This window comes from Tachyglossus aculeatus, chromosome 20 (genome assembly GCF_015852505.1).
Source record: "Tachyglossus aculeatus isolate mTacAcu1 chromosome 20, mTacAcu1.pri, whole genome shotgun sequence".
Taxonomy (NCBI): domain Eukaryota; kingdom Metazoa; phylum Chordata; class Mammalia; order Monotremata; family Tachyglossidae; genus Tachyglossus; species Tachyglossus aculeatus.
Genome location: NC_052085.1, coordinates 6757431 through 6818378, shown reverse-complemented (window position 1 = coordinate 6818378; position 60948 = coordinate 6757431). Strand labels below are relative to the sequence as shown.

The window sequence follows — 60948 nt, the reverse complement described above, 5'->3', positions numbered from 1 at the left end:
ACCGGATAGCTGTCTCCTCCACTTGTCCCAGAGGTAGCAGCTCCTATCTGGGAGACAGAGTTTTTTATACGGGTTAGTACAAAGAACCTCTAGACTGTCGGTAGCTTGTGGGCAGGGAACGTGTCCACCAGCTGTACTGTCACACCATAAGTGCTCAATAAATACCACTGATTGATTAAAAATCTCATCATTATACCATCAGATTCAGAAACTGTTCTATCTGCAGCGGTGACTCCACCAAATATTAAAGCAAAGCCACTTCTCATGTGGGTCGAGTTGTCTGTTCTTCTTAAGGGCTCATTCTTAGTGATTGAAGGTGAAGATCATAAATCAGGTAGGGATCGGGACAGTATTTGTTAAGCACTTACTATGTGCCAGGCACTGTACTAAGAGCTGGGGTGGATATAAGCAAATTGGGTTGAATACAATCAATCAATCAATCATATTTATTGAGCGCTTATTGTGTGCAGGGCACTGTACTAAGCGCTTGGGAAGTACAAGTTGGCAACATATAGAGACAGTCCCTACCCAACAGTGGGCTCAGTCCCTGTCCCACATGGGGCTCACAATCTTAACCCCCCTTTTACAGATGAGGTAACTGAGGCACAGAGAAGTGATTTGCCCGAGGTCACACAGCAGACAAGTGACGGAACCGGGATTAGAACCATGACCTTCTGAGTTCCAGGCCTGTGCTCTATCCACGACTCCATGCAGCTTCCCTAAAAAGTAACCTAGCAAATCGAGCTTCGCTCAATTTGTATCTTACTATTCCAAACTGGAGAGGGTCTTGCTGAAAGATTGTATCCGGGCGTGGGCTGAAGAGACATAGTCAACACCCACATATATAACTCTTGTATATACGGCTCTAGCTACGTACACCTTCTTTCAGGGGGCGAATCCAGGGAATTCAGGCCTATCTGAACAGAAGAAAGAACTGAGCTCATTGTGTCCTTTAAAGGGCAAAACTAGCGAACGCTACATTCAATGATTACTCCCTGCTTTCACACTAAACTACATCTCAGAGGAGACCCCAGGCAGAATTAGTTGCAGGTGGGTGTTTATGGGAGCAGAGGGTATTTTGCTACTGTTGATTGAGTCTCCACTGAAACAACACAGTTACTTTTTATTTCCAAGGCTAGCCTGTGGAAAATAACTGATTAAACATGAAGCGTTTGCTTAATGTTTTTGAATCAAACAGCCGCGGCAGTAATTAAACAAATGTGCTTTCATTCCACCCACCTTTAATCAAAAAGTGGAATACTTAAGGAGGGCTACGCAGAACTTTTGGAGAACATTTTTACTATATTACCACTAGATGTCTCCAAAGAAATACAAGTAATGGGATTGTCCATATGCATAAAATTCTTCAAATTAGGTTCAAATAGCTATTTTAATTGGAAAAAGAATGAGCTGTTGGATCTGTCGGGAGCTTTGATTTTCTGGGATACCTGCATTAAAGTTAACCTGCAGCAAGCATCCAAAATCCAAAAAGTGATTCCTTTTCAACTCTTAGCTAGAAGGCAACCAGTCCACAACATCCTCTGTGTACTGTCTCTTTGTCGACTGCATGATCGATCCATTACTTTATTTTAGAATATACAAAACTAGCAGAATGCATGGGTGAGGCTCTAGTGGAATCCGGGGGATTACTTTGTTCAGTTCATACAATTTTCCCAATAATTTTCACACCAAAGCATCCCGGAATGGGAAAGCAAAGAGTAAAAACTAAATGGAGGTCACTGACCCAGAATGCCCAGGATAGCTAAAGAGGCTCAAAGTCTCTGAAAGGGCTTTGTCCAAAGAGGCTGGACAGCGTGCCAAAGAATCGGACACAGTGGATTATCCCCACTATCAAAATGCAGGGAAATGAAGGAAAAACAATCCACAACAGATACGATAAGGAACAGAACCCGAGCCACGGCAGCCGGCTCTAACCCAAAGTGCCCTGCCGGCATCAGTGACAACACCGAAAAGGGTCAACAGGTTGGCTGACTGGTGCATTTGGGCTGTGGCGTCATCCAGTCGAAATCATTTGGGTTAAAATACAAACAAAAAAACCCTTCATTTTGGGATTTGTGGCACCCAGACTAGCAAACTCAACCGCCTGACCCTAGCAGCATTCTCACGCTCTTCTTCAGTCTGCATTGCGCAAAGCAGGGCTTGCGCTGCTCTTGAATTGCATTTGGACTGATTCATCATCATCATCAATCGTATTTATTGAGCGCTTACTGTGTGCAGAGCACTGTACTAAGCGCTTGGGAAGTACAAGTTGGCAACATATAGAGACAGTCCCCACCCAACAGTGGGCTCACAGTCTAAAAGATTCAGTGAGAGAGCTCAGTGCTTGCTCCTCTCCTAGGGTTCAGAGGTGATCGTCCCTGGCTAACAGGAATGTTGAGCTTGAGGTCTTTCTTCCGATTTTGAAGGGGCCACTGACGTCCTCCCCATAAATCATCCTCTTCCCCCTGACCCTCTCTGAGAGTGAGACCGGCCACCTTGACATCTTCAGAGCAATCCCTCAGGCCTCACAGTAACTGTTCTGCCAGAATACGGTAAACCAGCGTCGTCGGCAGATGGCTCGTGGCCAGAGTGAGGTGCTTTCCACCTCTGACCCTTCAATCGATCCACCGGTGATCTGGATTGAGCATCTACTGTGTGCACAGCACTGTACGAAGGGCTTGGGAGGGTACAGTTCGGTAGCAGCCCGGGTGCCCGCCCTCAGGGAGCTTGCAGTCTAACGGGGGTGACTGAAGAAAGTCACACGATGGCTGCTGATAGGAAGAGTATAAGAGGATAAATAGTTGAATATCTGTAAATTAACCTAAGTGAAGAATATCCGTAAGTGTGGGATGTGTAAATGTAAGTGGGAGTGGGAGCTATTGGAATGATGGAAGATGGGAAAGTGGAGCTTAAGATTGTGAGCTCTCCTGTGAGGAACAAGGATTCTGCCTACTTCCCAACTGTGTATTCTTTCCCAGTGTTTAATTCAGGGCTCTGCACACAGTAAAAGCACTTAATAAATGCTATTACTACTACTTAATCAGGTATGTTTCCTCGAAGAGGGGGCGGTTTCAAGAGGGCTTTGAAGGTGGAAATCAATCAATTAATGGTATTCATTGAACACTTACTATGTGAAGATGATTTGATTAACAGAGAAAACATTTATCTCCTTATCCATCGGGTAGTTACTATCCTTGGGATAAATATTTCATTTAAATAAGTATTCTCTCAGTGTGTGCTCTGTCTATTATCTGGGAACTTTTTATTTCCGTCTGTACTAGACTGTAAGCTCCTGTGGGCAGGAATATTTTCTCCCACATCTATTGTACTGTCCTCTTCCAAGCACTTAGTAAGGTGCTCTGCACTCAGTAAATACCATTCATTCATTCAATCGTATTTATTGAGCGCTTACTGTGTGCAGAGCACTGTACTAAGCGCTTATCACTGATTGACTGACAGATTCTTGAGAGTCCATGAAAACTGTAAGCTCATCCCTCTAAAATCTAAGCTCATTGTGGGCAGGGAATATGTCTGTTTATTGTCGTATTGTACTTTACCAGGAGTTTAGTAAAGTGCTCTGCACACAGTAAGCACTCAATACAACTGAATGAACAAATGAGTGACTTTGGTCATATCACGTTGTCTAATCTTTGCACGCAGTAAGTGCTCAATAAATACGATTGATTGATTGATTGATTGATCTGAGCTTCGCTAAATGACTGTCTAGCCTTCCTGATTGTATATATCCTCCTTCAGTTCACCATGCAGCGGCTGGTGGGAGATATCTGTGATCCACCATGCAGGTACCCCGATGCATTGAACAGTGCTGAACGCATAGTACACACTTAAGAAATACCATGACAATAACAATAGTAATAACATTTTAAGGTGGAGTGATCGACTTGACTAGCAAGTCACCTTACCCTGGGTTCCACTGAGGATTTCTTGCCAAATACTCAGTCACTCACACACCCACAGACCAAAGAGCTTAAAAATGGATTCCTAGAAACACTTGAAAGCAAAGTTTGTTCTGGCGACTTGACGCCTGTCCACGTGTTTTGTTTTGTCTGTCTGTCTCCATCTTCTAGACTGTGAGCCCGTTGTTGGGTAAGGACCGTCTCTATATGTTGCCAACTTGTGCTTCGTACAGTGCTCTGCACACAGTAGGCGCTCAATAAATATAATTGAATGAATCACACTGTAGCACACTGAACTGAAAAACAGGAAATCAGTGACATGTATAGTGAGAGATGTAAACTTCCCAATGAAGGAAAAAAACCAGCTGTATATGCTGACTGAGTGGAACAAGCATGCAGCTGATTGAAACAGGGAGCCTGAGGTTGCTAGTGTGTTTTGGTGGGTGTTTCAGTGTTTCAGGTTGATAGAGTGGTCTCCTCCCACAGCTCTGTCACATGTATATAAACTCTGAGCTCTCCAAAACCTTTTGCCAGTTCTCTCTTCTAACTAACCAGAGCACCAAGGGGGACTAAAGATGAAGATCCTTGTTTTATCCTTATTTGCCACGTTTTTGCTGTCTGCTTTTGAGCTTGCAGACGCTACTGCTCATTATGACAAGATCTTGTCTCACAGTCGCATAAGGGGACGGGAACAGGGGTAAGTAAATATCTGGGGATTATTATTACTATTTTTGATCTTTTTAGTTTGTTTCAACTAGGGTATAATAGGGAGCAAAATTCGCCCCACATTGAAACCCAAATAAAAAATTACAATGGGTAAACAGTTTTTAAAACTCATCATCCAATTATTTTAAAGATAGGTGATGTTTTACTATGACTCTTGGATTACTCTGAATTAAAACACAGAATCTAAGTTAAAGAATTCCTGTCCTGTAGGAATTATACCCAAGTTCCAAAAAATGACCTCTAGAAATCTGGGACAGGATTTCAAATGTTAGAAATCTCTCATTAAAGGCTGTTTTTTTATGAGCAGCTTGTTGCACAATTTTTCACTTAACTTTGTGGTTGAAGAGAATCAACTAAAAGCAGTCCCCTGCTTATCTTGCATTTTTACCACAGGTAATTAGACAATCCAGACATAAGCAAAATAATACAAATAAGCTGTTTCTTACACATTTCTAAGGAATTTTGAATTTTTAAAGTTACTCAAATTAACTAATTGAATGTGGTGAGGCACAGAACTATACATTACTTCTAGATTAGAAGTGTGTGTTTGGCATTCTTTCCCGTGTTGCCAAGAGGTTCCTTTTTTAATCACCCTTAAATGCTTATAGTTACTTTTAGCTGGAAACAATGAACACTACATCTTCCAGATGGGAAGACTGCATTTGGGTTAGAAATTAGTGACCACGTCGTTTATGTTTTATGGATCTCATCTTCCAAAAGTCTGTTTTCAGCAATTTTCTTAGAGGACTTTCCATTTAAAATTTTCTGAGATCAATTTTAGAGTCATGTCCCCTTGGGTCCTTCCTGAATAGAAGAAAATTTCTACTGAAGTGTGCTTGTCATTCCAAACTTATCTCATCACAGGGAATGATATCTTTGCTCTTTGCGGGTAGGGATCGTACCTGCCAATGCTATCATACTGTACTCTTCCAACTGTGTGGTACAGTGCTGTGCACACAGTAAGCGCTCATTAAAGAGATATAATAAATAACAGTGGCATGTAGAAAGTGCTTTCTATTAAAAAACCCCACAAAATATTTATTGATCCACCTGGGAAGAATGGAAGGAAAAGGCACCATGTCAGCAGTCTCATTCCCCCTACTTATGCCCCCCCCACCAGAACTAAGCACAAGTGTGGTCTTGAAAAACATCAGAATGGTATTTCCCACCTAAACCCTCTTGGTTAACTGGGTGAAAGGACCCCCCAAAACTAATACGTGATACAGCTTGACTCTTTCTAATTTGGCAACCTTTGTGGTGATACTCTAAAGATGTCCTGGCCCAGAAACAGAATTCCCCTCTGGAGAAGGTAGCTCTTTCTCAGCTCCAGCAGGGTTGTGCCTGGAGGCAGCCTTGTGTTTGGCTGGAATTACATCTGCTCTGAAAATCAAAGCCACGTGCCAGCTTTATTGCTTCAACCTCCGCCACGAAGAACGGGGCAAACTGCCCCTCGCTCTGACTAACTTTTCTTCCTCATCTTTCATCCCACAGTCCCAACGTCTGTGCCCTGCAACAGATTCTGGGGACCAAAAAGAAATACTTCAGTACTTGCAGAAACTGGTATCAAGGAGCCATCTGTGGGAAGAAAACGTAAGTCTCGCCTCTTTTGTGAGTCAGTGCCAAAGGAACGCTTATAGGAAACTCCCTTCCTCGAGGGTCTAGACTCAGCTCCTTCCACCCACAGGACGGGGCGCTCAGAACACTCAGGTGGCATTAACAGAGGACAAGGCTCCCGTCAATGGATAGGAAGTGGTTTCTCCTGCAGTTGCGGAGCAGAAACAGCTGAAAAGTCTTTACTAAGAAAGTCAGAGCTCTTCCTAATTCCAGGCTGGTGTTAATAGAAAACGAGTGTCCGGGGGAATGGGGATATATGTCCATAAGAGCAGAACCCTGCACCTCTCCTCTGGACCCCGAAGACCTTCTTGGCTACAACCAGTGAAGCCAAATGGCCCCCAAGGGAGGTCCCAGTAGCCAGTCACCGTAGGGCCATCTTCCCCCGCTGCCCGTCCCCACCAGTGTCCAGACTGCCCAGGGGAGGAAAGTCCAGCCCCGACGCTATTTCCTGGGAAGAAAAGTGCACGGTGTGGGCCAGGAGAGAAAGGAACCCGGTCATTCCCCGGGCCACCGTGGTGGCTCAGAGGCCTGGGAATGGCCAGGGGCTGCGGTTGAGAGAGGAGACCAGCGTGGCGTACTTAATAATGGTATTTAATAATGGTATTTATTAAGCGCTTACTATGTGCAAAGCACTGTTCTAAGCGCTGGGGAGGTTACAAGGTGGTCAGGTTGTCCCACGTGGGGCTCACAGTCTTTAATCCCCATTTTCCAGATGAGGGAACTGAGGCCCAGAGAAGTGAAGTGACTTGCCCAAAGTCACACAGCTGACAATTGGTGGAGCCGGGGTTTGAACCCATGACCTCTGACTCCAAAGCCCGTGCTCTTTCCCACTGAGACACGCTGCTTCTCTAAGGGCTGAGTACTTCATCTCAGCCCTGGCAGAGGCGAGGTGGTGGTGGAATTAGGATTAACTGGATTCAGCTGTGCACACATGAAGAACCCCAATTTGCCACCAATGGGGATAATGCCTCAGGCTCCCAAAAGAAGGCAGAGCACAGGCCTGGGAATTGGCAGGACTTGGGTTCTAATCTCAGCTCTGCCACTTGACTGCTGGGTGACCTTGGGCCAGTCACTTCACTTCTCTGTGCTTCAGTTCTCTCATCTGCAAAAATGGGGATTAAGGCTGTTAGTATCACAGGGACGGTGTCCAACTGATTAGCTTGGATCTACTCCAGAGCTTTGGTCCCGTGCCTGGCACATATAAAGCACTAAAATACTGTAAAAAAGAAAAAAAGAAAGAAAAGAGTAGACTTCAGGCAGGGCACATGTACAGCCATCTGTAATAATATAATAATAATGATGGCATTTATTAAGCGCTTACTATGTGCAAGGCACTGTTCTAAGCACTGGGGAGGTTACAAGGTGATCAGGTTGTCCCACGGGGGGCTCACGGTCTTAATCCCCATTTTACAGATGAGGTAACTGAGGCACAGAGAAGTTAAGTGACTTGCCCAAAGTCACACCCCTCCTTCCTCTCCCCCTCCTCCCAATCCCCCCGCCTTACCTCCTTCCCCTCCCCACAGCACCTGTATATATGTTTGTACGTATTTATCACTCTATTTATTTATTTTATTTGTACATATTTATTCTATTTATTTTGTTAACATATTTTGTTCTGTTGTCTGTCTCCCCCTTCTAGACTGTGAGCCCGCTGTTGGGTAAGGACCGTCTCTAGATGTTGCCAACTTGTACTTCCCAAGCGCTTAGTACAGTGCTCTGCACACAGTAAGTGCTCAATAAATACGACTGAATGAATGACAACTGGCAGAGCAGAGATTTGAAGCCATGACCTCTGACTTCAAAGCCCGGGCTCTTTCCATTGATCCTTCTGTACAGCTCCCGTCATCGCCACAAAGTTTAGCACTATCCTTAGAGGACTGGAGGGCCCAGAGTCAGGTGAAGGCTGATTCCCAGGAAGAGGGGCAATGGTTCGGGATGAGCCAAATCTGCCTAGCACCAACAAGATGGTTCATGCCACCTCGGGAAATGGGCACACAGTACACTCAGGAACCCACGCTGGCCCTGGGACTGGGGAAACCAGCAAATCTACCCCGAAGGCCGCCAGAGAAAGAGGCGAGAGCACCCTCACCTACCCACCAAGCTTCCTACAGAGAGATACTGCACACAGTAAACACTCAAATACCATTAATGCACCTATACTTCTTTTAAAGGATCACAGAGAGTGCAAAGCAAGTCTGGCGGCTATGAGGAGTGATTACCTGAAGTCTAATGAAAATAATAATGATGATATAACTAATAATAATTAATATATTACCAATTATATTATATTTGTTAAGTGCTCACGCCATGCTAAAGACTGGGGTAGATTACAAGGCTACGAGATCAGACGGAGTTCCCACCTCACACAACACTCCCAATGTATTTTATCCCCTTTTCCAGATTAGGAAACCGAGGCTCAGAGAGGGTAAGTGACTTGTCCAAGGTCATCTGGCAGGGCTCAGACCCCTGGTCTTCCTACTGTGGAACGCTGCCTCCCTTACCCAGAAAAGTGGCTTTTCAAACTCTTTTGAACTTTCCATTTCTAATCTGCCAGGGAAAGGAAAACCCAGCCACGATATGCTGAGTCAGAGACTTTAATAAAGACAATATTCTGAATGTGCTAGAATTATATGGAGATTCGGGTTCTGGAAATCCTTGGCTAGCCAGTACTTCCCCAGAGAACATGAGGAGGATTTTAAGTTAAATTCAACAAACAATTGTATTTTCGAGCATATCTTCGAGAGCAAATTTCCCAAACTTGCCTTGAAGTTTGGTGCTCTTGCCCCTTTTCTTGAGCTGGTTCAGTATCTATGCTTTCAGTGGCGCCTTTCACATTCTTGAAACCGAGCCAAAAAAATCAGAATATGGAGGGTCTGTTTCTACCCATGAACATAGCGCACACTGGAGGCACGTTAACTCTTTCAAGTCACTGGGCATTTAGTAGATTCCCTCTCCAGTGCACTAACTGGGAGCCAGTGGTCTGAAAGTGTTACCACCACACTGAACACGGGTACCTATCTCGCTGCCATTCAACCCTTCCATTTTCTTTGAAACAGAAGACTTCTTCCCCCTCGTATTCGTCTGAAATGTGCTTCCACTTAATTTCTTCACAGTGTTTCATTTTGCTCTTTGTTCCATGACAAATCATTATTTTCCCTTTCCAACTGATGCTCCAATGGGAGCTCTCAAAATTACCATCTACTTTGGAAAAAAGTCTTCTCCCCCTCCTCCCACCACCAGCAAACACTGTAACGCTGCCTGCAATCAGCTGGATCCTATTACTACATTGGCAAAAGGCAATTCCAAGTCCAGTTCCCAGAACAGGGAATCTTTTCCCTATTGCCCCTTGTTACTTAAAGTGGGAACTGTTCCCTTCAAACTCGCCCGTGCTGAGTTCCAAGCACCCTTGATATGAGGTAGGGCCTGGCTTCAAAATGGAGCGGGGGCTGATTGCAATTCATCAGGTGAAACTGATGGCAGATCCTCCCTCTCAGGTGATGGAATTCTCCATCTGTAAGGTGGGAATGCCAATCAACTCCAGCTAATTGCAAGCAATTTGAGGGTAGGGATTCCTGTCTACTTAATCTACTGTATTCTCCTAAGCACTCAGTATAGTGCTTTGCACTCACCCAATAAAAACAACTGACTGAGCACTTACTCTATGTGGAACACTATACTAAACGTTTGGGAGAATACAATAGGTTCGGTAGATATAATAATGATGGTATTTGTTAAGCGCTTACTATGTGCAAAGCACTGTTCTAAGCTGTCCACGTGGAGTTTACCATCTGGCCGACTGCAGAAAATCCTAGCTTCTTTAAAGTCTTATTTATTATGCTACCAGATCACCTGGCCACTCCTCAGCCTATAAAATGTCAAATCACTTACCGAGTCAGCTATAAGCCCTCCCTTATATGCCACAGAACACCTGGACCAAATTTTGATGGAGAAAATTCAGTTGTTTTTTTTAAATGGTATTTATTAAGCACTTACTATGTACCAAGTAGTTAGTACTGGGGTAATTAGAAGATAATTAGGTTGGACACAGTCCCTGTCCCACATATAGGGCTCATAGTCTAAGTAGGAGGGAGTAGGATTTAATCCCCATTTTACAGACGAGGAAACTGAAGCACAGAGAAGTTAAGTGACTTGCCCAAGGTCACAAAACAGGCACGTGGCAGAGCCAGGATTAGAACCCAGGTCCTCTGACTCCCGGGCTCACGCTTTTTCGACTAGGGCAGGCTGTTTTGACTTTGAAATTAGTCAGTGTTTCTGTTCCCTTTGAGTGCAGAACAGTATCGGCTCTGTGATTTCCTGAACACCAAAAAGAGATTTCACCTTCAAGGCCTCACCTGGCACCTGTCCCTCAGAAATCTCCACTCTATAGCTGGCCGGCGCTGAGACTGCTGAGCGGGTTTCAACAGCTTTTGCCTTTCGGTAATTTGCAAATGTGGCAGGAAAATTGTCCAAATGACTCCTGTCCAAGTAAAAGGGAGAGAGCTGACCCTCCCCTATCTTGGGAAACTCAGTGGGTCAAAAACAGCGACTACTCTCCCCTGGCTCCAGAAGAATTAGCCTTATCCAGAAGCTTTTTCTTCTTACTGTGTGCGCAACACTGTATTAAGCACTAGGAAGAGCACAATACATTAGAGGAGGTAGACATGATCCCTGCCCTCAAGGAGTTTACAATTGAGAGAGGACCTTGCAATTTAGCTCCAGTCTGCAGTAATAAAATCAAGCAGATGGCTTTTTTTTTTTTTTAACACTCCCTGTCTTGGCTGAGGAAAGGATTGCCTCGGGGAGGATTTTAACTTTTACTCGGTGCTTTCGCCATAAAATCAGATTTTTAGGAACACTTAAAGGCAGGTGGAAAAGGGTGCTAATCTGTGGCTGGGAAGAAGATTTTTTTTTCCAATGATATTCCTTAAGTGCTTACTATGTGCCAAACACTGTCCTAAGCACTGGGGTAGATCCAAGCTAATCAGGTTGGACACAGTCCTTGTTCCATATGGGGCACTCAGCCTACATCCTCATTTTGCAAATGAGGAAACTGAGGCACAGAAAAGTGAAGGGGCTTGCCCAAGGTCACACAGCAGGCACGTGGCAAAGCCGGGATTAGAACCCAGGTCCTTCTGACTCCTAAGTCTGTGCTCTACCCACTAGGCAACGCAGCTTCTCATCCAAAGCAGCGTGCAATAGGAGACACTTTCCGTGCTTTGTTGCTGTTGGTGTGGGCCACAGCCGCGAATATTGGCAGTTGTTTGGATTTGGTGTGCATTTTCTTGGAAGGGATGAGGCACACTTGGCATGCACACCGACTAGACAAAAGGAGATGCAGTCTCCAGCCCTTGATAGGAAAACCTTCCTAGCACCCTGCCTGTGAGGGATGGAAACCTGGTGAAATCTTGCCCAACCCATAAATCAAGAAAAGATGCCAAGACGTGAATGAAGTCACCTGCCAGGATTCATTCTGGCTTTCCATTAAAAGGCAGCTTAGAAGTCAGGCTTTTTTCCAGGGTAATGACAAAGCCTACTTTGTTAAAAATTCAGTTTGCCTTCTTTCTGGAAAGACTCCCAATATGTGCAGATAAGAAGCAACATTTTCACAATAATAATTCCCCTTAATTAATTAATTAACTAATTAATTCCCCTTAATTAATTAATAATAATTATTATTTCTGGAATAATAATTCAGAAACTGGAAATTGGGGCCAGTTTCGAAGAACAGAATCAATCGATGGCATTTATGGAGTGCTTAATGTGTGCAGAGCACGGTACTAAGCACTTGGGAGAATACAACAGAGTTGGCAGACGTGTTCCCTGCCCACAGGGAGCTTAACAGAAATTATAAATGACAGCAGTTAATCAACCAAAAGCATCTACTGAACACCTACTACATGCGCAGCCCCATACTAAACACCTGGGAAGACAGTCAGAAAACCCGGGTTCTAATCCCGGCTGTCACTTGCCCGCTGTGTGAACTTGGTGGGTGACAACCTGTCTCAGTTTCCCCTATAGTAAAATAGGAATAAAATACCTTTTCCCCCCCACCTCTTAAGACTGTTAGATCTCTGTGGGACATGGACTGTGTGAGCTTTATCATCGTGTTTCTATGATAGTGGGCTTAATGGGCTATGATAATGATAATGTTTCTATGATAATGGGCTTAATGGGCTACGATAATGATAATGTTTCTATGATAATGGGCTTAATAAATACCATTACCATTATTTTGATGACCCCTGACTTCAAGGAGCTTACAATCTAGCAAGAGTGCAGTGTTTGGAGGTGAGAGTAAGTTCAACTTTACCATCTCCCTGCTGGTTTCAGGCTTGCAAAAGAATTTCTAGGTCACGAGTTGCCACACAACATCGACTCCCTTGCCTGAGCCCCTGGTTTTCTTTCCTAATAGAGCTGGCTCAAGATTTTTTTCATCATTACAGAACTGGCAATCTTTCCAAAGGTCTAAGATGCCACTCAACTCATCAGCGTGACTCACCCTGTAAAAGAATTGGAAAGCAGCATGGGGCAGTGGGAAGCAGCATGGCACAAGGGCCTAGGAGTTCTAATCTCGGCTCCACCACTATGTGCTGTGTGACCTTGGGCAAATCAATCAATCGTATTTATTGAGCGCTTACTGTGTGCAGAGCACTGTACTAAGCGCTTGGAAAGTACAGTTGGCAACATATAGAGACAGTCCCTACCCAACAGTGGGCTCACCGTGTAAAAAATCAAATTACCTCATCTGTAAAAATGGGGATCAAGACTGTGAGCCCCATGTGGGACTGGGACTGTGTCCAACCTGATTTGCTTGTATCCACCCCAGCGCTTAGTACAGTGCCTGGCACATAGTAAGTGCTTAACAAATACCATAATTATTAAGAATCCAAGTTCTTTGGATCACTGATAAATACGGTTTGGGATGCTGTGGAGAAAACACACATGAATCCCCAACCATAGAAAACGAGTCCAGTGACCCTGGGTTTTTTCCCCTTTTGCCAGTTTGAGCCTTTCATTTTTGTCTGGGGTCTTTGTCTCTAGAGGAACTAAAGTGGTCTTTCTTGAGGGCACGATTACATGGAAATACAGACCCATCACCTGACAATGCTACTGTCTCTGGCAATGAACTTCAATCCAGGAGGAACTAATGGATGGAAGCACCAATTCACCCACACTGTTCAACCAAAAGTAGAAGAGGCCAAGCAATCAGTCGCCTGAGGAAGCAGGGCCTTGTATTCAGCCACGTGTTCAAGGGGGCAAGGAAGGGTCCGGGGTATTGGGGACGGGAAAGGTTTCCCTTATTTGTTGGTTTCTTATAAGGGCCAAGCTGTTTCTCTGGGATTTTCTCATGGAGATCTCCCAGGGTTATAGTTTTGGGAGGAGAGTCCTGAAAAGCAGCTTTTGTTTTCACCAAAATAATGAAAAGAGTGGAAAGTCGAGGACCGCTGCACACTGAGCATGTACTTAGTCCTAACATGATACTAGGCACTTGGAAGAGTGGAAGAGACACGACTCCTACCCTGGGGGAGGTTCCAATCTAGTCGGGGAGACAGACACTGGAATATTTGGCAGATATCAATGTGGATACATAATTGAGTGCTTCAGTAGTCAGGTATGTAAAAAAGGGCTTCAGATATTTGCAAGCAATCAAAGTGTGAGCTTCCCCTGCAAGACGGCAAGCTCCTTGAGGACAAGGATGGTGTCTGTCAATCGTATTATACTCTCCCAAGCACTAACAGTACAGTGGTCTGCATAAAGAAATACCAGTGCTTGACTGATCAAGAGCTGGGGTGGTAGTTGTGGGAAAAACACTGGGGATATGAATCATCAGGACTTATCTTTAAAGTTGCTTTATCTTAAGCCTCTTCCACTGCAAAATGTACAAACAGGCAACTCGGAGGGGGGAAAAAAATCCAACACATTTTGAGCCAAATAATACAGTAAGGCTGGAAATTCTTACCTCACTTGGCACGGACTGACTTGCTGTGGCCAGGGAGCTACTTGAAACTTTGTGACTCACTAATGACTGCTGCATCTCAGGACAAAAGGAACAGTTTCCAAGAGCGCCTGTGCTAATCAGTTTACACCAAATCCTCACCTCCTCTTGTGTTACCTCCTCTAGTGGAGATAAGATTTTTGCCAGAGCCATTGTTTCTGGAGAAATAATTTATACTACTTTATAGCAGATGGCTTAACGACAATCTCTTTCCAAGCCATAGAATGTCTTTTAGTTGTCTGAAAAGGTTAACTTTGCCTTCCTAGCCTGTTTCACTTAGGACTAAGAAAGGGCAAGCTTCAGGGAGAATCGTGACAGTCCTGCTTTACAAGAAGGCATGGGGTTTCAAGAAAATGCTCTATTAATAATAATAATTGTGGCATTTAAGCACTTACTATGCTGTACTAAGCACTCGGGTGGATACAAGCAGATCACATTGGAAACAGTCCCTGTTCCACGTGGGGCTCACTGTCTCAATCCCCATTATACAGATGAGGGAACTGAGGCTCAGGGGAGTGAAGTGACTTGCCCAAGGTCACACAGCAGACAAGTGGCAGAGCCGGGATTAGATCCTCCACTATTTAAACAAAGACATACACAGAGGAGAAACAATGTAAAGTCATAAGGACCTGGGTTCTAATCCCAGTTCCACCACTCATCTGCTGGGTGACATTGGAGAAGACATTTAACTCCTCTGTGCCTCAGTTGCCTCATCTGTAAAAGGGGGTTTAAATATGTTCTGTGAGCCACCTGTGGGACATGGACTGTGTCCAACCTGATTAGTGTACCCCAATGTTTAGTAAAGTGCCTGGTACATAGTAAGAGTTTATCGGATACCACTAAAAAAAATGGGCACAAATCCATTTGAATGTAAGCTCCTCAAGGGCAGGGTTATGATTTATGCTGCCTCTAGAGCCTTCCAAAGAGCCTCTGGTCACAGTACGTGTTCCAAAATGTTTGGAGGATCACAATAATGCTAATGCTGCTACTATGGAACAGACAGAATATTTGATGCAATTTCTTGTTTTTGCTGTACAGGACTGTGTTATATGAATGCTGCCCAGGTTACATGAGGATGGAAGGAATGAAAGGCTGCCCAGCAGGTAAAAGTGTAATAATAATACTAATAATAAGGGCAGGGAATGTGTCTGTTATATTATTGTAGGGTACTCTCCCAAGTGCTTAGTATAGTGCTCTGCACACAGTGAGTGCTCACTGAATAGAACTGACTAATAACAATAATAATAATGATAATGACATTTATTAAGCACTTACTATGTGCAAAGCACTGTTCTAAGCGCTGAGGAGGTTACAAGGTGATCAGGTTGTCCCACGGGGGGCTCACAGTCTTAATCCCCATTTTACAGATGAGGTAACTGAGGCACAGAGAAGTTAAGTGACTTGCCCAAAGTCACACAGCTGACAAGTGGGGGAGCAGGGATTTGAACCCATGACCTCTGACTCCAAAGCTCATGCTCTTTCCACTGAGCCACGCTGCTTCTCTAATAATAATAACAGTGATAATTGTTATGCACTTATGCACTTACCTCTCCCCCTCATCCCTCTCCATCCCCCATCTTACCTCCTTCCCTTCCCCACACCTGTATATATGTATATATGTTTGTACATATTTATTACTCTATTTATTTATTTATTTTACTTGTACATATCTATTCTATTTATTTTATTTTGTTAGTATGTTTGGTTTTGTTCTCTGTCTCCTCCTTTTAGACTGTGAGCCCACTGTTGGGTAGGGACTGTCTCTATATGTTGCCAACTTGGACTTCCCAAGCGCTTAGTACAGTGCTCTGCACACAGTAAGTGCTCAATATAATTGACTGATTGATTGATTGATCAAGTGCTGAGATAGCTACATTAAAATCAGATCAGAGAGTTCACCCATTTGTTTCCTATGTGACCTGGGCCAAGTCACCTTCTCTGTGACTCACCTCCTCGTAAAACAAAATACTCTCCCTCCATCTTAGATTGTGAGCCCCGTAGGGGGCAGGGATGGCATCCTATCTGGCTACACTTACCCCAGCACATAGAAAGCACTTAATAAATACCTTAATTAACATTATTATTAAAAGAGCTCCATTCAAATTTGAGGACAAAGAGCTGAGGAAAGCAGGGCTTTCACTTAGGATGTGAATCTAGCAAGCATTTCCTCAACACAGTTTTCATGGAAACATCATGGCCTATCGGAAAGAGCACATGCCTGGGAGTCGGAAGTCCTGTGTTCGAATCCCAACTCCGCCACTTACCTGTGGTGTGACCTTTGGCAAGTCAGCTAACTTCTCTGGGCCTCAGTTTCCTCAAGTGCAAAATGGGCATTCAATACCTGTTCTCGCTCCTACTGAGACTGTGAGCACCATGTGGGACAAGGATGCTATCTGACCTGATTGATTTGAATCTATTCCAGTGCTTAGAACAGTGCTGACACAGAGTATGCGCTTAACGAATACCATAAAAAGTGGTTTCAGTTTAAATGTAACCACTTCTGCATGATACTGAATATGAACTGCGTGATTCTTTATAAGCACAATATACTTAAACGCATATAGTGATTATCAGATTTAAACAACTGGAATTGACACCTCTTCTTTACTCTTATTTTTCTTGAAAATTTTCAGTTGCTCCAATTGACCACGTTTATGGGACTCTGGGCATTGTGGGAGCCACCACAACACAAGGATATTCTGATGTTTCCAAGCTGAGAGAAGAGATTGAAGGAAAGGGTTCCTACACTTACTTTGCCCCAAGCAATGAAGCTTGGGACAACTTGGATTCGGTAAATAATAATTTTTCATTTTCAATGTTGCTGCTTGATCGTCACCCCACTATCTCACTTTCTTCCATATGATTTTTAGACCAATACTTGGCCGTAACGAGTTTCTTCTTCTTTGAAAGAAACTGTTTTACTTGTGAGTATGCTCTGGCACAGCCTAGAGTATGTCTGTGTGCTCCACAGCTTTTAAAGTAACCATGAAAATAAGAATTGTTCCATGTTCTCAGAGCCCCAAATGAATCAAGTGTTACTTGATGAATATCAGGCAGTGGGTCTAAACCAAATTCAATTTACCCTGCCACTTTTTTGGTTCTCTCTCTTTTGATTTCATTTTCATGAAATCTCCCCCTGTTGACAATGCTCTTACTGGTTTAGCCTAGAGTTGTTGGGAGCGGGAGAAAGAAATGCTAATAGGTAGGAAGATGAGCGGAGATCAGCAAGTTGTGTCCAACATGACTAGCTTCAATCTACCCCAGTGCTTAGTACAGTGCCGGGCACATCATAATTGCATAACAAATGCCATTAAGAAAAAAAAGAGTTAGAAGACCTGATCCCTAACCTCAAGAACCTTACAATCTCGTGGAGGAGACAAATGCTAAAAAAATTCCAAAAAGGAGGGAAAAAGAGAATGGAAAAGTCAGCATGTCCTCTTCCCATAGAACATATTGTTCTCCCAGGAATAAAGTTTTTCCCCCCACTAAGCTGTACCCCCAAAATTAGAAAACGAATTGAATATATCAATTTCCTAATCATATACCTGAAACATCTATTTCCCCAGTGAGTTCAGAACATGGTTTTGTCTGTTTCACTTTAAGTACCTGGAAACTTACTTCCACTCATGTGGCTTATATTTCAAAGAGGATGAAGCTCACACTGTAATAAAGCGACTGTCTATCCCACTGCTCTTTCCTAGGACATTCGAAAGGGTTTGGAAAGCAACGTGAATGTTGAACTGTTAAATGCGCTGCACAGCCATATGGTCAACAAGCGGATGCTGACCAAGGATCTGAAAAATGGCATGATCGTTCCATCTATGTACAACAACCTGGGACTGTTTATCAACCACTATCCCAATGGAGTAAGCTTACTATAATTATTTCAGACAATTCACCGAATCCACTCCTTTGGGTAGGCTCTTTTGGTTTATCCCCAAGGGTAAGAGGAAATTGATAAATATTATATTACAGAAAAACATGGTTTAACTTTAATGTGCTTCTTAGAATTTAAATTTCCAGGCAAGTGACTCTGCTGGTGAAGACTAATTCTGAGCCTAGGCTCTGATCGTATTTAAGGTTATTTTTGCTTAATGTCACAGCCTTGGGATGCCAAATGTAATAACTGTAGAAGTAACAGTATTCATTAAGCACCCATTGGATAAAATACACTGTTCTAAAACAATAAAACAGAAAAGGGACATGCCTTTTGCCCACAAGCATCTTACACCCTAACTGGGGAGACAGCTAGAAATGTATTTACAAATAGAGCAATGTATTGAAAATGAAAAATTGCAAGTGAATGGCATAAATACAAGGAGCTGAGGATGGACATGATTGAGTTTGTGATGGTTCAGAACCTTACCTTTCAATGGTTTCTTCCACAAATTATAGGTGGTTACTGTTAACTGTGCCCGTGTGATCCATGGTAACCAGATTGCAACCAATGGGGTCGTTCATGTGATCGATCGGGTCCTGACGCAAATTGGCACCTCAATTCAAGATTTTCTGGAGGCGGAGGATGACCTGTCATCTTTTCGGGTAACTGGAAAAAAGGAAACAGAATTAATAAATGCATCCTACTTCTCAAAGGCTTTAATAACAGAACGAGAGATAAATCTGGTGTCATCATAAAGGATTTTTTAGAAATCATCTGAGTGAGAAAACACGTTTCTTCAATTACAATACTAGAGTTATAACCACAGAGCATATTTGGTTGAGCAGTATCTAAAGATATTTTGTGGGTTCTCTTTGAGTCTTAATTTCTAATGAGGATTTTGAGGAAATTTATATTTGCCCTCCAATTCTCTAAAAATATATTTTTCTCACTAATGCTCACACTTCCTCCAACGTAAAATAGAATTCCAATTGAAAAAAGGGTGTAGATGCCACGTTGTGAATTCAGCAATTGAGCTATAATCCAGTGAGATAAAGTCATATGAAAAACTGAAAATTATGTTTTCTTTCTGACCTTATGTTCAACACATAAATATTTTATGAATAGCTTATATATTGTATTGTATTTTTGCCGTGTCAAATATTTAGACTGCTTCAATCATAATTAGGAGTTAGAGCCTCTGAGTCCTACATCTCAGTTACACCACTTGCCTTTTGGGTGACCTTCACTTAACTTTTCTGTGTCTCAATTTCCTCATCTGTAAAATGGTGATTCAAGCAGGGGATTATTCTCCCTCCTACTTCTCCTATAAGCCCCATGTGGAAGAGGGACTGTATCCAACCTGATTATCTTGTATCTACCCTATGGTACCTAGCACACAGTAAGCATTTTAAATAAATTCAATAATAATATATTATAATATGATATATACATACACATATTATTGTTACTATTATTGAGCATCTTTGAATTTGTTTTATTTGGGAATCCAATTCATTTCAACCGGTGAGTAGACATAATAGTAAAAAAAACCCAAAACTAAGTAGCACAGTTTGGACTTTTGTCCAGGTTTTTGAAATTAACACTTCATGTAGCCTAAATTTGAAATGAATAACAACATGAGAAGTTATATCAAAGGTGGAGTATTTATTTGCAGGCTCCTAATTCCACTCTTGCAGAAAGTTAACTACTTTGTGCCCCCTCCTTTCGCTCAGGCATAAGTGTCCCCAACTGCAATAAATATGGATATTTGTAAGATCAATCAATAGTACTGTTGGCACCTGTATGCAGAACACTGTATTGAGCACTTGAGAGAGTACAGTAGAGACTGAAGACACAATCTCTGTCCACAGAAAGTGAATTTTGAGAGGATCCTCTAGACACAGTGGACTCAAGCCCTCCTTCTACATGTCTGTTTACATGGGAGGTAGAATTGAACCGTACTGGTTAATCTGCATTAGCCAAATATGGTCCAGCACACCTCCTGAGTTCTTTCCTGCCAGGTTCAATTTGATGTTTTGACATGGTCTCTATTTTCGCAAGCTAACTTCATGAAAAGTTTGGATTGGCTCAGACTCTCAATTCCCACTTGAAGGAACTAACAAAAAGCATCTTTGCCATCAACCCCACCTGTCCAAAATGCAGAGACCTCTCTGTGATGGTAATAATGATATTTTGAGTCCTCACTGAGTGCAAAGCACTCTACTAAATGCCTGGGACAGATCACCAGATACCCAGACAAGATCCCTGCCCACAAGGCACGTACACTCGAACACGATAGGGGTTGCGGGGGCTCACAGACACAAAGGGACCGGTTTTGGTAAAATTTACACTGTGACCCAGTCTAAGATGCGGACTTATTTTCCAGGCTGCTGCCATCACATCTGACACCTTGGAAGCCCTTGGAAGAGATGGGCATTTCACACTGTTTGCACCGACAAATGAAGCCTTTGAAAAGCTTCCCCGTGGAGTGCTCGAAAGAATCATGGGTGACAAGGTGGCTTCTGAAGGTAATCATCTTTCCTACAGCTTTCTCCCAGGCCAGGAGGGAGGGGAATAGAAATTAATTTCTGCCCCCAGTAGGAGCTTTGATGTGAGTGAGGGAAGACTAAGAAAAAGATATTCAGAAGAAAACATTAAAGGGACTGAAATGATGAGGGGGAAAAAAGCCCTAGGAATCAGTTTTCTATTTTCCTTCCTTCCTCTCAATTAATTTTAACAAAAACAATGTTCTTTATAGAAATTGAGAGGATCAGTGACTTTTAATCACCTAATTTTAAACTTTCAAAAATACTCTAGATTCTTGGGGGTTATTTTTCTATATTACATACAAGCTTTAGGTGAAATGGCATTGATCTCAGTTTCACTATTGTTTACAGTAACTGAATAATAAATGAAGAGGACAGTATGATTTTTTTTCTAGACCCTTACAAACATATATAAACATTTACTTCTAATAATGGAAAGCTAGATTCTCTTCCATGTGGAAGAAGGCCATCTGAATCAAGGACCACTGTGAAGTCTCTGATAAAGGCATCTTTAGATATTTTCCTCCCAGCAGAAAAAGGAAAAGGATTTCTCTCCCTACATTTCACCCTCCAACCTATCAGTATCTGAGGTTCAGAAGTAGCAGGTGTGCACGTTGCCACCATTTTAGCCAGTGATATTTGCAGTTTTCACTTATATCGTATTATGAATTTGCACCACCTTTTGTTCACTTCAGACATTTCATATTGTGACTATTTGGCTCTCTTGCCCCTTTCCAAGCTGTACATTTGGGAACTATGAGAGAATAATATCAGCTACAGATGAGATACCACAAGTTTCCCTGACTTTTACAGTCTGTGACTGCTGAACCACAGCCATTGAACTTCAGCTCAAAGAGTCTGCTGATGCTCAAAATGTAAAACTGTAAATTGGTCAAACCAGCCAGATGTCACATAAGAACACTTCCTCCTTTGACAGGAATCCCATGTCACATTCCAATGGCAATAACTCATTACTGTGAAGAGCTGTTAGTTTTCCCAGATAACAAATGCTCTGTTCGCAGATTCAACCTCCTCACATATTCCCATGCAGATGTTTAGTAAGGAGGCTCTACTAAAATACAATAAGTGGACACTCCGAAGTCAGGAGCACAATTTTCCAAACCCCATCCTTCCTGGGCTCATCTAAAGATGAGCCTTTCAAAGACTGATTATTTCCTTACACCTCCGAGATATTGGAAATTAAGTTCCTACCCAAAATAATTATATTTTGGGGGCTAGTTTTATTTTCCATTCCACAATTTCTGGAAATAAAGTGTCCGTGAGCAAAAGAATACTGCATGAGATGTGTTGTAAAATAACATCACCCATGGATGTCTGAAATCTGTGGATTTCATACCATTGTATGGTGCCTGGTAAACTGGAAAACTGTGAGATTACTTTGAGAGTGCATCTCCTAGGGAAGCTTCTTGGAAGAATGAATGGCGCGCCCTCGTAGCTACATGTTAACACTTTTCTGGTTTTCCCTTCAGCTCTCATGAAATATCACATTTTGAACACGCTCCAGTGCTCCGAGGCCATTATGGGTGGTGCCGTCTTTGAGACTCTGGAAGGGACAACTGTTGAGTTAGGCTGTGATGGGGACAGCTTGACTGTCAACGGGGTGAAAATGGTAAATCGCAAGGATATTGTCACCAACAATGGTGTCATCCACTTGATAGACCAGGTGTTGGTTCCCGATTCTGGTGAGTGTCAACTACAGTTTCATATGTTGTTTTAGTGTTCAGCTTCGAACAAGTGACTGCCATGTTTCAGCCCCATTAAGTTAAAAGCACATTTTCTGACATCACTATATTTCTGTCTATATATTTCAAATTCAAGTCAAACTTAGACATAACCAATATGGCCCCTAATGAGGGTCTCATTCTAGCCTACATTTGATATGTGTTCGATGTAATGAGGCTCTGTGAGTATTGTAATATTTTAAAATGTCTTAGTGAAGTGCACTACAAAGGGCAAAGAAAAAAAACCTCACAAACTTTAACTGATTTGCAATCTGATCCTCTGGGTTCTAGTTTTGGAAACATGCCCGAGAGGGCAGGATGTGGCAGGAAAGGGATGAAAGAGAATCGAAATGTGAATAACACGAGCCCAAACATTAGTTAACTTGATTATTTCAAGTGCAACTGGCATGAGACTTTACAGCTGGGTAAATTAATGAATACTTAAGAATAATGAATAATTTTTATGCTGTTATGATTAGGTGAATATGTGACATTCAGACCCCAACCAAGCTACCTGCTGTTTTTATTATCTAACCAAGTCCCACAAATGAATTAGTTGTGATCTAATCCATCCACCTCACCTAGGCTTTGCTGGCCCTCATATAGGTAAATATTGGCAAGTGAAATCTATCCATCTCTTGGCTGCGGCTGGTGATATAGGATGCTACTGGACGATTTGTTTAGGATGTGGACAGAAATAAAAGCACCACCAAAAAATAAAGTGACCACGATACTGGGGAATGTTGAGTGCAGAGTGAGAATCACCCATATCCAATTCTAGTGGTTTGGCCTTTGCATGCAAAATCTTGGGGCAAGAATTTTTATAAGCACTGCAAGGCTACTGACATCAATCTCTAAAAATGTAAGAAATAGGGCCAACTAATTAAGGGATGGAGGTTTGATATGGTGTTGACATGATGCTGATGATGCTTGTTATTAATTTCAGCCAAACAAGTCATTGAGCTGGCTGGGAACCAACAAACCACCTTCACGGATTTGGTAGCTCAGCTCGGCTTGGCTTCTTCTCTAAAGCCAGAGGGAGAATACACTCTGCTTGCTCCCGTGAATAACGCTTTTACTGGTACGTACAGCAACCCCGGTTCACATTTGTCACCTGTACGATCTCACAATGATATCTTACAGTGAAAAAAGTCCCAAGTTAGCCAAATCTCTTATGTCACTTCTCCGCAGGGAACATCATTTCCCTATGAGGAGGGAGTTGGGTTTTGGGCAGAATCCCATGTAAAGGAAAACTCCCACTCTCATATTTAACCAGAGCCCAGAACCAAGAGAGTACGCACAGTCATTTCTTCCAATACCGGGTAACGCCATATCCAGACGTTCTCTGATTCTGATATGCAGTCTATCCAAACGTCTAGAAAAGACACATAGTGAAGACAGAGCTGAGGACACACCTAAACTTTTCCGCCTGCCTGCCACCTTGCTGGAGTGCAGAGCTCTGGCTGGGCCAGACTCCCTGGGCCCTGGCCGGCATTCCCAGAGGGCTTTGGCTCAGGCAGAGAGTGGTCTGGGGTGGATACCCCCAAGCTGGCAAGGGGTGGGAGGATCCCTGGGCCATCATGGATTTTGAGGTCTCTTTTCACTGGGCACCTCTGCCGTGTGCCATAAGGAGCTACACTGGGAGCACTTTGCAGGAGCACCTGGGGCGGTCTGCCCGAGCCCCTCCTCGGCGTGAGACTTTGGGCAGATCGTTTCACTTCTCCGTGCCTCAGTTTCCTCCTCCCTAAAATGGGGGTTAAATATCCCATGCCACAGAGACTGCATGTGATCTAATTGTATTGTGTCTACCCCAGCACTCAGCAGAGTATTTCACACAGAGTAAGTGCGTAACAGATCCCACTAGCATTATTTGTATGATAATTACAGATGATAGCCTTAATACTTCACACACAAAACACATTTCCCCATCAGCCTTGGAGGAAATTAGGGCTTGGTAAATTTTCAAATTCACCTGCCAAATTGACCGGTACAATTATATTGAGGTTACATGGGCTAAAAATTTGAAGAGTGCTTAAAGGAGTAAATTGCATTCTGACTTGGTTATTTACTGGTTAGTGGAAATGAAACAGCTCTGAATGTCATAAGTCTCGATTCTAACTTTGCTCGCCTGCCATCTGATGTTGGACAAGTCATTTCTCGGTGCCTCAGTTTCCTCACCTGAACAATGGGGATAAACTATCTGTTCTCCCTCTTAGACCATGACACTTTGGAGGCCAGGGACTGTGTCCGACTTGCTTACCTTACATCTGCCCAGAGGCTCACTACAGTGCTTGGCACATAGTAAGCACTTAATAGATATCATAACTATTTCCCCATTGAATGCATTTGCAGAAGACACCCTGAGAATGGATGAACGCCTGCTTAAATTGATTCTGCAGAACCACATCCTGAAGGTGAAAGTTGGTCTCAATGAGCTTTACAATGGGCAGCACTTAGAGACCCTGGGAGGCAAAACGCTCAGAGTCTTCGTCTACCGTACGGTAAGTGAACGAGAAGTCGCATAAACTTGGGAGAGTATCCACCCGTTGGTCAAGGATGTCCCACCCAGACCTTTCAGTTTTCAGCATTATAACAGATTTTCTGCCCGTCCACATCGAAAGCAAATCATTCAAAAGCTTATGCTTTGGGTCCTTGCCACTGAAAAGCTTGGCTCGGGCTGTATGATCTCCAGAGAAGAGGAACGCTGGAGTGAAAATGAGAAAAGAATTGTGAATTACAATTCTGTTTTTAGAGCCTCTGGGTTTTGGGGGTCCTGAGTGGTGGGACTCCTGGGACCCATCCCGAGAACTGAATTGATTTCATTTCGTGGTCACTCGGGATGACTGTCTGAAGAGCAACTTTGCATTTCATTGTCCCTTATGTTTAGGCAGAGATTACTATGTTGGGTGACATCAGTACTGGCTATTTACTCTGAAAAGACAAGTGTTGCTTCTTCGTGGACTTGCCTTGGGCACCAAATTCCCCTCTGTATCCTGCAGCTCCAGGGTAGACCGACTTCCAGGAGCCCCTGACTTTGCCGAGGCGACGCACTCAGTGGAAAGAACATGGGACTGACAGTCAGAGGGCTTGCCTTCTGTGTGACTTTGGGCAAGTCACTTTTGTTTTAATGGTATTTGTTAAGCACTTACTATGTGCCAAGCACTGTACTAAGCACCGTGGTAGATACAAGCCAATCAGTTTGGACACAGTCCCTGTCCCCATTGTACAGATGAGATAACTGAGGCACAAAGAGAAGTGACTTGCTCAAGTTACCACAGCAGACAAGTGATGGAGCCAGGATTAGAACCCAGGTCCTTCTAACTCCCAAGCCTGCTCTATCCAGTAGGCCATACTGCTTCTATGTACCTCTAGTTCCTCATCTGTACAATGGGGATAGAATAAATACCTATTCTCCTCCCCCACTTTGAACTGTGAGTCCCATTTGGGACAGGAACTATACCTGATCTGATTGTACTGTAATACCCCCAGTGTTTAGTGCTTGGCTCATAGTGCTTAACAAAGACCACAGTTACTATTCTTATTGAACCATTCTAAAGCCAATCGATTGGAATGGTGCCAAGCAGTCCCCCAGGTCTCAATGAAGGCTTGTCTATGATGCTAATGCTCAAAGATGATTTTGCTTTGTGGCCGGACGGACCATATCATGTTTGATGAAAACCACCCAACCACTAGATTTGTTGACAACTGGGAGATTGGGGCACCATCTCTGGCTTTTGCCTCTTCACGATAAGCAGAGGAGGGGGAGTGGAGTTAGAATCCCCTAGCATTCTGACATGTCGATGCCACGAATTCCAAAATGCTAAACTGGGCTTTTAGAGAAGCAGCGTGGCTCAGTGGAAAGAGCCCGGGCTTTGGAGTCAGAGGCATGGGTTCAAATCCCAGCTCCACCAATTGTCAGCTGTATGACTGTGGGCAAGTCACCACTTCACTGTGCCTCAGTTACCTCATCTGTCAAATGGGGATTAAAACTATGAGCCCTCCGTGGGACAATCTAATCACCTTGTAACCTCCCCAGTGCTTAGAACAGTGCTTTGCACATAGTAAGCGCTTAACAAATGCCACCATTATTATTATTGAGCATGAAGAGGAAGAGCTAATGCTTAGTATCTATTTGATCTTGTATCTACCTCAGCATTTAGCACTTAATACCATATAATAATTATTATATTATATATTATATATTATATTATCGTATTATATACTATATATAATATATAATCATATTATATATTATTATATTATATTAATATTATATATTACTATATATCATATATGACATATATTATAATAATGTATATGTAGTAATAATGATATATAATAATATATTATAATATATTATAATATAATGATATAATAACATATAATATATATTATATATCATTTATACCATATTATATATAAATATTATTATATATTATACTATATTATATTATATGTTATTTTATTGTTATATGTTATTACATATATAATATTTTAATGTATTATATTATATGATAAATAAAAGTATATATAATCTATAATTGTTATATATTATTATATTATATTATATATTATATTAAGTAGACCACCCACTTTAGCTGAGAAAATTCCAAATCTATACAAAACATTTATATTTTTTCCTAACATTTCCTGAAACAACCTATAAAAATCTAGGACTATCTTAGCTTCACTGAACAATGCTCCTTGGAAGGTCCAGGCCGAAACAAGGTGAGTTTTTCACAGGTGCTGTGAGGAAAGCGTTGAGCAGCAATAATGAAATTTTTCCTTTTCTCATCAGGCTGTTTGCATTGAAAATTCATGCATGGTGAGAGGGAGTAAACAGGGACGAAATGGTGCTATTCACATCTTCAGGGAAATCATCAAACCAGCAGAGAAATCTTTGCATGAAACACTGAAACTGGATAAGCGTTTCAGGTGAGAAGGATTTGGTTCTGATATCTGTGCCACAGCCGAAAAGTTTTGCAGTTGTTCATTCATTCATTCAATCGTATTTATTGAGCGCTTACTGTGTGCAGAGCACTGTACTAAGGTCTTGGGAAGTACAAGTTTGCAACACATAGAGATGGTACCTACCCAACAGTGGGCTCACAGTCTAGAAGGGGGAGATATTTCAAAGAGGAATTTGCATTAGGGCCCTAACATCCAAATCACTTTGAAAACCCAATGAATCTCATTTAATTAAGACTGAAATTTGAAGGGCGAACTCTAGGAAAATTATTTGGAAAGTGAAATGAGCTTTCCAGGGGGACACATTTACCTCTAAAAGCAAAATTATATTTAGGAGCCAAGAATGAGGAACAAGCCAAAAAAATTTCACTGACATTTTTATACTTCATCCAGTAAAGGCAAAAATTCTGGAAACCAAAAGTCACTCGTCAGTTAGGGAATATTCTAATACAACAAATATAAAAATCACTTCACAAAATTACCTAGACAAGGAGACTGACTTGAATTCAAAATTAAGGGCAATTCGATCATTCGGACTGGCTTGAATCAACCAGCATTTCTGTCAATGTAATAACTCCAAATGTGCTTCCACATGAACATTCGAAAGGGTTAGAGATTTTACATCTTCAGTGTTAGGGCATGTGAAGACTTTCATTGGTTGACCTTTCATTCTGGATTCACTGGACCCCCTTAGGACATCTGTCAGTCAATCAATCATATTTATTGAACACCTACTGTGTGCGGAGCACTGTACTAAGCGCTTGGGAGAGCACAAAAGAAGACACCATCCCTGCACACAAGGAGTTTACAGGATATGAAAAGCATAAATTCCTTGGGAGCAGGGACTGTTTGTTGGACATTTTATGTTATTCCCAGGTGCCTAGTTCTGTGCATTTCCCAATGTAGGAGCTCAGGTAATAGAGCTCTATAAAGCACTGGAGTAGATATAAGCTAATCAGGTTGGACAAGCCCATGCCCCACATGGGGCTCACACTCTTAATCCCCTTTTTACAGGCAAGGTAACTGAGGCTCAGAGAAGTGAAGTGACTCACCCAAGGTCACACAGCAGACAAGTGGTAAAGCCAGGATTCGACCTAGGCCTTTCTGAATCCCAGGGGGTGTGGATGAAAAGACCACAGGCAGCATCAGGAAACCTCTCACATGCTCTATGACGGGGGAGCTTGGAATCAAATGCGCGTTAATGACAACTCTTTGAGCTCAATCGGCCGATCCGTAACCAGTTGTCTGCCTTTCTTTAGCATCTTCCTCAGCCTACTTGAAGCTGCGGACCTGAAAGATCTCCTGAGCCAGCCTGGAGACTGGACGTTGTTTGTGCCCACTAACGAAGCCTTTAAGGGGCTGACAAACGAAGAGAAGGAGATCCTCATCAGTGAGTCCAAGCTGAACCAATGGTCGCTCGGCAGCAGAAACGCACGCTTTGACCTCTGGCCCAGAACTGCTGCCTCTTTCCTCTCTGGGCTCCACTGATGAACAAATACTCCTGAAATGATAGCTCTTTGCTTGCCTAAATGTTATTTTATGGTCCCAGTAGCAGCAAGGCCGAATGGAAAGAGGACCGGCCTGAGAGTCAGAGGATCTTTCATTTATTCATTCAATCGTATTTATTGAGCACTTACTGTGTGCAGAGCATTGTACTAAGTGCTTGGAAAGTACAATTCAGCAATAAAGAGAGACAATCCCTGCCCATGCCAGGTTTACAGGGATTCTAATCCCAGCTCTGCTACATGTCTGTTGTGTGACTTTGAACAAGTCACATCACTTCTCAGTTACCTCATCTGTAAAATGGGGATTAAGACTGTGAGCCCCACCTGGGACATGGAGTACGTCCAACCTGATTACCTTAGATTACCTTGTGGGACCCAATTATCTTGTATCTACCGCAGCACTTAGTACAGTGCTTGGCCTGTAGTAAGTGCTTAACAAATACTACAGTTATTATTATGAACATATTATTACAATCTGGGGACTGGACATTGGCTCACTATCAAACTAGTACGAAAGTGTCAGTAGATACAGTACGTTCAGTGAGGGTCTCACATTTTTGTTGGACATCCAATTTCAGTGAAGGAATGATGATAATAGTAACCATATGAAGAAGAAAATGAATCTGTTGAATTTCAAGATCGAGCATCCATCTTGTTTTGACAGTAATCCTTGCAATGTTGACAGTTTGGGAAGAAAGGCTAGGGAATGCCATTCCATTAACTTTTATTTCACATTGTTTCAGGGGACAAAATTGCTCTCCAGAACATCATCCTTTATCATCTGACTCCAGGAGTATTCATTGGGAAGGGTTTTGAGCCTGGTGTCACCAACGTCCTCAAGACCACCCAAGGCAGCAAAATCTATGTCAAAGGTGTAAGTACTCGGGAGTCACCTATATGAGTGCGCTTGGAATATGATCAAATTGGGTCAAGTATGGAGGCTCACTCACTCTGCCCAAGGCAATCTGATGACAGGTTGAAGAATAAGTCCCCAGTTCCTTTCTGTTGCTGGCCACACTCGTGAGTCAACCAACAGCAGGGGGATTTGGAATTGCTATTCAATGCCATTCTGCATGGAAGACTTGGAGAATGTCAGGTTACATTCATTAAGAACAAATAGCTTCAACAGGAGACTGAATCCTCAAGTATGTCATACATAAATACTAAACATAATTTTTTTTTCCAAAATGTTACATTCGGATGTTTATTCGCTTCTTGAGAGAAGCCCATTCTAGTTCAAATATTAACAAATAATAAATTAAGGTTAATTTTCTAATTTTCTGCTAACAAAGTTCCCATGAATTCTATTCTTCTTCACAGACACTGCTGTTGGAAATAACTAGCTGCTCGAAATCCTCAGTAAACTGATCCGATATATTCAAATTAACCGGCCCATAAATCAACCCAATTGTGAGCTGCCAACCTGGGGTCTTGGTGACACTACACTCCTCTTTCCTTGCTCACCAACTTTTCAGAATTCTAAATAAGTGGCCTAATGGAAAGAGCCCAGGATCGACAGTCAGGAGGCCAGGATTCTAGTCACTTATCCTCTCTGCGCCTCAGTTTCCTAAACGTCAAATTGGGGATTAAATACCTGTCGACCCTCTCTCAGACTGTGAACTCAGGCAGGACGATTACATCTGCCTTGTATCTACCCCAGCACTTAACACAGTGCTTAGCTGACAGTAATGCTTGAAAAATGTGGTCATTATTACCTACATTTCTCCAAAGCTTCATTTGCTCTTTTGTTTTTCTTTCCCTTAGGTTAATGACACCCTTCTGATAAATGAATTGAAAACTAAGGAATCGGACATCATGACCACAAATGGTGTCATTCATGTTGTAGATAAACTTCTATACCCGGCAGGTCAGTATTCATTGCACCGATTAATAACTTGGCTGACTGACTAAAAAACTGACACAAATGTGAGTGGAAATTTCTGTTATCAGAAAACCACAAATTTATTCTCTTAGAATATATTCCCTTTCAAAATTCATTTTTAGAGCAGCTCTTTCTCAATAGAAGGTTATGCTGCAAATATAACAAATACTTTTATCCATGGTGAAACTATTCAAAGTGTAGGAAATTCTGAGATTTTCTGAATTCCCTAAAAATGGGTGTGTGATTGAAGGAAATTTATAATATATATGTGTGTGTGTGTGTATTAGAAGATGTAATCAACAACTTTCCTTTGAACATTTATGATCTTATGACTCAAAAAGTTATACACAAAAACTAAGCATCAATCTTCTTTCCAAAATGTTAAAGTTGAATGCTTATTTGCTCCTAAGGTAAGCCCATTCTAGTCCAAATATAGAGATTAACTTTCAAATTTTCTGCTAATGAGGTTCCTACGAATTCTATTCTTCACAGACACCCCTGTCGGAAATAATCGGCTGCTTGAAATCCTCAATAAACTGATCAAATACATTCAAATTAAGGTAGGCTCCTTGTTTCCAAAATTATCTCCCTCTCAATTAGGTTCATACTGACATGACCGTACCTGAGTCACTTGGGGGAAAACAAACGGTAGTTGAAGGTGAGTCACCAAATATTTATAGAATTACACTGCACTGTCTGATGCCTTAAAATTCTAGGCATGAATATGTGCCCAAAATATCTTTTCTCGATTAAACTCCTTTGCACAAGTTCCCGTTCTGACAAACTGTGGCAAATTTATGCAGAGATCAAAGGGGCAATGGGATAGGGTGAGAAATTTGAGAGGGCAGCTAATTTGGCACTCTTTCCCTTTAGACCACAGTGCCTGGGAGACTGAATTTCCCGGAAGCCCCTGTTCACACTTCTGGCTACCCCATTCTCCATCCACTTTTCAGGGTGGAAGGGGACGGTTTATTTTTTTTTTCTCCCCGGACTCTCTTGTAAGTAGCTTGGTAACCCCACTCCAGCTGGAAAAGCCAAACAACGTCCCCCAAAATCTATCTCCACTGAGCCAAGAACACACTCTTCGGACCTCTGGAGGAAACAGAGCTTAGCTCGGCTCCAGAGCTTCTGTCATTGGTGAATAAAAGCCCTGGCCCTCTGGGAGAATTGTAAAGTTTCTCAGGGGATTCAGGAGCATCAACGTCTTACACGCAGCCATCAGCCCTGGCCCTTTTTTTCCTAGCAGAATCATCCTATAAGCACTGGGAGGAAGAGATGCTAAAGACATGATTTAAGCACTTGATATTCATCCTGCTCCACAGCAATTATTCACACATTTTTAGACTGTGAGCCCACTGTTAGGTAGGGACTGTCTCTATATGTTGCCAACTTGTACTTCCCAAGCGCTCAGTACAGTGCTCTGCACACAGTAAGCGCTCAATAAATATGACTGATGATGATGATCCCTGTACCTTCCCATTTCCCCCATCTGTAATTGATTTGAAAAGCCATCTCCCGCCGAAGATGGTCAACTCCTTGTGGGCAGGGATTATGCTACCAACTCTACTGAACTCTCCCAAATGCTTGCCTATTCCAGTGCTCTGCACACAATAAGTGCTCAAGAAATACCATTGATTGATTGAATGAAGAGGGCCATGCTTGATTCTTTTGAGGAAAACCAACAGAACAGGAATGTTCAAGTCCCACTCAGAAGCCTGACACAATGGCTGATTTTTTTTTTAATGGGATTTGTGAAGTGTTCACTATGTGCCAGGCTCTATACTAACCACAGGGGTAGGTACAAGATAATCAGGCTGAACACAGTCCCTGACCCATATGGGGTTCACCGTCTTAATTCCCATTTTCCAGATGGGACCTGGCTCAAATTTGGGTGACTGAGGCAGTCTCAGGATTGGGGCACTCCAGTGCTGCACAAAACCACACAGAGGAGGAATGAATTTGGGCAAATGAAGGCTATATGCCTCTTCAAGCCAATGAGAAGGAAGTGTCTACTGTTGGGAAGGAAGTTTTCTAATCCTGGATCTAGAGAGAAAACAACTCTGTTGTACGTTCCAAGCTCTTGGCACAGTGCACTGCACTTATTAGGCGCTCAATAACCAATCAATCATTCATTCAATCGTACTTATTGAGTGCCTGCAGTGTGTGGAGCACTGTACTAAGCACTTAAAAGAGTACCATGTCAATACTACTACAACAGTAGGTGGAAAAATGATTGATGTAGCTGGACATTTCACCTCAAAATGCTGTATTCCAAAAGCAGAGTGAAGCCTTTGAGACCGGATTATAACTTTTGAGTTCAGCGTCTTGCTCAGCGCGCTCCCCACCCCCTCATGATGACAAGGACAAGATAGCATGAATGGCACTGAGAAAGAACTTTCCCACAATCAATTCCCCCACACAGGATCTGGATGAAGTCGCAGGACTAAAATTCATCTGATGGATGCTCTCGATAGGAGATGCCACCATAATGATATTTAGGCCCGTTGTGGCCTGGAAGACACAGGATGCTTCCCAACCTTGTGGTTGGGTGATTTAAAAAAATGAGGGAAAGGGTTTCCCCATGCTGACCTGAGCTTAAACATTAATATGGCTAGGAAAAGATGCTCTGCTTCTTGGTAAAATTTGAACGTTGTTCATTTTCAGTTTGTGCAAGGCAGCAACTTCAAAGAAATTCCCCTGACTGTTTACAGTAAGTGCTTTATACATATTTTCAAATGTAACTGGCTCTTCATCAAGATCTAAAGTTTTCTTTTTCTTTTTGCTAGAAAAAGTATTTCATAGATGGACTGGAGCAGGGTTTTTTTTTTCCTGTAAATGAGACTCATTTTACCTTCGCTGTCTTTTCCTGTCATGGCAACTCTTGAGAAAACAAACTTTCCACTGGGCTTAGTGTAGGTAATCATTGCTGAACCATGAATTGGCAATAGGGTGGAGTGCTCTTGATGGGTTAAGTGATCAATGTCAGAATCGTAAGATTCTTCGGGGGAAAACAGATCTTCCAATATAAGCACAAAACAAGGTAGATTGAGTTCTAAAGGCTCACTCCCTCCTCAAGACTTTCCACACACCAAAATTATGAGCTGCCCTAAGTCAATTAGCTCCTAATGATAATGAGTTGATGGTTTTAAAGACTTGGTCTTTTACTGGAGGCGTTTCCTTTCCCGCATGACATTATAACACCACAGTGGCCATTTGTCCGGTTTTATACCAATCTGGTTGACCTCCGTAACGCCCCCTGACCAGATGCCTCGGCATCTCATAGTTTTACATTTTCAAAGGAGACCGGGATATCGTTGATGGCCACCCAACGTTTGACACAAATGTGGATACAAGCACAGATGATCTGGCCCCCTCAGGAGAGTTTAATTTGATGGGTATGAGTAGAGGACGGAGATTGGAACTCCCATTTCCCTTCTCAGCTGCCTTTGGAGAAGACCCGAGATGGTTACCAGAGAATTGTCAGTGATCAGCTCATCATCAGAGTAGGGTAGAAAATGGAAAATGGAGGCTGCTTAGTCGCTGTGCCATTAGATTTTTTTGAAAGAAGTCATTTTAATTCTATTACCAAGGTAAGAAGGAGCACTGAAACTGAAATTAGATTGTAATGCAACTGAAAAATGAAAGGCATGTGAGCCTGGAGTTGGAAGTATTGATTTTAGCAATCTGCTACTTAGCAAGCCCAAAAGTGGTGGGTTGAACCTTAATTATTCTTTCCCTTTTCTCTTTTTTCCTCCCTTATCACTGTAGAGGGAAATATTTATTACACTGTTTTCCTCAAAGCAGGGAAAAGATCTAAAATGCAATTTAAATCATTCTATTGCATAAGTCTAACTATGTTTATCTTCTGTTGCTATGCAGCCCTTATTTTCAAGAAGTACAAATGAAGGTAAAGAGTTTAGCTGTGCAGTTTTAAATCACGGTTACCGACTTAACTTCCATTGTTGAACGAATGGGAAATTTAACTCTGCCCCTTAAGACACGGGAACTTACGGACTTCACTCCTGGATTTCGGAGGATCATACATATCACCTTGTTGTTATGATTTGAATCAGATTCCCTGGTCCCCAAACACACTCAGCAGTCCTTCAATCTCCTCTAAGGACCTTTCCTAAAGGACATCTGTGTTCTTTTTAATGTAAATATCTTTCATGTTCCACTTTCTGTACTTTCAGCCACTAAAATTATTGCCAAAGTTGTGGAACCAAAAATTAAAGTGATTGAAGGCAGTCTTCAGCCTATTATCAAAAATGAAGGTAAAAATCAATCCACTATAAATGGGTCCTTTTCATTTGGAAAAAAATCCATATAATGGACTGATTTATGTGAATGTGACTACATTCTAAGACACTAACAAGCTGAATTCTTGAATGCCATGGCATGTTTTTGCGACTGCAAAAAAAAAAAAAAATCAAACACGTACTACGTAGTTTCGTAGATCAACTATCCCTTATTTCTTCAGTACATTTGCTTATGCTTATTTCCTTGGTTCGGTGATACAGAGTGACCATTGTCTCAGCACTGCTATCAAAGCCATTCGGTAAATCACGCAACCCTTTGCTTTGTAATCATTGAGATTTCCTCAATTGTCAGCAACCACTGATGCACAAAATGCCTTGGATGCAGTTTCTTGACCACCCCACAACCCCCGGGTCTCCGCTCTCTGTTTGGGAGGACTACTTCCAGAATCACCGGCTTCTTTACGGGGAGCACTAAGCTCCCATAGGAATGAGAGAAGGAAGAGTATGCCAGATGCTCTTGGGCTTCAGTTGACTTTAAATTCTCAAGGTCACAACTTAGAATGACAAAGTCACCGCTAGCTAGGACTGGAGCCACTACCACTGAAAGAGCTACAGACTGCTCTTTGATCTCTGGTTCAACATCCCCTCTCAGCCTTCCTCCTCTCCCCCGCCACCTCCTGCATTTCTACAATTCATCTTGCTAACTGTATAGGAAGCTGCCACTTTCCTCCTCTCCCTCCCAACTCTCAGTCCTTTCTGTTTCTCTTGATGCTTAAAACGATCTACATTTAATTCTTGGAAGAAAGAAAAAAAATAGCTGGTTAGTTTTACAAGACTGATACTTGTGGTGATTCTGTCTTTGGAAAAATCAGAGAGATGAGAAGCTTTGTTGCAAAGGTTCATCCTCAGAAACCTCTAGGCGATATTGATGAAATACTTTGAATTTTGGTGAAAAATGACTCAAGCAAAACTTGATTTCTGGGCATTTGTTACTTCTAATAGTGTAAAGAAATCAGGTTTTCTACTGTTTAATATGTTTTCTAGATTCTGAGTCATTCATTTACAGTTTTATCTCCAAGAATCACATTTGCTGCCTTAAAGTCCTGACCTCTCTCTCTTTAACCTCATGATTGTCTCTTAAGTCTCAAATATGGGGAGTCCCCTTCTCCCCCAACTATGTGTGGACCCACCCTAGGAAGGAAAATGATCAGGAAGTCCAATACCTCCCTGTATCTCTTGCCAAATTAGGCCCTTTGATCTTAACTGCCACAGTTCCTAACACTAAGACGGAAAGAGCAAAATGTTTTCATGGCTTTCGGTAGCAGCAAATATTGTTCCCCGCCCTTTCCCTTCACTTTGCAGCTCTCTGAACTCTCACAGTTCCATGGCTGGTTTAATGGGGGGAAAAGTTACTTCTTGGTGATCTAGTGGTACTAGAGATTTCCAACAGAACAGTTCTCAGAATCTTCCAACATTTCCAAATTGCTTTAGGCTTAGAGAGAAAAGGCACAAGGCAACTCTTTCCAAACACCAAGTTTACTGGACATAAGGGCGTCCTGTGATAAAGGAAGAATGTCCTTCTTCGGGGTCTTAAAAAATCATACATGCATAATCTTTCATTTACTAGCAATTCCATTTATTCTAAATGTAGGAAGGTGGGCTAGATGATTCAGTCATGAAATTCATTGAACACCTACTAAGTGCTAAGCCCTGGCACAGATATAAGCTAATCTTACCAGACAGTCTCATAGCCTAACATGGAGGGAGAGCAAACATCTTATTCCCATTTAACAGACAAGGCAACTGAGGTACAGAGAAGTTAAGTGACTTGCCCAAGGTCACACAGCAAGCTAGGTGACAGAGTTGGGACTGGAACCCAGGTCTCTAGATTTCCAGATCTATGCTATTACCACTAGACTTCTTCATTAGTTCCCAAATTTTCATGACATGCTTTGGTGGCATTTTTGCTTTTCACTATTTGGGCCTTCATAGAGTTCCAGACTCAAAGTTCTGGGCAATGGTTTACAATGATTTCTGGAAAAAACTAAATTAAAATTCAAAAGATATTTTACCCTATCTTCTGTCAATTTTATTTAACTGTTGCCAGATATGACAGTATGAGTTAAATGTACTGAAAATTCTCTCTATCTTTTCTCTGGGGGAGTTCTAATTCGATCAATATTATAATCTATTTTCTAACATTTAAAATGTTTTGTTCTGAAAGCAAAACATTTTCCAAGGAGATAATATATAATGCTTGGAGGGCTTCTTATGTAATTGTAACAAACTTCAAAATTGTTCATTCGTTCATCTATGCACCACTCGGATTAAGTTGGTAAGTATTGTTTTACCCTTTTTATGGATGAGGAAACAAGTTGATCTGTAGGATGAAGATAGGTTTGCTGAACATTTTCTGTTAAAATGTAATTCAATCAGTTAATAGGCTGTTTTGAGGGTCTACTGTGTGCAGAGCACTGTACTAAACCTTGAAAGAGTACAACAGAATTAGCAAATGTGATCCCGGGAGTTTAACAACTAGTGGGGGTAGACAGCCACTGAAATAATTTACAGGTGGAATGGAGCAAGAAAAGTGGATTAATGCAGCAAGCTGTAGATTGAAAACCCAAAACATTTAAGACCAGAATGGTAATGTTCTGGCCCTCAATGACTCTGCTTTGCATAAGATTTATTAACTTGCCACTAGATCAGCGGAAGCACATGAGACAACAACAGATTAAAACAGTTTCAGCAAAACAATTAAATTGTGAGTCATTTATACAGCCGCCTCCCAGCTTCCAGGTGATGGGAAATTCTTAAAGCATTTTATCATAAGGGAGAGGATGTTTTTATAAGGATTCACTATTGAAACTTGGCTCTTTATTGAATTTCTTTTTCAAATTAGGCTGTTAGGTGTGTTCTCAGGTACGGCTGAAGACATAGAAACCAATGTTTAGAACAGGATGATTTTTAGTTCCACAAATGTTTTTTCAGGGCCTGCGCTTACTAAGGTCACTGTCGTTGAAGGGGAGCCAGAATTCAGTTTGGTTAACGAAGGTGAGAGGATAACTCAAGTGATTCATGGAGGTAAGTCCTTTTTTACTGAGAAATGCCTAGTCTCTACTACTGGCTGAATGTCCAGCGCTTAATAAATATTATTATTATTATTATTATTATTATTATTATTATTATTATTATTATTATTATTATTATGTCATGACCCAATTTGGTTGCAGCCTGGATATTTAATCTCCTCTATTTTGGAGAATGTGTACATTGGGGAATTTTGAAGATCACAAAGGAAAAAGGTCCTAGAAACACTTCACTCCTTCTCAGTGGGCAACATCTCTGCCCCACAAAATTCTACGTGCCAGACTTTACAGCCCTTCATCAGCCGGGGAAATGTAGCGTTTTGAGAAACAATAGGGGCTACTGAATATCCTTTCAAGTTATTCAGAAAACACTGCATTTCACGGGTCCTCTTTTCACAAATTTGAATTACACCCCGAGAAATTATTTTCTCTGATGTGAATGCCACTTCGGCGGCTCACGGAGTGAAATTCCATGTTGTAACAAAGATCTTCAGGGTTAGTCTCTTAGAGAAGCAGCGTGGCTTAGTGGAAAGAGTCCAGGCTTGAGAGTCAGAGGTCGTGGGTTCTAATTCCGGCTCTGCCAGTTGTTAGCTGTGTTTCTTTGGGCAAGTCACTTCACTTTTCCGTGCCTCAGTTCCTTCATCTGTACAATGGGGATGAAGACTGTGAGCCTCGCGTGGTACTAACCTGATTACCTTCTATCTACCCCAGCACTTAGAACAGTGCTTAGCACATAGTAAGTGCTTAACAAATACCACCATCATTATTATTATTATTTAGAAGGAACAGGATGATCAAAAGGGAGGGAAGAATCAGCATCAGCTGGCAAGATCTAATCAGCCGACAGCAAAATACTCACAGGGTATGGAGAATAATTGATTTTTCCTAACTGGTGGTGAGAACAGAACTGCCCCCATTTTCTGATCCGACCTAGAATTTGATTTAATTTTTCCAATTTGTACCTCACTGCAGTACCATCTATTACCTGGATTCTGATTCACATCATCTACCTGCAGTTGAAAATGCAGTTACAAAACAGGGAATTCACCCCTCTCCCCCCAGAGCAGTGACTGAAATGTGAAAATTTGTGAACTGAAGTGACAGGTGGTGCAGACCAGCACATTGCTACCGTAAGCGCTTACAATGTTCCATCCTTTCCACCAGAGCCAATTGTAAAAAAATACACTAAAATAATCGGTGGACGACCCGTGGGAATAACTGAAACAGAAGTGACAGAAGAGAGAATCATTAAAGGTAAATTACCTTTCTTTGAAAAGACTACTTCTACACTTCCGATAGGATTTTTTTTTTTAAAAAAAAAGGAGACATGCAACTCCATGATAAAGCACAAAAATGAGCATCTTTAGACTGAAGCTGCATTGAGATTCAACGGGAAAATGCATGGGTCTAATAGTCTGGGGCCCTGGGGACCTGGATTCTAAGCCCAGCTCTGGCACGGGCCTACTTATAACCTCTTCTTGCAAGTCACTTAACTTTTTCACCTAGAAAATGGGGCTACTAATACCTGCCTCTCCCAACCTCACAGAGATGTTGAGAGGATAAAATAAGGTAATCGATGGGCAAGTACTTTGGAAAAAGAAGAAAGTACTGTGAACATTCAGGCATTATTATTCTTGAAACGTAGTCGGAGGAGTGTAACAGAGGTGACAGAGTTTAACTTTGTCCAGTTGTCTCTGAACTGAAATTATTTGGATTCACTTTTAGTATTAATCTCATGGGCTTTATTCAGCTTTGCATGCATCCTCTGATCATTGTCCGTATTTGCTGAAATTTATTTACATAAAATCGGTAACGACATTGGACATTTACAGCCTTGCATATCAGAGTTCTTAATAAAATGCCTTGGTCTGAAAATCAAGATTCATTCTTAATAATAATAATAATGATGGCATTTGTTAAGCACTTACTATGTGCAAAGTACTGTTCAAAGTGCTGGCGGGGGTGGGGGGTACAAGGTGATCAGGTTCTCCTGCGTGGGGCTCACAGTCTTAATCCCCATTTTACAGCTGAGGTAACTGAGGCACAGAGAAGTTAAGCAGCTTGCCCAAGGTCACACAGCTGACAAGTGGCGGAGTCAGGACTCGAACCCATGACCTCTGACGCCCAAGCCCGTGCTCTTTCCACTGAGCCACGCTGCTTCCTTCCAGAACACACGCACACTTACTTGCCCTATTTTTCTTTCTTTTCTTTAGGTCCCGAAATAAAGTACACCAGAATTACTGCTGCTGGAACAGCAGAAACCGAAGAAGCCATTCAAAAGTTGCTGGAAGAAGGTGGGTAGCCAGGCGCTTTGTCAAAGAATCGTGAAAGAGCTAAAGATCCATCACTCTGCCTCACTTTCCTTGGTTTAAGTTCCATACCAACCTAAGCAAACTGGGATGCTCCTGTCCCTCCTCATCCTTCATTTGATCTGTTTTAAAGCTAACGGATTTTATTGGGAGAGAAATTTCGGTCAGTCGCCACTGTCTGGCACAGGGGAAGGAGACCGCCTGTTGGTCTGGAATTTACCACTCAGCAAGTGTGATTTATCGAGCGCATCGATTGATGTGCCTCTGAATTTATCATTGCCTTCTTTAAACCCCATTTCTGCTGTGAACATGTATTCTATCAGAGGTCACCAAGGTCACCAAATTCATTGAAGGTGGTGATACTCATGTGTTTGAAGATGAAGAAATCAAAAGATTCCTGCAGGGAGGTTAGTGATGGGGAGAAAACTAACCTGGGAATAGCAGATTCTAGTGACCGAGCGGGCTCAAACTTTTTAAAGACTGGCCCGGCCATGCGGAGGAATCTTCCGTTCCCTTTGAAAATGCTCACAGCCTGCGATGTGGGTTCCGCTGGGACTTCAGGGAGATGCAATTGGCTCAGTTTAAGACTATAACCGGTAATGGAAAAAAAAAAAATGATGATCCCACGTTGGTTTCGCTTTAACCAGTCTTTAAAAAATTTCCTCATACAAAGCTAGAGAGCAATGAATATTTGTTTCCTCTGTTGCAAATTCCTGTCGAAGCACCGTAAACTAGAGTGAGAACCAATTACAAACTGAGACGCAGTGCGAGTGCCCAAAGGTTTCAGTCTGCAGATTACAAGAAATAAGTATTCACTGCTCCCGAGCTAACAATTAAAGGCATGTTTCCGAACGCTCTTTAAATGCTTTCGAGTAGCAAAATAAAAGCATTGGTAGTTTTCCCTTCCGAAGCAATAGTCTTCAGAATGGATCATCTGTTTCTTCTAACTGATGAGGATCTGTAGCTGTAGATGTAGCTAGTTTGCGTATGAAATTAATCGTTATCAAAAATAAGGAATGTTTTCTGCTTGTGCATTAAATAAAACTACCTATCATAGCAATGGAGAAAAAAGTTTCAGACCCAGAAAACAAATATTTAAATGGAAATTATTAGGTGCACACATCGGAATAGGAAGAAGCAATTTTTCTGTGTTTTTTTAAACTTGATTATCTCAAGTAAATCTCTGCCAGTAAAACAGATTGTTCTTCAAATGAAAAATTCAAGGTAACACAAAAGATGATTAGGCATTTGAAATTTGGAATCGTATTAATAAGTTGTTAAAATCAATTGACAATGGAAATATTTGCTCTTCCAAAATCATCTCTGAAAAATTGCTTTGGCCTTCCCTTTTCTTTTCTGTCTCTGACACTGGATTTTTTTTCCTCTTTATGACCTTCAAAATAGTATAAGGTCTCTTGTGCACCTCAATAGACCTACAGCATGTTTAAGATGTTCTCCCCCATGACTAAATCTTTCCCTACCAGTAAATTAGGTGCTGAGCAGGCCTCATTCATTCTCTTAAGCCCCGTGAGGATCGTTTAATGCTTCACTCCTGCTGCTGGAATTGCAGTGCCTCAGAAATGCAAAAAACCAAGAGTTCAGCAACTAGAAAACATTGTCATGCTGAGCTACGAGAGGAAGCACAGAGATGACACAGTATGTGGTGGGTTTCCTCTGTGTGCCAGGCTACCAGAGGAAACCATTAACACTGCCACTTTGGGTCTCATAGTGCCACGGCTGCAAATCTGAAAAGCACCTCTCCCATGCCCCTCACTGCCTGGCTGCCCTGTGGAGGCCAAGGCAATCAGGAGAAGAGAGTGGCAGGGAAAACGGTGTCTGGAAAGATGCCCCCCAGCCAGAAGAGGCATAGGGACCACCACTTTGGAAACAAGAACATCCACAGCCCGGCGGGCTTGTGCGAAAGGCTCGGCTTACCACTGCCCCATGAGTTTCCCAGCAGTTGCCAAGCTCTGTGCCAAATGGTCCTTTTGTGGCCTGAAAAAAGGGCATCTCCCTCAGCACCTATTTTATTGGCGGGTGGAGACCAAGGGCATGGGGGAGAAGAGCAGCCACTACGTTGTACAACCTCAACGGTTGCATTTCTTTTTCTCCTTGCCATAATAGGGTGTTTCGTAGAATAGTCGTGCTTTAGACAATGGGCCGGATGAGTAGCTGCAGCTTCGTGTATTGCTTAATTCAGTCTTCACCTCCAGGTCTCCCACTCCCTTGGCACTCACCCAGGCCTTTAAAAGAAGAGGAAACATTCGCCTTGCTCCATGAATTACTACTTCCATGGTGGACAGCTTACCCCTTTGCTCCTTTTTTCCCTGCCCCTCCATGGTTTGGAGGCCCATGAAGACTCCATTCCCCCTGACTTTTATTTTTTTAAGAGAAAGTCACTGACCTGCCCATACCTCCTCAAATGCATGCAGTGGCCAAGTCCACAAGGGGAAGGATGTGTTTTGGAAAGGATTTCTTTATGGCCGCACAGGGGGAGGGAGGGAGTTAAAAATACATTTAATTCCTCAGGACTCAGTGGGAGACAAAAACCCAAGAAGTTTCAATGAGCTTCTCTGTTGCTGCCAGAGCCCAGCAGGACCAGAGACTGTGCTGGGAGCCAGAGGCTTGGAGGACATTTAAAGGGGCAGCAACCTGCAATAAAAAAAATGTTTTTACACTTGAGGCGTTGGGTGTGTGACACTCCGGGAATTCTCAGACACCCAGCCCCCCATCCCAAAAAGAGAGGGATTCCTTAAGAGTGAATTTCCTCCTCTTCTAGCTGCTTCTAATTTTTCTTCTTCCCTTTCTTTTAAGGGAGAGGGGAGGCGCTTCATCGGCACAGTTATTTCCAGAGAAATATCCCACTAGTCCCACCTCAGAGCCCACCCTGAGTGCCCTGATTTGAGCATCTAAGTCTGATTGGCAGATAAAAACAGTCCTGAGTGCCCACAAGGTGTAATGCACCTGGGAAAGCATGACAGAAAAAAGAGTTCTAATCCCACTTCCCTCAATAGCCTGCTGTGTGACACTGGGCAAGTCATTTCACTTCTCTGTGACTCAGTTACCTTATCTGTAAAATGGGGATTAAGACTGGGAGCTCCCTGTGGGACATGGACTGTATACCTTGTATACCCTGGTCCCACAAAACTATCCAAACCCGACCCAAGCCTTTGGGGGATGGAATGACACGTCCCCGATTCCCAAACCTAAAGAAGATGCCCTCCTTTCCCTCGATGATAAATGGTACAACTGTCCTCATCTGTTTTTAATGCTTATCTTAGCTGGAACTGAGTACACCAAGGTTACTAAAGTAATTGAGGGAGAACCACAGATTGTCGAGAGAGAAATCAAGAAAATCCTTCTGGAAGGTTAGTTCGCTTGCCTATGCGTATTAGCTCTGAGGTCACCTTCACTGAAGCAGTGATCTCAGGCAGGTTTTTATGTTGTCTGTTGGCATCCATTGTATATAAGAACTGTCAAGAGGAAAGGTTTGGTCCATAAAACCAAAAATAAATGTGAATGGAATTAGCTACTAATATTGCCAATGAATGACTGGGATGATGTCTGCATTACAGAAATCTTCCACTTTTGTCTAGCACTCTAAACTACACTTGCAGAAAATTCGGTTTTCAGACTACTGTTTGGGTTTTAATTATCATGCACTGAACAATGAAAATCATATGTTCTGTTCCTGTTTGACCAGACTCACTACTTGAATGAATGGAAGTATTGGGATTTTTAAATAATGAGATTGTAAAATAATAGCGATGTCCATTTCCATACTGGTGACAACTAATTTGATTGCAGTTCTTTATCATGTTCTCTAATTGTAACATATTCGTTTCAGACCAACCGGTAAAGAAAGTACAAGCCAACAAAAGGATACCAGGTACAATTCCCTGAATATACTGAGATCATTTGTTGAGTCCCTCTAAAGGCAGAACGCTGTGTTAAACACTACAGAGGGTATAATGAAGTTAGGAGGCATGATCCCTGTCCTCAAAGAGTACACGTACAACCATGATATCTTTAGGATTGTCATGTTACCGTCATGCAGAAAATATTTTTTCAAGGTGGAGTTTCTTCAGATTCTATTTGAAAAGAGAAGTATGTTCTGCATTATCTGAGAAACAAATTTCTGGGGGGGGAAAAGCACCAAGACAGCAATAAACTGGTGGCCACGTTCAATCTTTGGTTTAATCTGCATTTCACGGGCAATTGGAATCAGAAAAAAAACAGCCCTTCTGAGCTTGATTTAACACAATGACAGCAGGCAAAGTAGACTCTTGAAACAGCTCTGCTGAAATCTTTCAGGAACATTATTTGGCTCGAATAAAAATTGCTTCGTTGGTCATATTATCACAAGTAATTTGAGCGTCTTAAATGACGATGATTCTAGGACTCAAACGCCTGTGGGATTCTCATATGAATAGCCACACTGCCAGATGACCATGTAATTAAGACTGTTGCTATCACTAATCAGAAATTGTTTGAGTGTTAAAATATACAAGCAATAGGTGAAACCTTCCTAGATTAACCCTATCTGACTCCAGTCTCTGCAATTCCTCCAGCTAGCCCTGATAAAAATTGGCAAATGCGTATTTTCCAGTTCCTCTTCAGACCTGACAGGGCAGGCGCTAATCTTTCAAAAGGGAACAGGATTTGAGATCCCTGTGAAATCTGCTCACTTGAAGTCCTCAGAAAATGCAAAGTTTTATACCCAACATGCCTGTGATTGAACACGACACAAAACATGTAGATTTTGATACCCCACTGAAAATAAAGCATCTAAAATTAATCATCCCCCACAAATCAAATGGACTACTTGGCCGATATTCCTGAGAATGTTCCTTAGCCACTGGTTGTTGACTTTTCCACACTACTGACGTTTTAATTGATCTGACTTCCATTTATGGCCTCTTTCAGAATTTCCATTTTTAGAGAATTTGATTTTGGTTCGTTTTAAGTGAGACCAATGACCAACGCACTGCACTATTAAATGCCCTACTGTTGATTCGGTGGGAAGAGCGTGGTGGGAATCAGGAGACGTGGGTTTAACCTCGGTTCTGCCGGTAGCCAGCTAACACGGACAAAGGCCACCCGAGGACTTGGCGCGGCATCTCGCCCGCCTCCTCACGTGTGGCAGTCCGTGGCCCAGTGGGACCATGCTGGGTGGGGACGAGAAAGTGCACATGGTGCAGTGGGAGCCACTAGCAATCCCACCAATTCCTCCACAACGATTCGAGATCCTCAAGTCTGAGAGCCCTGGGGCTTATGCCGAATAGTAATAATGGTAACTCTGGTATTTGTTAAGTGCTTACTAGGTGCCAAGCACTGTTCTTAGCACTGGGGTAGATACAAGGTGATCAGGTTGGATACAGTCCCCATCTCACAAGGGGCTCACAGTCTTAACCCCCATTTCACAGACGAAGGAATGGAGGCACTGAGAAGTGACTTGCCCAGGGTCACACAGAAGACCGAAAGCCCGAGGTGGGCCAGGAATTGCGTCCGACCTGATTTGCTTGTATTCCCCCACCCTGCGCTTAGTACAGTGCCTGGCGTATAGTAAGCACTTAACAAATACCACAGTTATTACATGTAGCAGATCCGGGATCAGAACTCACGTCTGCCGACTCTCAGGCTCTTCCCACTACACCACGCTACTTGCCGATGGTGAGCAAAGTCCTCTTACAGTCACTTCAGTGTGGTGTCGACTTCGCCAAAGGCATTTTATCTCCTTGGAATAACGCAGCAAATTCATGGGGTGATCTATCGATCTTTAGACCGGCTGTGGGGTATGAGCAAGCCACTCTCTATTCCTTTCCAGCAGGTTCAAGGAGAAGAACAAGGCTAGTCCGCCACTAAGGGTGCACCACAAGACGGACCTCACTCAGCTATAAATCGACAGCCTAATCAATCATCGAGAGGAAAAGAAGTTGCAAAAGCAGCTGTGCTTTTGGAACCTATTATAAACTGAACCATGAGCCCACAAACAATAAGCAGGGAATCATTCAGAATGTAAATTTTATTATTCCTTGTAAATGAGAAATATAAATGAAATTAGATTTTTTTTTAAGAAGTAGATGGACAAGCTGATGTTGGGATGGATAGTGACAGGAGAAAATGAGCTGTAGAAACACTTGGCGCTTCTGATTCAACCACGGCCTTTTCCTCAAGGCCTTATCATAATTCCATGCCATTTCCATTATGCTGTGTAAATTCTTCAGTAGAGTGCCATCACCTTGCTCTCTCGGTTTCTGACACTACAGAACCTAGTTAACCCCAGCAAGAGATTTTCCTCAAGTTCACCAGTGATCTTGAAATGATTTCAGACTTCAGTCACAGTGCCAGTTGACATGTAGCTTCTAAACCATAGATAAATCTCACAACCCAGATGGGTGCTCCTTTCTGGGAAGTTGGAGCCTTGGATTATACCCAAGGGATACCTAAAATGCATGCAAGCAGTTATCTCTGCATGGAAGATAAAAGTTACCAAAATGGGTGCTCGGTATTAAAGCTTTTCTATTAAAAAAAAAATAATGCTTTGCTCATTTCTGGTACTAATGAGGGTTTGTTTGTAAATTATGTCATTTTTAGACCTCGGATTTTGTACTCATGAAATGTTGGTCACTTGCTTCTTGCAATTTTTTTTTTTTTAAAATATCTCAAATGTTGCAATACAACCCTTCGTGGAATACGGAAAGGGTAGCTTCAAAGTGCCTTCGTTCTGAAGACATGAGGTTTAAGCGAATAGGTGGTTTGGGGACATGTCTTATACTTCTGTTTTGAAACAGATATTCATTAAAGGGAATTGGCTGAATTTTGTGTTCTTTGTATTTATCCATCAGTTAATGGGAAAAAAAAAAGACAAAAGTCTTGTAAGAATGACACCCTAGGACATTTTGTACAATGCAGGCTTGCCTTCTGGGAAACTGAGGAAAGGTTCCCAGATCTCAAAGACCAAGCTTATTTTAATAGTGTGTGCCTGGAGATTTCATTTTTGCCAGCTGTGGACAGCCAATCCTTCTCCGCTTCCAGAAGCAGCTCCTTCTCTGGGCTCCTGTGAAATCCCTTTCCCTTTCTTTCTCCTCGATTTGGTTCCCTCCCGTAGTCACCCTCCCATGTCTCAATCTAATACACGCCTACAACTCACAGTCAAGGTGGCCACGTGCATTGATATGGATACGACTGAATGATTGATTGATTGATATCCCTGAACTTGTGAGATTTACAGCTCATTCCTCTCCCTGGCTTGGGTTACTGATCTAGTTACCCCAGGGCTTCAGAGCTTAGCCTTGGGTTCATTCATTCAATTCAATCGTATTTATTAAGCGCTTACTGTGTGCAGAGCACTGTACTAAGCGCTTGGGAAGTACAAGCTGGCAACATATAGAGATGGTCCCTACCCAACAACAGGCTCACAGTCTAGAAGGGTTGAGTATTAGTAACAGTAACAGCTTCTACTGAGTCTCCATTTGGTGCGTGCACAGTACGAAGCACTTGGGAAAGTGCAAGAGAAACATAAGGCTAGTACCCTGCCCATAAGGAATATATGTTTGACCGGGGAAGACTACAAGAATAACCAGAATAAATAATTGATAGTAGAAGCATATACATGCACATTCAATTATTTAGTGTGGATACATTCCCTCCTCCCCTTCCCGCCACCCTCCCCACATAGAAAAGAAACCAAAATAGATAGGTAAGTGCTAGCGGTGTCTGCCAGGCTCTTGCATCTCAGCTGGTAGGAATAAATCAGGGAAGCCTTGCTGAAGGAGATGGGATTATATGAGGACTTTTGAACGTGGTCAACTGATCCCAAGAAGCAAAGTCTGAAGGAGGAGTTCATTCATTCATTCAAATGTATTTATTGAGCGCTTACTGTGTGCAGAGTACTAAGCGCTTGAGGAATAAGTTTACCAGACTCAGGACGTCTCTGGGTCTAAATATTTCCTTAGCTGAGCCAGGAACAGAACCATGATTCGGTTGGTGAATACACAGCTGCCCCCACCCCACACACTGAGATCAGTACGTAGAAAGGAACATGTGCGAGTTCAAAGACCCGCTTTGAGCTGGGTCCCGCTGTACAAGGAAACCCATTTACGATTCCCTCCGCCAAGAAAATCCAAGGGCAAAATCCTAAGCAGAATTGAAATTCCGCAAGTCTAAATCATAGCAGTCTTGAGAAAGCAAGCAAAGGAGTTGACCTTCACTGGTTTGAGATTTTTCTTGAGATGGCCTATCCCTCTACCTCTCGCGCCCACGTTTCTTCCCAAATCCTTCAAGGGGAGCTGGGGATATGTCAGCCCCTAGTGCTTAGAGAAGTGCTAAACATTTGAAGAGGATGATAATGATATTTATTATGCACTACTACGTGCCAGCACTGGGCTAAGAGCTGGAAGCTACAAGATCACCAGACGGGCCACAGATCGTATCCCACCCGGAGCTCACAATCTAAGAGGGAGGAAGAGTAGTCGGCCATCCCCATTTCATAGAGGAGGCAAGTGGGGCACAAAGCTCTTGAGTGACTTGCCCAAGGTCAAAGCCAGGATTAGAACTTGGGTGTCCTGATTTTTGGCCCCATTCTCTTCCATCATCATCATCAATCGCATTTATTGAGCGCTTACTGTGTGCAGAGCTGCCTCTAACCTGCAATGCCCAGTAAGAGGCTGCTCAATACACATAGACATGTGCTACTAATCTGAAGTCTGGTGTCATCTAGGGATGCCGTGTGGCCTAGTGGAAAAAGCACGAGCCTACGAGTCAGAGGACCTGGGTTCTAATTCTGACTCCGCCACTTATCTGCTGTGTGACTTTGGGCAAATCACAACTTCTCTGTACCTCAGTTTCCACATCTGTAAACCTCCCTCTTACTTTGAACACCCTGCGGGGCACGGACTGTATCCGATCTGATTACGCCGGTGCTTGGCACATTGTTAGCGCTTAACAAGGACCATAATAATAATAATGTAGTGCCAGGACTTGAATTCTAGCAACTGTCCTTAGAAAACCAAAATATTTGTCCACGAGGAGGCCCAGATGATGGACACTTCAGGCTGTTGAGGTAGGGGGCCACTGAAGCAGAATTATGGTCCATTAGGGAAAGGGCAGACACTTAGGTATAAGCAAATGTGATCAAGATCTTCAGAAATCCCTGAAATGACCTCAGCATTTGGTATTGATAATTAGAGCGAATCAGAAAAGAAATCAGCGGAGAACCGTAAACATGGGGGGACAGTAACAGCAAGAGCAATAAAAAGCCCCACGAAATTATTTGTTAAAAATTCTAGATAAAATCCATTACTTTGATAGGGATTGAAACAGGCCTAACCAATCTGGATTTTGGAACTGCCCCCCAAAATGGACAATCAATTGATCAATGGCATTTATTGAGCACTTACTGTGTGCAGAGAACTGTCTAAATGCTAGGGAGAAAAGACAACAGAGTCTAGAGGGAATTCTCAAAATGGGTGCAACTGGGCTTGTATACACATGAAGGTTGTGGGATTTTGCTGGAGGAGTTGGTGACTGGCATTATCAGTTGGCAACAAATACAAAGAAATTCTTTCTGAAGTTATTTCAAGTTGTCTCCTACCTGGATTTTTTTTTTTTTTTTAATTCCAGAAACTCTGCCCAAAGCTCTGAATTAGCAGCCTGGGCCAGAATCTCTCCCTACCTGCTCCTAAGACACATTCCATTAAATAACTCCTTTCCATTTTAGCATTTTCAGTGGACAATGAAAACCAGTTTATCCTACTGGAAACAGCACGGGCCTGGGAGTAGAAGATCTGAGTTCTAATCCTGCCTTCTCCACTTTGCTGTGTGACCTTGGGCAAAACCACTTCTCTCTGCCTCAGTTACCTCATCTGTAAAACGGGGATTAAGACTGTGAGGTCAGTGTGCGATACGGACTGGGTTCAATCTGATGATCTGGTATCTGCCCCAGCACTTAGTACAGTGCCTGGAACACAGTAAGCACTTAGATACCATTACAAAAAAAAAAAAATCAACACAACACTGCAACTTAATTTACTGGAGATTCAGCTTATTCAAGGAGAGAGTCCTCTCAAGCCTATTAAAAGTTTTAGATTTGTTTCAGAGTTTACAGCTCCACCTCCGGTTTCCATCCCAGACCCTCAAGAGATGAGCTCAAGCATCGGGTGTTTTCATGTGAGGCCCAAAGCAGATGAGTTTTCTGTAGTCTTGGGTTTCTTGCCCAGTTTTTGGTTTGGCTCGATAATTTCTTCCCTCTGGTTAGAAATGCATCAGCCCAAATATGCTTTCTAAATCTAAATATGCTTTCTAAAAATATGCTTCCAAAACAGATGCAGCCACCAGATTTTCCATCCCAGCTGTTACCTTTCTATTCGCTACAGGAATTCCATAATTGATGCCTTCTCACAGGGCTACCAACCCATGACAGCAGTGATGCTGAACAGATCTGATCGTAGTCACCATCTTTTCTGTTTAATCCTTGGAACGGTGAGCTTTGGCCAAAAGTGATTCCCTTGGAAACAATGCACCGATACCTCAGCGTGGGCAGGGAATGTGTCTGTTATATTGTTATACTGGCTTCTCCCAAGTGCTTAGCGCCGTGCTCCACAAGCACTACGCGCTCAATACGATTGACTTAGAAGATTGAACAGAGAAGCAGCGTGCCTCAGTGGAAAGAGCCCGGGCTTTGAAGTTAGTCATCATGGGTTCGAATCCCGGCTCCACCACATGTCTGCTATGTGACCTTGGGCAAGTCACTTAACTTCTCTGAGCCCCAGTTACCTCATCAGTAAAATGGGGATTAAGACTGTGAGCCCCACGTGGGACAACCTGATCACTTTGTAGCCCCCCCAGCGCTTAGAACAGTGCTTTGCACATAGTAAGCGCTTAACAAATGCCAACATTATTATTATTATTATTATTATTATTATTATTATTATTATTATTAACTGACCCATCCCAGGCCACATACGCGATGCTGGTAGCGATTGCACAATATTTTGGAATCCGAAAAATCAGGTATGAGAAATCAAGAGACGATTGTCTTCTCCCTCAAAGGGGAGTCGAAAAAGCATGACAGTTCAGCCGCCACTTCTGTCGTCAAATGAATGCTGGCACTCACAACACACCTGTCTTAATCCCACTCATCATTCACTGGTCCCCCAGAACTCTCTAGGATGAGGAGGAGATTACAGTCTCTCAAGGGCCGTCTAAATAACCAAGGGGCTAATCCCATTCTGGAGAAGAGCTCAAATCGGATTGAGAACCTCTGTACCATTTCTGGTGACTAAAAACCACCACCAGATGCTGACAAGATGAACAACAAACTTTCTAAGCTTTTGTCGCTCCTCTTCTCGGGCAAGCGATCCTCTCTGCAGCTTCCCTTCCCGACACTGACTCCAGGGCCTAATACGGAAGGTGGAGAGAAAAGTGCCTTCCCATGACCAGAAGCAATGAATAGGGGGCTTTCTGGGAAGGCTTCGTACAGCTGGTCTTAGTGGCAGGAAGCAATCACAAATGGGATGGTTCAGCATGAGAAAAAAATGCTCTTCAGACTGTAAAGCTGAAAGGCTGCATGCAGACCTTGAAAGAGAGAGCAAATAATGCAACCAGAATTGGAGGATCCCCCAACTTTTCCAGCCCCATTAATACAAACATATATCCCAGATCTGCTGCTGACCAGCTGGGAGACCTTAGACGAGCCACTTTTAGCCCTCTGTGCTCTGATTTCTTCATCTATAATTATAATGGCATTGGTTAATCGCCTCTTATTGTTATAATAACAGGAATAATAAGAATAATTGTGATATCTGTTCAGTGCTTGTGTGTCAAGCATTTACCTAAGCGCTAGGGAAGATACAAGATAGTCAGGTCAGACACAGTCCCTTGGCCCGCACAGGGCTCACAATCTAAGTAGGAGGGAGAACAAGTATTGAATCCCTATCTTTTAGATGAGGTAACTAAGAAACAGAGAAGTTAAGTGACTTGCCCAAGATCACACAAAGGGCATGTGGTGGAGTGGCGATTAGAACCCAGGACCAAGCTCTTTCCACTAGGCCACGGTCAGACAGCAGGCAAGTGGCAGAGCTGGGATAAACTGGGAATACTTTCCCTATTAGATTGTGAGGCTGTGTGGTGGAGAGATTGTATCCAATCTGTCTAATATTCACCCCAGTACTTATCACAAAGTCATTTTGCTTAGCGACAATGGTTTCAGCCTTAAGCAAAAAATCATTTAAGTCAATCAATCAACCAGTGGTATTTATTGAGCATTTACTGAATGCAGAGCCTTACTAAATGCATGGAAGAGTAAGACAGAGTTGGTAGGCATGATCTCTGTCAATCAATCAATCAATCAATCATATTTATTGAGCGCTTACTATGTGCAGAGCACTGTACTAAGCGCTTGGGAAGTACAAATTGGCAACACATAGAGACAGTCCCTACCCAACAGTGGGCTCACAGTCTAAAAGGGGGAGACAGAGAACAAAACCAAACATACCAACAGATGACCAGATTTGTCTGGGGAAGTATTTTAAGATTGTAATTCCCTTTTCTGCTTCATCTTGAACACTGATAAATAATACTTAGCAGAGCTACTATTAATCATCAAAAACCAAAACAGTAATCATATACATTCAAGTTCAGGACATGAAGCACCTAACATGTACACAAAGGATAAGTATATTACTTGGAAGATAATATAATTAGAGGACGAGCATAAACACTTGCACAAAATTCAAATGTCAATGAACTGTCATACGATTTTTGCTGAACAGAATTCTATTGTATAGCATATGTTCTGTTCGTGAGATGAAGTAAATAATTAAAAAAACCTCGCTTGCACAGTGTATGATGTAAAAACTAGATGTAATATTTTGGCACAATCAAAATGACCTAGTTAATTCCCAAGTAATCTGCACTACTCGAACTTTAGTTATGATCAAAAGAAAAACAAAACCAAACACTAATGGAGACGATTTTTCTTTCAACTTTGGCAGTGGGCTTATGAGAAGACAATCTATAGCTTTCTCCAAGGAAAATAAAGTATTCAATGTTTTGATGTGCTCTTTGTGTTAAATAAAACTGGCACATCACAGCTCGAGGGAGAAATCAAACGATATAACTGTGAAAATAACTGCATTAGAGCTTTAAAATTTTTTTAAAATCATCAGCTGTGACGACACTCTTTGGCTCCCTGATTGCGTGTGGGCCACAGCGACAAGGACCTATTGCGGGAGCTGTGATCTTAGTAGGCCTTTGAGGTTGGAGAGGCTGCTGGTTTGGCAGATATGAACAGTGCTCCAGCGCTTAGGACAGTGCTTGGCACATAGTAAGCACTTAAAGAATGCCATCATCATCATTATTATTATTATTATTATTATTATTATTATTATTATTATGTGAAGCGAAAAGGAGCTCCAGGCCTGAGGGAGGACGTAGGCCGGGGGGGGGGGCGGGGGGGGGGGGGGTTGGAAGTGAGATGGAAGGGATTTGGGTACAGTGAGCAGACTGGCATTAGGAGAATGAAGTGAGCAAGCCCGAGTGGAAGTAGGAGATCAACAAAGTGAGGGAGAAGGGAGAGAAGTGATGCCAGTGCCTTAAAGCCAATGGTCACGAATTGCTGCTTGATGTGGAGATAGAAAGGCAACCACTGGGGATTTTTGAGGAATGGGGGGATGTGAACTGGGTGTTTTTTAAGAAACACGATCAGGGCAGCAGAGCGAAGTATGGACTGAAACAGCAAGGAGGCTGATCATCATCATCATCAATCGTATTTATTGAGCGCTTACTATGTGCAGAGCACTGTACTAAGTGCTTGGGAAGTACAAACTGGCAACATATAGAGACAGTCCCTACCTAACAGTGGGCTCACAGTCTAAAAGGGGGAGACAGAGAACAAAACCAAACATACTAACAAAATAAAATAAATAGAATAGATATGTACAAATAAAATAAATAAATAAATAAATAGAGTAAAAAATAAGTACAAACATACATACATATATACAGGTGCTGTGGGGAAGGGAAGGAGGTAAGATGGGGGGGATGGAGAGGGGGACGAGGGGGAGAGGAAGGAAGGGGCTCAGTCTGGGAAGGCTGATGCAGTAATCCATTCAATCGTATTTATTGAGAGCTTACTGTGTGTACAGCACTGAACTAAGCGCTTGGGAAGTACAAATCGGCAACACATAGAGATGGTCCCTATCCAACAATGGGCTCACAGTCTAGAAGGGGGAAAGGCAATTGAAGATGGCAGTTAGGGTGGGAAAGAGGGGAAGGGGCTAACAGTTACCATACTCCTATTACATTTGGAGCTTCCAAAACCTGGTCATTTTGCAGGGATTCAAATGTCAGCCACAGAATCTCTCAGGGGTTTTTAAAAAACTGCACGCAAAATGGCCCGAGGCTTCTATTGACACTTTTGCAAGCCGAATTATATCTCTGAATGTTCAAATTATATCTCTGAATGTTCGCATAGGCCCTTCCCTCTGAGGGTAATGAGGGCCATGTGTACTTGTCTGAAGGCAGACATATGGCTCTTCCAATTCATTTCTTTGTTCTGAAAAATGCCACCAGCAAGTAAAAGCTGGCAACAGCTTCCCCCACCCAAGCCTCAGATCCTAGGGCTTTTCAACAACTCCCTTCTGAAACAGTCACTAAAATAGAATAATGATTCTTTAGCAGCAAGAGAAAGGCAGCAAGGAGGGAGTGGCGCGGGGGGTGGGGGACAATGGGAAACAATGAGAAAATATGATCTGAAATTACCCCAAAGGGGCAGTCTGTGAAGTCAAATGATTGATACTGTTGAAGGGATGGAAACCAGGAAGGACCCTGTCGAGAGATGCCAGGAGAAAAATCAACGCTAATATCTCAAACAACCCTAAGATTGTACCTTTCTTATCCCATCACCTATTTATAAAGAGTTTTTCCCAGCCCACCCAGCAATGGTAGTGACGAGGGTTGAAGGCGGGGGAAGGGGCAAAAGGAAAGGAAACAAATGAAACTGTCCAAGTTTGTTTTCTCGCACTTGTTGCTCTTTTCAGTTGATGGTATTTACTGAGTGCTTACTGTGTGCAGAGCACAGTACTAAGCGCTTGGGAGATACACCAGATTAGGTAGATACAGTCCCTGACGGTAATGGGTTTACAGTCTAGCGGCGGGGAGACAGGCATTAATATAAATAAATAATTCACGGATAAGGACGTAAATCCTGTGGGGCCAAGGGTGGGGTGAATACCAAGGGATCCCAAGTGCCCAGATGACACAGGAGGGAGATGGAGTTGGGAGGAAAGAGGGCTTCATCTGGAAAGACTTCTTGGAAGAGATGTGGGTAGGGTTGTGGTCTGACATACATCGAAGGGGGGGAGAGTTCCAGGCCAGAGAGAGGATGTGGGCAAGGAGTTGGCAGTGAGATAGACTAGATCTTTTCTAAATATCTGTCCTCCCCAACTTGATTGGAGGCCATGTTGGGCAGGGACTGTCCGGGGTGTTTACTGGGTAATCACCCCAGGATCTGATGCAGTGTTCAAAATACAAATCAATCAACAGTATTTACTGAACACCTCCTATACTAGCTGCTTGGAAAATGCAATCAGTAGATATGCTCCTGGCCCTAATGAGCTACAGACACTACATAACTGATAAGATATACCACTATAAAGACCTGTTCATAAATGATGTTGGGTTGAGGCAGGAGGTTGGGGGAGGAGGTTGACCGCCCTCTGCAAAAGTGCTGGAATAGGAGTTGGGAGAGATAAAGGTCACAATAACTACTATTTCCAACTGGACAAGTCCTCTCAGGAGCCTTCTTGCCATAAACACATTTAGTCAATGATTCTTCACTCATCCCCCCGCTTGGTCTTTCCGCTCCCGAGAGGTTAGGGGCAGCTGCCTTTGGCATTTCATCACAGTCTGAATTTGATCATCATAAGAGCATGAAAAAAGGTCCATTTGCTTCACTTAGCCTCTGGCCAACCATTCATAGTTTCCTCTGTTTGCTTTCTTTGTTTACTCTTTCAGTCTCATTTACATGTGAAAAATTAGCTACAGTTCCCCCTCTTATTCCCTTCAGTGCTATCCCACTGTCAGCTCGGATTTCACGTGATTGATGAGTTTTTATGGAATCCGTGGGGTTTCAATCTTTGCAAGAAGAAGTGCTCTGCTAATATGGGGTTAAGAGGAGTTCAGACCAGAGGAATTACCTGGTTAAACTGCCCTTCTGCCAAAAACTGGCTTCCAGAATGTAAGGCTGCTTGGACCAAACTCTTTTAGGAAGACTTTTATCAGTATGTCTCTGTACATGTGACAATCCCACTGTTAAGCTGGCTTAGGAACAGGCCAACTGAGGTTGATTACAAGTAGAAACAGTCTAGTGAATGGTCCCCAGACTGGATTGTGGTTGTTCAAGCCAGTCTTTCAGGAAGTGCTCCAATTATGAGTTAATGATCTTAGTCTGAGTGTATTTTCTTTCCAGTTTTCTTATCAAAGACCAGAGAGGTGGGGGAATCTCAAACTAGTTCTTTATAGTGTATAGTGCGGTGACCATCAAACCAGTAAATAGGTAGAATTCATCAGCTATGACAGAGAAATAAAATATAAATGCTGATCTTGTACAACAAATAGGACAAGGAGGTTCAAAAACATCAGAGCGATTCGTATTGGCTCATATACAGTTCGCGAGCGTAGGAAGGGAAAAAGCAAGCAGGCAGAACTTGTATAAGACCTGCACAGTAGCTATTTGTTTCAATCAGTCAACGAACAGAAATTATTGAGTGCTTCCTGGGTCCAGAACACTGCACAAAGCACTTGGGAGAACACAATAATAGACAAGGTTCTTAACCTCAAGAAGCTTACAAATCTATGATCATTTCCCTCTAGGACTGACAGCTCCTTTCGTTCATATATTCATTCATTCAATCATGTTTATTGAGCACTCTGTGTGCAAAGCACGGTACTAAGCGCTTAGGAGAGGAAAATATCAATCAATCATATTTATTGAGTGCTTACTGTGTGCAGAACACTGGACTAAGCCCTTGGGAAGTACAAGTTGGCAACATATACAGTCCCTACCCAACAGTGGGCTCACAGTCTAGAAGAATATAATAGTAAATAGGCACATTCCAAGCCCACAATGAGCTTAAAGTCTAGGAGGAGAGACAGACATTAATATGAACAAATAAATAACATATGTACAAATAGAACAAAGTTGGTCGATACTGTCCTTATGGTCAGGGAACGTGTCTACCAACTCTATTATACTGTACTCTCCCAAGCACTTAGTACAGTGCTCTGCACACAGGAAGTGCTCAATAAATGATTGCTTTTTTCACATAGATTTCACAGCACACGTGTTACAGAAGCAGAGAGCATGTACATAATAAATGTATTTTCTTATTCAGTTTGAGAAATCATTCATCCATCTCTTGGGATGGCCTTACTCCTGCTACCAATTCAGACATTTTTCTGGTTAGCTACGGTATTGAGTTGGACTCTGTCCAACCCGATTTGCTTGTATGCATCCCAGCACTTAGTACAGTGCCTGGCACGTAGTAAGCACTTAAATACCACAATTATACATAACATATAATACAATAATTTTATATTATATAGATATTATAATGTATTAAGTGTTTGCTATGTACCAAGGACTGTGCTTAAGTGCTGGGATAGATAGAAGAGAATCAGATCACACAACCCAGAGGATCTAGGTTCTAATTCTGGCTCTCCTGGTAACTTGCTCAAAGTCACCTTGCAGGACAGTGGGAGAACTGGGATTAGAATTTGGGTCTCCTTAATGCCAGTTCCCTGCTCATTCCAGTAGGTCATGCAGTCTCCTTTAGTCCTGCACTCCGGACTAGAACAAAATATAAATATATCTGCTCCTTCTCCCCCCATTTCAGGATCCACGCCACCCAGGGATATGAATTATTTAATAGTGTTTCTTTTAACATCGATTGGATGCACTGAATGTAGAAGACGACTCCACATTGTGGGAGAATTGAAAGGAGAGACATTTGAAGGCCCAGAGCTGACCTGATCACCATACTGAGTCAATGATGAACCAAAGTTCATCTCCTGTCACATCTCCTGTTTGAAGCACTTGCAGGTACAGCTACATAAGTTCCCACTGATGGAACTGTCAATTTTTTCATGTATAAGAAGTTCTTGGCTAGTCATAATTAGTGTTTACAGTACCTTCTGATTCAATTATATTTTAAAAGTACATTCATCACAATGGCAATAAAGCCTTAGTGGGTGGTTGGGAAAAAGAATAACGTGGCCATTTGGTTCTCTCCAAAATGTCATAATTATCTGCAGCTTTCTGCTGCTGTATAACTTTTTTTTCTGAAAACCTAGCGAGTTTCAGAAACTTGTCTGGGGACTGATTTCACACACATGTGGGGGTCAGGAAATTTGGATCCTTCGTAAAAACAATCCAAGTCTAGAAATGCAGCATTCCACGAATCAAGTCATATAAGTAAAAAGTTGTGAATTTTCAAACAGCACCATTCTGATTCGCTGCACTTCCTTTAGAAAAATGAACATAACTCTCCAGAGTTGAATGGAAATGTGATTCCACTTCCCACACTAATCACACAGGAAGGGTGCCAAACCAGAGTCAGGGAAATAAAAAATAAAAGATATGCATGTGACCAAATAAATACACCCCTTGAGCTCAGAAACTTGAGAATCAAGCTCTCTCGAGATTCTGAGGCAACTGGATGCCAAAGCTACAGAACCTAAATGTGCTGTAAGACTCCTGGAAGGAATAAAAACTTCCATTTAAAGAAAATACTCAGAAGACAATGCTGGAGTTGAAGTTGAGATCTACACCCTTCAGTTTTTAAAAGTTTGCCCATGTGTGGAGTGATCGTCAGTGCAAGTCGTGCTAATCAATCAATGGTATTTATGGAGCGCTTACTGTATGCGGAGCACTGAACTAAGCACTTGGGAGAGTCCAAGATAACAGAGTTGGTAGACAAGTTCCCTTCCCACAGTGGGCTTCCAGTTGCACGTTGTGGGCAGGGAATATGTCTGTTTATCGTTGTATGGTACTCTCCCAAGTGCAGTGCTCTGCACACAGTAAATACTCGATAAATATGATTGAATGAATGACTGTACAATTCCAGGGAGAGGGCAAGACTGACCTTGAACAGATGTTTAAGGGAGACCCAGTCAAAGCCAGTTTGAACCTTGAAAGGTATCACCCAACAACTGGTAACATTCCCACCAGGCATAAATCAATCAATGGGGCCCAGATGGACATGTGCAGCCTTTGAAGCCTTTCAAGTTTTGCATCTTCATTTGTTCCAACCCAGAGTTTACTGGTTAAACATCTCAGTGTTTTTTTGGAATGGATGGACTCCAGCTCCCAGTCCCTCCCCGCCACCCCAGCGGCAAAATGACATACGAAATTAGGAGACATATTTTGTTTAAACACAATCCAGTGTCTCCTCTGTCTGCAAGTCTAAGTTAAGGATGGGCTTTGGTTCTATCCTATTCTTATTGCAGGGTTAAATCAGGTCACACTTTCTCTTTTCCTTTTTAAGGCAGATAGTTTCCTCACCCCGAAAAACTCATTTCAAGGGTAATAGGGATTGTATTCAGAATTTGTCATTTTGGCCCACTTCCCTCTAGACTGTAAGATCGTTGTGGGCAGGGAACATGCCTAGCAACTCTTGGATTGTACTCTCCTCAGCAATTTGAACAGTGCTCTGCACACAGTAAATGTTCAATAAATTCCACTAACTGTTTTAAGAGATCAGAAGAACTTCCATGACAATCTCCTTTCAGGGTATGCATTCGCCAAGGAAACCCCCTGTGTACATTGGAGCCACTGACTGGATGAGAAATCTTGGCTCTGCTATGAACCAGAACGAATGACAGGCCGCTGTACCAGTTGTAGTAATCATAGTAACAGTGTTTACTGAGCATCCCCTAGATGCAATGCACTGTATTAAGTGTTTGAAGCACTTGTCTGCTGTGTGACCTTGGGCAAGTCATTTAACTTCTCTGGGTCTCAGTTACCTCATCTGTAAAATGCAGATTAAGACGGGGAGCCCCATATGGGATAGGGATTTTGCCCAACCTAATGAGGTTGTATCTACCCACCCCCCCAATGCCTGGCACATGGTAAGCACTTAAGACCCCCCCCACACACAAAAAAAAAACAAAAACAAAAAACCACAAAAAAAACTGCTTGCCCCTGCTCCCAGGAGTTGCAATAAAATTATTGGGGATTTTAACTCGTAATGCAGCACCCAAATCTCATGGCAGAATTCTATATTTACCAACCATCTGAAGAGAAACTGTTTTGGTCTCCTTTCTCAGTTCAGGCCATTCATGAGTCTCTTGTTGATAACATTTTATTCTTGACTTTTTTATGGTGTTTGTTAAGTGCTAAGTGCAAGGCACTGTATTAAGCACTGGGATAGCCACAATTTGATCAGGTTGGACACAGTCCCTGTCTCACATAGGGCTCACAGTATTAATCCCCATTTCACTGACGAAGTGACTG

At 42.5% G+C, this 60948-nt stretch overlaps 1 protein-coding gene across 2 annotated transcripts; it reads left to right on the top strand.

Annotated features, from left to right (window-relative positions):
• Positions 1–4492: 4492 nt before the first annotated feature.
• Positions 4493–47102, top strand: POSTN (periostin). 2 transcript variants are annotated; one of them, XM_038761758.1, is made up of 24 exons: positions 4493–4614; positions 6135–6233; positions 15292–15356; positions 16887–17044; positions 17955–18119; positions 18649–18795; positions 20520–20661; positions 22170–22382; positions 23368–23502; positions 24774–24922; positions 27220–27356; positions 28649–28779; positions 29638–29768; positions 30659–30761; positions 31269–31336; positions 33441–33486; positions 34970–35050; positions 38027–38119; positions 39289–39378; positions 40338–40418; positions 40757–40840; positions 43715–43801; positions 44281–44322; positions 46264–47102. In XM_038761758.1, the coding sequence occupies exons 1-24, from the start codon at positions 4493–4495 to the stop codon at positions 46296–46298; spliced, it is 2604 nt and encodes an 867-aa protein (XP_038617686.1). In that variant the 3' UTR covers positions 46299–47102. The 2 variants fall into 2 exon arrangements, with proteins under 2 accessions (XP_038617686.1, XP_038617687.1); XM_038761759.1 differs by lacking the exon at positions 34970–35050 and having other exon boundaries at positions 46261–47102.
• The last annotated feature ends 13846 nt before the right edge of the window (positions 47103–60948 follow it).

What these genes read in the sequence shown, in the direction of transcription:
- POSTN (XM_038761758.1), top strand. Translation starts at nt 4,493, where the DNA reads ATGAAGATCCTTGTTTTATCCTTATTTGCCACGTTTTTGCTGTCTGCT. An exon ending in ATGACCTGTCATCTTTTCGG is followed by an intron (nt 18,796 to 20,519) that starts GTAACTGGAAAA and finishes CTTATTTTCCAG; the next exon opens with GCTGCTGCCATCACATCTGA. An exon ending in TGACAAGGTGGCTTCTGAAG is followed by an intron (nt 20,662 to 22,169) that starts GTAATCATCTTT and finishes TTTTCCCTTCAG; the next exon opens with CTCTCATGAAATATCACATT.